This window comes from Copadichromis virginalis, linkage group LG3 (genome assembly GCF_057382275.1).
Source record: "Copadichromis virginalis isolate Kocher_CV1m ecotype Utaka linkage group LG3, C_Virginalis_male_GT1.1, whole genome shotgun sequence".
Classification (NCBI taxonomy): domain Eukaryota; kingdom Metazoa; phylum Chordata; class Actinopteri; order Cichliformes; family Cichlidae; genus Copadichromis; species Copadichromis virginalis.
In genome coordinates, this window is record NC_140620.1 from 9,383,643 (window position 1) to 9,455,731 (window position 72,089).

General features: G+C 43.2%; 3 protein-coding genes and 1 pseudogene across 3 annotated transcripts; 2 read left to right on the forward strand and 2 right to left on the reverse strand.

Moving 5' to 3' along the window:
• Positions 1-3,210: 3,210 nt before the first annotated feature.
• LOC146712626 (NACHT, LRR and PYD domains-containing protein 3-like) lies at positions 3,211-48,546 on the reverse strand. Its single transcript, XM_085452075.1, has 13 exons — positions 48,485-48,546; positions 36,782-36,897; positions 36,578-36,697; positions 24,947-25,087; positions 22,095-22,173; positions 21,728-21,932; positions 19,750-21,547; positions 13,515-13,688; positions 13,140-13,313; positions 12,713-12,886; positions 11,752-11,925; positions 4,291-4,337; positions 3,211-4,129 (listed from the first exon to the last, which is right to left on the reverse strand). Exons 2-13 carry the CDS (start codon positions 36,868-36,870, stop codon positions 3,594-3,596), a joined length of 3,711 nt encoding a protein of 1,236 aa, XP_085308201.1. The 5' UTR covers positions 36,871-36,897; positions 48,485-48,546; the 3' UTR covers positions 3,211-3,593.
• Positions 25,389-29,377, forward strand: LOC146712627 (uncharacterized). Its single transcript, XM_085452595.1, has 3 exons — positions 25,389-25,394; positions 26,134-26,448; positions 29,018-29,377. Exons 1-3 carry the CDS (start codon positions 25,389-25,391, stop codon positions 29,375-29,377), a joined length of 681 nt encoding a protein of 226 aa, XP_085308721.1.
• Positions 48,547-55,031: 6,485 nt separating the features above from the next.
• LOC146712628 (uncharacterized) lies at positions 55,032-59,686 on the forward strand (annotated as a pseudogene).
• Positions 59,687-61,672: 1,986 nt separating this feature from the next.
• Positions 61,673-68,971, reverse strand: LOC146712629 (tripartite motif-containing protein 14-like). Its single transcript, XM_085436781.1, has 5 exons — positions 68,820-68,971; positions 68,213-68,330; positions 65,601-65,800; positions 62,782-62,828; positions 61,673-62,621 (listed from the first exon to the last, which is right to left on the reverse strand). Exons 1-5 carry the CDS (start codon positions 68,969-68,971, stop codon positions 62,092-62,094), a joined length of 1,047 nt encoding a protein of 348 aa, XP_085292907.1. The 3' UTR covers positions 61,673-62,091.
• Between the last annotated feature and the right edge of the window lie 3,118 nt (positions 68,972-72,089).

Here is a 72,089-nt window from a genome sequence, read left to right on the forward strand (position 1 = left end):
ATCGAATTATGAAGCAGTTTTATATACACTTATACTCATCAGAGTGTAGTAATACAGATGGGAAGATGCGGGAATTTCTAGAGAAGGTGCCTGTTGCATCGTTATCAGAAAGTCACAGGAAAGAGTTAAATAACCCTGTGACAGAGGAGGAAGTGCGACTTGCTATTAACTCCCTTAAAGGAGGAAAAGCACCAGGGCCTGATGGTTTCTGCCCAGAGTTTTATAAAAAACTAAGTCACCTTCTTGCAGGACCATTGACTGATATTGTTAAAAGATTTTATTATGTTTATGTATAGAAGTACATTTCATTTGAGGTTCTCTAGATGTGTTTGCTCTTTGTACTAGAGAAGTTACACTGTGCAAGCTCAGCACGAAGTCTCTATCGTTGTATGTTATCTCTTCCACTCATGTGTCTGTGATCGTTGTATGTTATCTCTTCCACTCATGTGTCTGTGACGCAAGTCTCTATCGTTATATGTTATCTCTTCCTGCATGTGACTGTGACGCAAACATGCTTGAGTATAAATAAAGGGTGGCAACTGCTGCGGAGTGTGAGTCTCTGTTTGAGCTCTCACCCGTTAAACCTGCAAACCTGTCTGAGTGTCATTTATTCTGACCTGAGTTGCATTACAGGAAAACTCCTGACATTTCTGTTTTTAGACTCTTTTAAGAATGAACAGTTGCCCCCAACACTCAGACAGGCTAATATTTTGTTAATTCTAAAGAAAAATAAATCTACAGATAGGTGTGAATCATACAGACCGATCAGTCTCATTAATGTCGATGCTAAATTACTCTCCAAGTTATTAGTAAGGAGGCTTGAGGGCATTCTCCCACTGCTCATAAACCCTGATCAAACAGGCTTTATCCAAAATCGTTTCTCATCTACTATTAAATATTATACAATACTTGAATCAGACAAATCATAAAGCCTATGTTATATCTTTAGATGCCGAAAAGGCATTTGACAGAATCGAGTGGACATATGTATTTAGTGTATTAGAGAGATTTGGCTTAGGCGAGGGTTTTATTGCATGGATTAAAACTATCTACAAACTTCCAAAAGCTTGTGTCATAACTAATGGTATACAATCATCAGCGTTTCCATTGCAAAGAGGTACGAGGCAAGGCTGTCCCCTGTCCCCTCTCCTCTTTGCATTAGCACTTGAACCTCTAGCTGAGGCTATTCGCCAGCACCAAGATGTGCATGGTATAACAGTGGGTGGAACAAATCATAAGATAGCATTGTACGCTGACGATATTCTGCTGTTCTTATCAAAACCAGAACAATCAATACCGGCTATTATGTCTACCATACATGAGTTCAGCTCATTCTCTGGTTACAGAATTAATTTTGGGAAATCAGAAGTTATGCCACTGGGTGATCAGATTAACTCCTTGCCAGATTTCTCTAATCCCTTTCAATGGTCCCCCAGCGGCTTTACATACCTTGGGCTAAACATTCCACCAGTTCTTAAAGATTTATGGAAACTGAACTTATCACCAGTTATAATAAAAATCAAAAAAGATTTAGATAGATGGCAAAAACTGCCGCTTTCTCTTATGGGGCGTGTGAACTTAATTAAAATGAGCATTCTCCCGCGTTTATTATATCCCCCACAAATGCTACCTTTATTGATCACTCAGAAAGTTTCTTGTGATATAGAAAAAGCCTTTTCAAAATTTATCTGGCGTGGCAAGAAACCTAGATTAAGGATTGGAACTCTACAACTGCCTATAGATAGGGGAGGCTTAGGCCGACCAAATTTAATTTTTTATAATTGGGCATGTCATAGCCGTGTCTTATGGGAGTGGCTACATGCTTATCTAAATTCTAACTCTCAACTAGACTCTTGGTCCACTTTACCTTATTCCCTTTGGAGCTTAGCTGTCTGTGACAAAAAAACAATATCAAAAAATGGGGATTAAGAACAACCCAATCATTTATAATACAATATGGGTCTGGGGGGAAATGCGTAAAAGGTTGGGTAGAGAAGATTGCACTTCATTCTTGACTCCTCTAGTGAGAAACAACGATTTTGTTCCAGGAATGTCTTGTAGCATGTTCGATAAGTGGCACAAAAAGGGATTAAGGGTAATTGGCGATTTGTATCAAAACAACATTCTGATGAACTTTGAGCAATTGCAGTCAAATTTTAATATCCCTAGAGACCATTTTTTTGGCTTTCTCCAGGTTCGTAACTTCGTTCATTCTAGAATTCCACAGTCTTCAGAAATAGTTATATATGATGATATTGAGACATTTCTTATTAAGCGAAAAGACAGAACTCATTTTATCCCAGCTTTTTACTCTCTCCTATATACTCTTAGTACCAACACACTGAGCGCCATTTATAAATGGGAGAGAGATCTTAATAATCAATACACCGAAGAGGAGTGGAAAGGAGCCATTAATATGAGTAGTTCCACTTTTACTTGTAACCACTTGCGAGAAACCCAATACAAAATCATTCATCGCCTTTATATAACTCCTAATGTCTTGCATAAGATTGCACCTCATATTTCCCATTTTTGTAGTAAATGTCAAAAAGAAACTGGCACTTTTTTTCATTACTTTTGGGAATGTAAATTAATCAAAAGATTTTGGAGCTTCATTTCTCAAGAACTAAGTAATATTTTTAACAACCTGATTCAAAGGGACCCTGGGTATTTTCTTCTTGGCCTACCCTCAAAAGAAGTAACATTGAATCACTTGCAGCGCAAATTATGTGACAAACTACTGCTGGTAGCTAGGAAATGTATTCTCATTAATTGGGTTAAGGATAAACCTCCCTCTGTGACGTTGTGGTACAGAGAATTATTTAAAGTTATTCCTCACGAAAGAACTGCTGCTATTTTAGGAGGAAATGAGGGTCTCTTTCTCAATGTTTGGTCCCCTTTGCTTTCTTATTCGCCAAATGATTTGTCCCAACTGTTGAGGGGGGGTGGTTGCGATTAAGATGTTCTCAATTAAATAGGAAGTAAGTGTAAAGGACAACTCATTCTTGGAGTTTATCTTTTTCTCTTTCTATATCTGTGGGTAATTGAGTGAAAATATTTTTTTTGTGTGTGTGTGGATGTGTAAATTTTTTTTTCTCTTTACTTTCTTTTTCCTTTTTCTTTCTTTTCTTTTCTGTTTGGCTGTTATGTTTAATGCTATTCTTGATAACGAATAAAAATTTTATATCCAAAACCCCAACAGGGAAAAAAAAAAAAAAAAAAAAAAAGAAGAAAGAAAGAGAAATCAAACATTTGGATTTATTTTAATGAGCTCAGATTTGTTGAAAATGCAGAGGAGCTGGTTGTGAACTGAGCTTCAGAGAAACACAACATACTGAGATTCACTGTGAAGCTTTGAGTGGAAAAAGACAGAAAAACAACAGGTGGATCCTGGAATAACGGGAGCTTCCATCTTTAAAGGACTGAAGAGGAAGCAGTTTACAAGGAATCATTTAGAAGAGTTTCAAACATCAACTGACTGAATCCATGAATCTGAAAACGTGTTTCTGAGTGAAAGAGAGACATGTACAGACTGAACTATCTGTTCAACAGTCAGAGTGTTTCTCTAAAAGGAGACACTCTTTACACTCAACTCAGCACAAAAATACTGAGCAACCAGGAAACAAGGACCAAAATCCAGGATAAAGAGTTTCAGTGAATGTGGTGTTGAAGGTGTGGAGGTGGATCAGAGTGTCAGAGGAGACTCTGTAGAAGGACAGAGTGCCAGCAGGACAGTCCACATACACTGCTACACTGTTAGAGACAGAGGAGGAGGAGGACGAGGAGATGGACGTTTCTCTGTTATTGTGCCAGACAGACTGAGGACCATCATCAGAGCAGTACAGACTCCAGGACTGATCATTCCGTCCAAACCCACAGTCGTAACTGCCTCCTTTCCTTCTGATTCTTCTGTAACTCACTGATATATAAATGCATCCTTTCCACTCGACCTCCCAGTAACAGCGACCAGTCAGACCATTTCTACACAGCAGCTGATAACAAACATCAAATCTGTCTGGATGATCAGGATATGACTGAACCTCCTCCACATGTGTCACCTTCCTGTTGTTGTCAGACAGTTGGAGGTTTGTGTGCACTGTGTTTGTGTCGATTGTGAGTTGACAGGAATCTGATGGAGAGAACAAACACAATCCAGCTGCAGTTATTGATCCATCATCTGTTCATTGATTGACACTTTGATGATGATTCCTGACATCAGAGATGTGAATGATGAAGATGATTGAATGTGTGCTGCTTTGTTTTCATGATTCCCATTAAAAACACACTTACACTTCCTTAGACCTGGCCTCAACCATTGGACTCCAGCAGGCTCCACCCTGAAAAGAGAAGGGGGGTCAGACCAGCACAGTCAGCATACACACATGGACATTACATGGCTCTCATACACAGACTGTTAGACACTGATAAAGGAACAGTGACGACCAGGGGGGGAGAACATGGCAGACCAATCCCTGGCTACTGAGACGAGCTATTGGAATGTCACCTCTCTGGTGGGGAAGGAGCCTGAGTTAGTGCATCGTGCAGCCTGCCATAACTCCACTTCTCAGGTGCTGCCAGGCTGAGGTGGTGTTCTCAGCTGTCACACAAAACTGTAAATCCTGGAAGTAGGTCTTGACCAGTCCTGTGATGTGGTTTGGTACGCTGAAATAGTTGAAGGCCATCCACAAGATCTCATGCGGAACTGACCCAAAGGCGTTGGCAAGGTCTAAAAAGACCACACGAAGGTCTCTTCGTTCTTTCTTAGCAGTTTGAATCTGGTGCCAGATGACGCTGGCATGCTCCAGACATTTATATGCAGGAAAGTAGATAGTCTTTGGGCCAGGACACTGAAGAAGATCTTTCTCTCTACGGTCAGCAGGCTGATCTGGAGAAACTGGCTGATAGATGAGGAGTTCTTCTCCTTAGGGATCAGAATACCTCCTGCTCTTCGCCGAGCCTTTGGAATCACTACTTTCTGCCATGCTACCTTCATCAGCTTCCACAGGTATTTGAGGACTCGTGAGGTGTTTTTATAGAGCCTATATGAAATGCCATTAGGTCCTGGGGCCGATGCTGCTCTTGCCCGCTTCACTACCTTCTCTACTTCACTCCATGTAGGTGGTCTTATGTTCATTTGGTGTTCAGGTGCCTGGATAGGCGGCATATCACAGATGAGAGAGTACCAAACTACAGACAGATGCCCCAGTCTGAATGGGAAAGTGGTCCCTGGGAATCTGAACCAAAACCCATATTGACGGGGCCCTGGAGTTTATGCAGGTCTAATTACAACACCTATGACTGTGCCAATGGTGACCTCCAATATCAATGGTGAGAAGATGCGCTTAATGGCTGATAGTAGAGCAGCAATTTCAACAATAAACATTTTAAAGCAATTGTCAACAAGTACTCTCACCATAGTAGGATACTCAGGAGTACCACAGGATCAACAGCATACAAAACCATTGGCTGTGGTCTGTGGACACCAACACAGCCAGCCTTAGCTCAGGTGGCAGAGATTGTGGCTTTCACCAAAGCGCTACAACTCTCTAAAGGAAAAAGAGTGAACAGCTATACAGACTCAGCATATGGAAATGGAGCAATTCATGTGAATGGACCACAGTGGGTGAGACAGAGTTTTCTGACTACAACCAATACTCCAGTGAAGAACCACTGGAAGAACAAATACAAGCTGTATTGCTGCCCAGAGATGAGGTAGTGATGAAATGCAAAGGACATCAAAAGGAAGACTGCAGACCTGGCAGCAAACGAGGCAGGATGATATCAAGGACAAATGGTTGGTCTGGCAGAAGATTCACTACCATCATTAACAGAAGATGACATGAAAACAATGCAAAAAGAAGCAGGAGACTATGAGATCAATGAATGGATGAAGAAAGGAGAAACACAGAATAATTGACTCTGGAGAGCTACTGCTTACACTGTGCCAACTAAACGACAATAGTGCGAGGTTAAGTTACCGTCAGTACACATGAACTACTTCCGGTAGTTGTACAAAATCAAGGCTTCCCCATTATAAACCACCGTAATGCTCTAATTGTGAAGTTCAAATGAGAACACGATACTTCCGGTCAAACTACGATCTGCATTTAGCGGTCCTCATAACAAATTGTCTGCTATAAACTCTGTAACATAGATTAAGGAATCACGAGCACCACATATACCATACAGGGAAGCTCTGATAATAGAGGCATGAAGTTAGAAACATTAAGGACCATACATGTGGCAAACTAAAGCTAAACCAGGATAAACTATCTGACATCAATTCGTGTGTAAAATTAGGGTGAATTCACGCATCGCATGCATAGCCTATACCATTGCAACTATAAACTACATTAGCTTCTAAATTGTAAATGGTAAATGGCCTGCATTTGTATAGCGCTTTTCTAGTCCCTAAGGACCCCAAAGCGCTTTACACTACATTCAGCCATTCACACACACATTCACACACTGGTGATGGCAAGCTACATTGTAGCCACAGCTGCCCTGGGGCGCACTGACAGAGGCGAGGCTGCCGGACACTGGCGCCACCGGGCCCTCTGACCACCACCAGTAGGCAAACATGGGGTTAGTATCTTGCCCAAGGATATTTGGCATGCGCCACCGGGCCCTCTGACCACCACCAGTAGGCAAACATGGGGTTAGTATCTTACCCAAGGATATTTGGCATGCAGCCAGGAGGCAGCCTGGGATCGAACCACCGACCTTCTGATTAGTGGCTGACCTGCTCTGCCACCTGAGCTACAGCCAAATATATCATGGTATCGTGTCTGTGAAGGTTCTCAGTCTTCCAGGTCATCGTAGTCAAAGGAGCTTGCAAAGAAAAGCGTCTGAACTTCTTTAACCCTTTAAGACCTACCATAGAACCAAGTCCGCCAGAGCTTATATCATATTTTTACATGCTGTGGAGCCATTTTTGGGAGCATTTCAAGTTGCTATACATCAATACAACCATTATAGCCCAGATTTTAATAATATGTATTCATTAAGTGCATAGTAATTACATAAATTGCAAAAAAGTGCAATAAACTACAAAAAAATTGAAAATCGTTTTTGCTTTTTTAACATATATTTGTAGTTAGAGAAATTTAAGAGGCTTATCCCTCAAAACTGTAAATACAAAAAAGTTGCACAAAATAGTTTCCCACCACAGGAAATTTATTTTGAGTGTCTTCATAGTTTTATTTTTGAAATATACCAATTTTTATACACTGCAGGAAAAACGAAAATAAATATTATACTGCAAATTTGCAAAAAAGCAGCATATGCATCAAAATAAACTATTTCCAGCAGTGCAATATGAGTCCAAAGCATCCCAGAAACGACACAGAAAGTCATAAAGTCAAAGATAAATTTTAAAAAGACGAGTATAGGCCCTGAGGCCCTGATAGTAAAAAAGACTACATTTCCGCGAAAATGACATCACTTCCGGTTTCGGGCAGGTAATGGCGAAAATGCAAAAGTTCGCGCTGACGTCTATTCCAACGTAGGAAGTGTTATGACCAGCTGATTGGATCGGTAAAGTGTGTTTCTGGAATATTATGTTTTTGTTCCTGCAAGCGCTTTTTATGCAGTTTTTGCAAAGCTTTGTGTGGAAGGAAACCGTGACCTAGGACAAGCTGATGGCATAAGATGTAAGTACAACTCCTCCGGTTTCATATGCAAAAAAAACTTTGCACTAGCTTACGTGGTTGCAGTGCTACCGGGATTTAAAAATAGTTACGCAAAACAGAGCGTGCCCGCTCCGATCGGCTGTAAAGGGTTAAGTTACTTGAAGACGTTTCACCTCTCATCCGAGAAGCTTCTTCAGTTCTAAGGTCAAATGGTGGAGAGTCCCAGATATAAACCTAGTGGGAGTAACCCCCCACAGAGGGACAAAAGGACCCCCTGATGATCCTCTAATCGCCTGAGACAAGGTGTGAAACTGGGTGTGGGCCCCAATCAGCCAGAGTTTCGGGTGGGTATGGTAGTGTATGCTGTACAGTGCAGCGAGGAATGCCCAGACCTCTACATTGGTGAGACCAAACAGCCACTTCACAAGCGCATGGCACAACATAGAAGAGCCACCTCCACAGGACAAGACTCAGCAGTCCATCTGCATCTTAAGGATAAAGGACACTCTTTCGAGGATGCCAATGTTCACATTTTGGACAGAGAGGACAGATGGTTTGAAAGAGGAGTGAAAGAAGCCATCTATGTCCACTGTGAGCGACCATCGTTGAACAGAGGCGGGGGTTTACGACACCAATTCTCTGCCATCTATAATCCAGTTTTGAGATCCCTTCCCAGACGCCTTAACGCCCACTCACATCCTGGGCCATCTGATCTCAGGAATTCGCATGATAAGGTGGAGCCAGGTTTCACAATGAACCCACCCGAAACTCTGGCTGATTGGGGCCCACACCCAATTTCACACCTTGGCTCAGGCGATTAGAGGATCATCAGGGGTCCTTTTGTCCCTCTGTGGGGGGTTACTCCCACTAGGTTTATATCTGGGACTCTCCACCATTTGACCTTAGAACTGAAGAAGCTTCTCGGATGAGAGGTGAAACGTCTTCAAGTAACTTAAAGAAGTCCAGACGCTTTTCTTTGCAAGCTCCTTTGACATATCATGGTATCAACACCAACAAAGAAACATGCAACACAGGTTAATACTTACTCATCATGCACGCACACATCACATCCCACAGGAATCAGTGCACCCCCCACTGGACCTATCCACCGCTCATCTGACACTAACCTTACTAACTGTATGACGTCACCAGACGGTGGGCTAGCTCAGTTAACAGAAGGTGGAATACGAAATGAACAATATACAAACACCTACATAAGATCTAAGAATTATCCTCTGAACTTATACACATCACATGTGCTTTTTACGAGTTGGTGCTCTGTGTTTTGAGGGTCAAAAGACTCTTCCCGAACTAGATAAATGGAATCAGTAGTAGGATAACATTAAATAATCAAGGCTAGGCAGGGAGTTGTTTCTGCCTCTGTCAGGAAAAGGAGCAGATAAGAGGTCGGACACTGGTGGAACCATCAGGCTGAGAGCTTGACTAGCCTGTATGACATTGGAGGCAGTGATAGGTAGTGAGAGGCCAAACAGAACGCGGCTTGGGTGTGGGAGGAGTTTGGAGGCATGGAAAAAGACTTTCGGACTGCCTCAGAGCGATTTTGGCAAACCGTCAGGCGACTCAGGAGGGGAATACAGTGGTCCCAGCCTGTCCAGGCAGTTATTTATTTGTAAAAAAATGTTTGGAATCATGTATGATTTTCGTTCCACTTCTCACGTGTACACCACTTTGTATTGGTCTTTCACGTGGAATTCCAGTAAAATTGATTCATGTTTGTGGCTGTAATGTGACAAAATGTGGAAAAGTTCAAGGGGGCCGAATACATTTGCAAGCTGTAGTTCTCTCGCAACTCCAGGCCTATCTGGATGCAAACAACATCAGTGATAAATTTCAGTCTGGCTTTAAAACACATCATAGCACTGAGACAGCTCTGCTGAGAGTCCTTAATGATCTTCTCCTAACTGCCGATTCAGGTTGTTCTGCGGTCTTAGTCTTACTGGACTTAGATTAGATTAGATTAGATAGAACTTTATTAATCCCTCGGGTGGGTTCCTCTGGGAAATTCGATTTCCAAAAAAGCACAGCACCGACAGAAGTTACAGAGTTACAGAATATTATATATATATATATATACACACACACACACACATATATATAAATACAGAGACAATATAAATAAAATATACGAAGGGGATAAATAGAATAAATAGGAATAAAAAATAAAAATACAAGTGAATTGCACATTTCAAGTATTGAGGTCTATTGCACCATTGACTATTAACAAAAGTATTGCACAAAAGGTATTGCACAGTGAGGTGAAGAGGCACTACAGCTTAGTTGTTCCCCCCTCCTTTGTCCTCCTGTTTCCCCTCCCTCTCCCCTCCAGAGAGGAGTTAAACAGTCTGATGGCGTGTGGGACAAAGGAGTTTTTAAGTCTGTTAGTTCTTGTCTTTGGGAGAAGCAACCTGTCACTGAACAGACTCTTCTGGTTGTTAATGGCCGTCTGCAGAGGATGCCTGGCATTGTTCATAATGTCCATCAGTTTCTTTAATGTCCTTTTCTCTGCCACTGTCACCAGAGTGTCCAGCTTCATGCCGACCATAGAGCTAGCCCTCCTGATCAGTTTCTCCAGCCTGGATGAGTCCTTCTTTGCTGTGCTGCTCCCCCAGCACAGCACAGCACAGAAAAGTACTCCAGCAACCACCGACTGGTAAAACATCCTCAGGAGCTTCCTGCAGATGTTAAAAGACCTCAGCCTCCTGAGGAAGTACAGTCGGCTTGGGCTTTTTTATACAGGTGCTCTGTGTTGCATGACCAGTCCAGTTTATTGTCCACCCACAGCCCGAGGTACTTGTACTTGTTGAACTTGTTGTACTTGTACTTGTCCTCAGCCCTTGATATGGTGGACTATAATATTCTACTAACGAGGTTAGAACATACAGTTGGCATTAGCGGTGACGTCCTTAACTGGCTTAAATCTTATCTTTCGAACAGGTCCTTCAAAATTATAAATAATACAGCACCTAGCTATCTTGGTGAACTTCTTGGACCATACACCCGTGGGAATGCCCTCAGCTCATCAGCCCAATTGCTCTTGGTACAGCCTAGATCTCAGCTTAAGACCAGAGGCGACCGTGCATTTGCCCTGGTTGCACCTAACCCTGGAACAACCTTCCATTGCTATTCACGCATCTGACTCCATCCAATCATTTAAATCACGATTAAAAACTCACTTATTTAAACTTTCTTTCCCGGTTAGTTAACTCCTGTATTTTATACAAAATAAAAAAAATTTCTTTCTATATATCTTCTTCTAATTCAAACCTGTGTGTTTTTAGCAAGTTTGATTTGATATTCACTTTTATTCTTGTGTAATTAGTGCCATTGACCTGTTAGCATATTCAGTACTTTGTTAATGATCTTATATTGTTAATGTTTTAACCTGCTGTTTTCTGGTGAAACACTTTGGTATACCGTTGGTTTTTAAATGTGCTATATAAATAAAGTTGTATTGTATTGTTTTGTATTTTTAGGTAAATAGCTTAATATAACTTTGTTGTTTGCAAAACTTGTGTATAGGTTTTTAACATTTACAATTTAGAATTGCATTTCAAATCATGAAAATGAATCATTAAACATGTTTGTGGTTGTTACTGTTAAAAATATAACTTTTTTTCTACTCCGATTTTACGTTTATTGTCTGATTTTAGATCACTTGTGTTAATACAGTATGTCAAAATGAAAGAATGACTGTAAATTCAGACATGTGAGATGGTGCTGAAAAGAATTATACCAAACACAACAAGGTTAACGGTTTTTTTAAGGTGTATATGCAGAGGTAAAATCAAAAGTCAAAAACAGCCAATTAAACCCTGGACCCCAGAGAGTTAAACATTTTTTAAAGTAACATAATAGTTACTTTTCCTAGTAATTAGTTACTTTCAGAATATTAGATGTAGTAACTCTGTTACTACCTCAGTTACTTTTTTGAAGAAGTACTTAGTAACTATACCTAATTACTTTTTCAAAGTAACTTGCTCAACACTGGTTTTGAGGAAAGGAAAACAATGTCATACCTGGATAAAACAAACAGGAGGTGAGATAAGGGCACAGGGAATGTTTCCAGCTCTTCCTCCTCTATCAGACATTCTCTCCATACCTGAGAGTGTCCAGTCTCCAGCCTGGATCCTTCAGTCCAGCCAAGAGCAGCTTCATTCCTAAGTCTCCTGGATGATTGTAACTCAGGTCCAGCTCTCTCAGATGGGAGGGGTTGGAGCTCAGAGCTGAGGCCAGAGAAGTACAGCCTTCCTCTGTAAGCAGACAGCCTGCAAGACTGCAGACACACAAAACAATTCATCTGAAAACACTTCACTGAAGGTCTGTCTTTGTTTTTCCCTTCTCAGATACAATGACTGTCATCTACTGAATGTGCAGAAGGTGTAGAAGAGTGGAGAAGAAAATCCATCCAAACAATCGCACAGATGCCTTTGAGCAGCACTTGGAAGGAAGGACTCCCTTTTACCAGAAGAAAACCTCCAAAACTGGAGGAGGGAGGGTTAACTCATCCCTCACTATACTTTTTAGAAAAAACAAAATTCTGATATCTAAACTTAAAAGTACATGTCTTTCTCCTTAATCCAAAGTAGAACGTGGTTCCACCGGGAGGGGTCTCATAGCTGAAGTAAGACAGCAGTAAAGTGTGCCATTGGGATAATATGGAACTATGAGAAATTAGGACATATGAAGAGAGAAGCTAAATGGGAGAAATATGCTCTCTCTATGTGGCTCCTTTTTAATACTGTCAGTGCAGCATATGTTATTAACTGAGGGCTTCTAACTGAGCTTATCTGACAACCTGAAAATAATGAATTACAATAAACGAGCCTAAAAGGAATAAGTGTATGGTTGAGTTTTTAAACACCATTATGACCCGGGATGTTTTAAAATTTAACAATATTTATCTTTAAAATGCACATTAAAGGCCATAATTTGGTCAAAAAAGAACTCCAAGAGTCTTTTCAGTGTTTTGAAAAGCTTTACAGACTGCAATTGTGAGTCTAATAATCCACCCCCCCCAACAGATTTTAGATAATGTCGGGTGAAAAAGACATAACTCTGACCACAGTGATTCCAGTGTACAGTGTGGACTCTGCAGTGCAGCAGAAAGAAGCTTCACTCCTGAATCCTCCAGGTTGTTGTCGCTCAGGTACAGCTGTCTCAGATTAGAGGATTGGAAGCTGAGAACTGAGGACAGAGCTTTGCAGCTTTTCTCTGAGAGATTAGAGGAATTCAGCCTGAAAAATAAAGAACACAAAGACATTATATTGATAGTGATATAAGAAGTTAATAGATTTTGAAATTGTTGAATTTGTCTGAAATTGTTGCCTTATTATTTTAAAAACAGAAATGTGGCAGTTTATTTTGACTAAAAAACATTAGAAATACTAAGATACAATGACAAACGAATGAAATTTACCTTTATTAACTAAAATGCTTAATTGGTTAAATGTGTAATTGGATAAAAAATAAAATATCCTTTGATCTGACCTGAGTGATTCCAGTGTACAATGTGGATTTTGCACTGCTGCACCCAGAAGCTTGACTCCTGAATCCTGTAGATTGTTGTTACTCAGATCAAGCTCTCTCAGATTACAGAATTGGGAACTGAGGACTGAGGACAGAACTTCACAGCTTTTCTCTGAGAGATTACAAATATTCAGCCTGAAAGATAAAGAACACAAATGCAAAAAAAAAAAAAAAAAAAACACCAAAAAAACCATTGGCTTTATAGTGTACCGCATTTTTAATGTTTCAGGACTGAATGAAATTCTTGTCTTATTTTATACACAGAAATGTGGCAGTTTACAGTGACTAAGAAATGTTAAAAATACTAAGATACAGCAACAATTGAAATTTACCAACCTGAGAGTTTCCAGTATGCAATGTGGATTCTGCAGTGGAGCACACAGAAGCTTCAATCCCATATCCTGCAGATTGTTGTTACTCAGATCCAGCTCTCTCAGATTAGAGGACTGGGCGCTGAGAACTAAGGACAGAGATTCGCAGCTTCTCTTAGAGAGGAAACAGCCATTCAGTCTGAAAACCAAACAAAAAAAGTATGTGTTTAAATATAAACACTTTTAATGTTCATATGAATTTTACATTCAATGTACAAATCATAATTATACCTCTACATGGAAAATAGTGAGCAACTGGTATATACAGGACTGGTGGTCACGATTCTAACCTCTTTCTAAGCTCTTCTCTGAGCCCTTGGCATTTCTCCAGCTTCTCGTGTTCCTTCTTCCTGATATTGCTGTCATTCGGAACCGCTACATCAGGGGTGTCAAACTCAAATACACAGTGGGCCAAAATTCAAAACTGGAACAAAGTCGCGGGCTAACGTTAATAGTTAATAGTTATTGAAATATATATTTATTCCTCCAAATATAAGAATGAATCTTTTCTTATGGACTCAAAAACGTTTTGCCGAAAAACTGAATATGGAACAAGCAAAGCTTAATACTAAACAATATATACAGTGGGGCAAAAAAGTATTTAGTCAGCCACTGATTGTGCAAGTTCCCCCACTTAAAATGATGACAGAGGTCAGTAATTTGCACCAGAGGTACACTTCAACTGTGAGAGACAGAATGTGAAAAAAATATCCATGAATTCACATGGTAGGATTTGTAAAGAATTTATTCGTAAATCAGGGTGGAAAATAAGTATTTGGTCACCTCAAACATGGAAAATCTCTGGCTCTCACAGACCTGTAACGTCTTCTGTAAGAAGCTTTTCTGTCCCCCACTCGTTACCTGTATGAATGGCACCTGTTTGAACTCATCATCTGTATAAAAGACACCTGTCCACAGCCTCAAACAGTCAGACTCCAAACTCCGCCATGGCCAAGACCAAAGAGCTTTCGAAGGACACCAGGAAAAGTATTGTAGACCTGCACCAGACTGGGAAGAGTGAATCTACAATAGGCAAGCAGCTTGGTGTGAAAAAATCAACTGTGGGAGCAATCATCAGAAAATGGAAGACATACAAGACCACTGATAATCTCCCTCGATCTGGGGCTCCACGCAAGATCTCATCCCGTGGGGTCAAAATGATCATGAGAACGGTGAGCAAAGATCCCAGAACCACACGGGGGGACCTGGTGAATGACCTGCAAGGAGCTGGGACCAAAGTAACAAAGGTCACCATCAGTAACACACTACGGCAGGGAATCAAATCCCGCAGTGCCAGACGTGTTCCGCTGCTGAAGCCAGTGCATGTCCAGGCCCGTCTGAAGTTTGCCAGAGAGCACATGGATGATACAGCAGAGGATTGGGAGAATGTCATGTGGTCAGATGAAACCAAAGTAGAACTTTTTGGTATAAACTCAACTCGTCGTGTTTGGAGGAAGAAGAATACTGAGTTGCATCCCAAGAACACCATACCTACTGTGAAGCATGGGGGTGGAAACATCATGCTATGGGGCTGTTTTTCTGCCAAGGGGACAGGACGACTGATCCGTGTTAAGGACAGAATGAATGGGGCCATGTATCGTGAGATTTTGAGCCAAAACCACCTTCCATCAGTGAGAACTGTGAAGATGAAACGAGGCTGGGTCTTCCAACATGACAATGATCCAAAACACACCGCCCGGGCAACAAAGGAGTGGCTCCGTAAGAAGCATTTGAAAGTCCTGGAGTGGCCTAGCCAGTCTCCAGACCTCAACCCCATAAAAAATCTGTGGCGGGAGTTGAAAGTCCGTGTTGCTCGGCGACAGCCCCAAAACATCACTGCTCTCGAGAAGATCTGCATGGAGGAATGGGCCAAAATACCAGCTACTGTGTGTGCAAACCTGGTAAAGACCTATAGTAAACGTTTGACCTCTGTTATTGCCAACAAAGGTTATGTTACAAAGTATTGAGTTGTATTTTTGTTATTGACCAAATACTTATTTTCCACCCTGATTTACGAATAAATTCTTTACAAATCCTACCATGTGGATTCATGGATTTTTTTTTCACATTCTGTCTCTCACAGTTGAAGTGTACCTCTGGTGCAAATTACTGACCTCTGTCATCATTTTAGGAGGGGGAACTTGCACAATCGGTGGCTGACTAAATACTTTTTTGCCCCACTGTATATTAGCTGTATAATACCAGTAGGCCAGCTCTAATAGTAATTTGGTATGGTTTCGTGGGCCAAATGTAATTAGGCTGCGGGCCAAATTTGGCCCACGGGCCAGAGTTTGACACCTATGCGCTACATCGATCACTACGGCCGTCTTCTTCTGTTTGTCTACCACCACTATGTCCGGTTGGTTAGCCACCACCATTTTGTCCATCTGTATCTGGAAGTCCCACAGGATCTTAGCTCGGTCATTCTCCACCACCCTTGGGGGCATCTCCCATTTTGACCTCGGGACTTCCAGGTTATACTCGGCAAAGATGTTCCTGCACACTATGCCGGCCACCTGGTTATGGCGTTCCATGTATGCCTTGCCTGCTAGCATCTTGCACCCTGCTGTTATGTGCTGGATTGTCTCTGGGGCATCTTTACACAGCCTGCACCTGGGGTCTTGCCTGGTGTGATAGACCCCAGCCTCTATGGATCTTGTACTCAGAGCTTGTTCTTGTGCTGCCATGATTAGTGCCTCTGTCCTGTCTTTCAGTCCAGCTTTGTCCAGCCACTGGTAGGATTTCTGGATATCAGCCACCTCCTCTATCTGCCGGTGGTACATACTGTGCAGGGGCCTGTCCTTCCATAATGGTTCCTCGTCTCCCTCCTCTTTCTTGGGATTCTGCTGCCTGAGGTATTCACTGAGCACTCGGTCAGTTGGGGCCATCTTCCCAATGTATTCATGGATGTTCGTTGTCTCATCCTGGACTGTGGTGCTGACACTCACCAGTCCCCGGCCCCCTTCCTTCCTTCCACTTAGCGTACAGCCTCAGGGTGCTGGACTTGGGGTGAAACCCTCCATGCATGGTAAGGAGCTTTCTTGTCTTTATGTCAGTGGCTTCTATCTCCTCCTTTGGCCAGCCTATTACCCCAGCAGGGTACCTGATCACGGGCAGGGTGTACGTGTTGATGGCCCGGATCTTGTTCTTACCATTCAGCTGACTCCTCAGGACTTGCCTGACCCTCTGCAGGTACTTGGTGGTTGCAGCCTTTCTAGCGGCCTCTTCATGGTTCCCATTTGCCTGCGGGATCCCCAGGTACTTATAACTGTCCTCTATGTCTGCAATGTTGCCTTCTAGTAGTTCAATCCCCTCAGTTCTGACTACCTTCCCTCTTTTTGTTACCATCCGACTACACTTCTCCAGTCTGAACGACATTCCAATGTCATTGCTGTATAGCCTGGTAGTGTGGATCAGTGAATCGATGTCTCGTTCACTCTTGGCATACAGCTTGATGTCATCCATGTACAGGAGGTGGCTGACAACTGCTCCGTTCTGTAGTCGGTATCCGTAGCCAGTCTTGTTAATGATCTCACTGAGGGGGTTCAGGCCTATGCAGAACAGCAGTGGGGACAGAGCATCTCCTTGGTAGATCCCGCACTTGATGGTGACTTGTGCTATGGGCTTGGAGTTGGCCTCTAGTGTTGTACGCCACATCCCCATTGAGTTCCTGATGAAGGCTCTTAGGGTCCCATTGATCTTGTACAATTCTAGGCATTCCAGTATCCAGCTGTGGGGCATTGAGTCATAGGCCTTCTTGTAATCAATCCAGGCAGTGCACAGGTTGGTCAGTCTGGTCTTGCAGTCTCGGCTGACTGTTCTGTCTACCAGTAGCTGGTGTTTTGCGCCTCTGGTATTTTTGCCAATTCCTTTCTGTGTCCCGCTCATGTATTGACCTATGTGCCTGTTCATCTTAGCCGATATGATGCCTGACAGGAGCTTCCATGTAGTACTGAGGCAGGTTATTGGTCGGTAGTTGGAGGGGACCGGTCCCTTCTTGGGGTCCTTGGGGATCAGGACCGTCCGACCTTCGGTTAGCCATTCCGGGTGTCTCTCGTTAACTAGCAGCTGGTTCATTTGTGCTGCCAGACGCTCGTGGAGTGCAGTCAGCTTCTTTAGCCAGTAGGCGTGAACCATGTCGGGCCCTGGTGCTGTCCAACTCTTCATACTGGAGACCCTTTCTATCTGCCACTGTGATGGTTACTGGACCCTGTTCAGGGAGGTCGCTGTGGTCTGCCCTCAGATCCACTAGCCACTGAGCATTGCCGTTATGGGTTGCGTCCTTCTCCCATATGCTCTTCCAGTATTGCTCCGTCTCCAGCCTTGGTGGTGCTGTTCTCTTATTATTATTATTGTTCCCTTGCCACTGAGAGTACACCTTTGCTGGTTCTGTGGAGAACAGCTGGTTTATTCTCCTGCCTTCTGTCTCTCTGGTGTACCTCCTCAAGCGGCTGGCCAAGGCTGTGAGTCTTTGCTTGGTAGTTTCCAAGGCCTCAGGTATGGACAGCTTGCTGTATTTCTTATGCACCTTCTTTGTCGCACCTTTCTGCAACTCCGTTAGTTGGCTAACCTCCCTCCGTGCTACTTTGATCTCTATATCATCCTGAATAGGATGACGGACCTATGGATATATATATATATATATATATATATATATATATATATATATATATATATATATATATATACATACATACATACATACATACATACATACATACAAACAACTAAAAGGAAATTCTCAATCTCTCCTTGTTGTATAGCTTAGCTTTTCAAACAGTTTTAACAGTTACTTTAGTCTGACAAAAGCTGAATGACGAATTAGCGCTTCCAGTCAGAGACTGAGGCTACGTCCACACGTACACGGGTATTTTTGAAAACGGAGATTTTCCGTTTTCGTTTTAAAAAATAATCCCGTCCACACATAAAGGGAGCAATGAAGGAAAACGCTGCTATGAACATGCCAAAGCAGCAGGTGGCGCTAGATTCCTAACTGTGCAGAAATGTTGGCCAATCAGAAGTCTAGAAGCCTCGGTGGGAAAAAGTAAACAAAGCTGGGGCATAGAAGCAGAACCGAGTCATATGTGTGGAGGGACAGTAACTGTGTGTGTGTGTATATGTAAGCATTTAAACACTGCAGAGAGTAGAATTAACAGTATTGTAGAAATTCATTTCACCAAAACAATAACGTTGCGCACAGTGTGACGTCAAAAAATGCGCACACCTTTGACACTGCGTTTTCTCCGTTTTTCTAGTCCACACGTAAATGCAAAAACGGAGTTTTCAAAAATCTCCGTTTTCAGTGACCAAAAACACCGTTTACGTGTGGACGAAAGGTGCAAACGCATAGAAAAATCTGCGTTTTCAAAAATAACGGGTACGTGTGGACGTAGCGCATGCACCAGTTTATTGTATTTCCAGACTTGCTTTCGGCACAATTTACAGTGCACGCTACTCTGTTTTTTGTCAGACTTGAAATAGCCGAAATACCTTCACACTACGGAACTTCTATGGCTCTTCTGTTCGACAATCTCTCCGGCATTGGAACCATCATCTGTTTTCTCTTCGGTCACGCTCGGTTGATTTTTCTAGTCGGCACACTCATTTCCTCCATGGTGGCCGGCTGCTTCCCAAACAAATACACATGTGCGGCTTGGCACTTGTGCTGTACGTAACAAGTCACGTGACGTGACGCTGCGGCTGTGATTGGTTCGGCTCTGCGCTACGTAATTTGGATTGGCAGTTCTTTTTTTTCTTTTTTTTTTTTAAGAGGACAAGAGCGGCGAGGTCTATCGCGATAGTTACATTTTTCTATCGAGAAAAAGTTATATCGCGATACATATCGTTATCGTTCTATCGCCCAGTTCTCATTCATTCATACATTCATACATTCATACATACATACATACATACATACACACACAATGTCATAACCAATTGGCCGGCATAGTATACAGAAACATCTGTGTCGAATATGGCCTCGAAGTCCCAAGGTCAAAGAGGTCAAAATGGGAGACGCCCCCAAGGGTGGTGGAGAATGACATCATGGAAAGCTGATCAGGCATGGACAACATTGGTGTCAAACCAAAACAATGTGGATGTCAATAAAACCAGCAACCTGAAAAATGTATGGGTCCCGGTCTGTTCACAAGCACAATCAAAAAAAATTTGCATAAAACTATGATCACATATTTACTTACAGAGCCTTCTTGGAGGCTTTGACCACTGGCAGCAGCCTCAGAAGAGCCTCCTCTGAAGCAGAGTATTTCTTCAGGTCAAACACATCCACATCTTTTTCTGATGACAGTAAGATGAAGACCAGAGCTGACCACTGAGCAGGAGACAGTTTATCTGTGGAGAGATTTCCTGATCTCAGGGACTGTTGGATATCCTCCACTAGAGAACGATCATTCAGTTCATTCAGACAGTGGAACAGATTGATGCTTTTCTCTGCGGACAGATTCTCATTGAGCTTCTTTTTGATGTACTGGACTGTTTCCTGATTGGTCTGTGAGCTACTTCCTGTCTGTGTCAGCAGACCTCGTAGGAGAGTATGATTGGTCTGCAGTGAAAGACCCAGGAGGAAGCGGAGGAACAAGTCCAGGTGTCCATTTGGACTCTGCAAGGCCTTGTTCACAGCACTCTGGTAGAAGTGTGTCTCTGCAGATTCTCCTTTTTCAGACTTCTGGGAAATCATTTGTTGTTGTTTAAGCAGATTGACTCCAGAGTTGATGAAGGTCAGATGGACATGAAGAGCAGCCAGAAACTCCTGAACACTCAGATGGATGAAGCAGAACACCTTGTCCTGGTACAGTCCTCTCTCCTCTTTAAAGATCTGTGTGAACACTCCTGAGTACACTGAGGCTGCTCTGATATCGATGCCACACTCTGTCAGGTCTGATTCATAGAAGATCAGGTTTCCTTTCTGCAGCTGATCAAAAGCCAGTTTTCCCAGAGATTCAATCATCTTCCTGCTCTCTGGACTCCAGTGTGGATCTGTCTCAGCTCCTCCATCATACTTGACCGTCCTCACTTTGGCCTGAACCACCAGGAAGTGGATGTACATCTCAGTCAGAGTCTTGGGCAGCTCTCCTCTCTCTCTGGTTTTCAGAACATCCTCCAGAACTGTAGCAGTGATCCAGCAGAAGACTGGGATGTGGCACATGATGTGGAGGCTCCGTGATGTCTTGATGTGGGAGATGATCCTGCTGGCCTGATCCTCATCTCTGAACCTCTTCCTGAAGTACTGCTCCTTCTGTGGGTCAGTAAATCCTCTTATCTCTGTCACCATCTCAACACATTCAGATGGGATCTGATTGGCTGCTGCAGGTCGTGTGGTTATCCAGAGGCGAGCAGAGGGAAGCAGTTTCCCCCTGATGAGGTTTATCAGCAGCACATCCACTGAGGTGGACTTTCTAGGGTCAGTTACGATTATAGTTTTGTGGAAGTCCAGAGGAAGTCGACACTCATCCAGACCATCAAAGATGAACACAACCTGGAAGTCTTCAAAGCTGCAGATTCCTGCTTCTTTGGTTTCAGTAAAGAAGCGATGAACAAGTCCCACCAAGCTGAACTTTTCCTCTTTCAGCACATTCAGCTCTCTGAAAGTGAATGGAAATATGAACTGGATGTGCTGGTTGGCTTTGTCTTCAGCCCAGTCCAGGGTGTATTTCTGTGTTAAGACTGTTTTCCCAATGCCAGCCACTCCCTTTGTCAGCACTGTTCTGATTGGTTCATCTCTTCCAGGTGAGGCTTTAAAGATGTCCTCTTGTCTGATTGTTGTTTCTGGTCTGTCTGGTTTCCTGGATGCTGTTTCAATCTGTCTGACCTCATGTTCATCATTGACCTCTGCAGTCCCTCCCTCTGTGATGTAGAGCTCTGTGTAGATCTGATTCAGGAGGGTTGGGTTTCCTGCTTTAGCGATCCCCTCAAACACACACTGGAACTTCTTCTTTAGTGCAGATTTAAGGGTACGATGACAAACGGCAGCAGAAAGTTCTAAATAACAATAATAAAAATAGAACATCAACAAATCAGTTCATGTTTAACAAAAATGTTTGTGACAATTCCAGTTCTGCTAAGCAATTATTGACTACATGTTGGTTCATCTCTTGAGACATTAGCATAATTGTTCCCTTTATCCACCAGCAGCTCAAATCTTTGCAGAAATGCTCTTACTACTCTGCAGATGGTCAGCCAGCTCCTCCTGCTTCATTCTCCTCAGGAAGTTAAGTGTGATCTTCTCAAATGCCTCTCTGTTGTTCTTCCTCTGCTCATCATCCTCTGTCTGACTCTGTAACCATTCTGGGTAATCTGGACTCAGAACCTTCTGGATCTTCTTCAGCTCGTTCTTCACAAAAGTGATGATGTTGTTCTCCAGCAGCTGGAACAGAATACATTATGAATGAGCCAATCAGACTGAAATCATGGAGCCAAACATCAGATCCATATTGGGCACACTGACAATCCACTGGTCTACAAAGAGCAGCATGGAGATGACTGTGAACAGAATAGATGTAAAAGTAGTTGTTGTACATGTACAGACCATAAATATGGAGTCCATGTGTGTTTGATGCTGCTGGGCAGACTGACCACTGGGAACCTCTGAGCTCCGCTGGTCCACTCTGTGGAGGAATCATGAAGAATTAGTTCAAGCACAGGATAAAGATCCAGGAGTTTTCTGGTAAGGACCAGTGTTCAAAAACCTGCAGAAACTTAGAGTTTAGAGCTTGACAAACTGTATTCAGATGAAGATACGTTTAGTTTCTTTCTTTTCAACTTAAGTCTCTCCTTAAATCCATGTAATCTTTTACAGTTTGCTCACCATTCATGTACACAAAGACAGAGCAACTACCAGGGGAGTGTATTTAATCCAGTTTTCTACTGATAAACATATAGTCCACGCTACGCCCTAGAACAGGGGTCAGCAACCCGCGGCTCTTTAATCTTTATTTTGCGGCTTCGGGTGATTTGGGAAAATAAATTAGAAGTATTTAGCTTAAGTGCATTTTATTTGTGTTTAGTTCTTTTTTTTTAAAAAAAACTTGTAGTTCTAAATTGGAAGATTATTGTGTTTTTGAAATATAAAAATAAAATTATATCTTATTATTTTTTCATCGCTCAAAATAAGCGTCACACTCGCGGAAGCCGGTGTACCCGCCGAGACGCCGTGCATTTATCGAGACTTTCAACCCCAGGCAGGCCAATTATGGATCTTCAGATCCACATTATGTCGGCAGCTGTTCTCCACCGTGAACTATGTTAAAAACAAACACCGCTCACACCCCACAGATGACAGCTCACGGTCCTGCGTAAAGATGAAAGCCCCGATTTGCAGACAGGACCAGAAGATGAGGTTCGGGACCAGAAGTCTCATTGTAAACATATCACGGCAGACCCGACGATGTTTGCATGGACGCGCTTTTCAGCATCTCTTTATTGACCGCTTTTCACACACGGTTGCTGTACGCACACGGCCGGCTGTAGCTTCTCAGCTCACAGCCCGACAACACAACAGCAGAGAGAGCACAGACTTTAAGGCGGCGAGGCGTGATTGCGGGTGTCGCTCAGGTGCGTCCGACTCCCAGCGGCACTGCAGACGATGCCCCGCCACACACATTAACCAGGTAAAATATATATTTAGGCAGAATTTTGCAAATAAATAATAAAAAATTTTTTAGTGGCATAGTGCATTTTTTTCCAATTATTCTTTTTAAAAATTTAGGTCAAGGCTTTTGGAGCCTTGACCTGAAAAGGGTGGCGGATCACAACAGTTCTTGTTTGCTACATGGATCAATTTAGTTCAGCTGGGTGTCTTTCCTTTTGTTATATTTCTTTACGAGTTCAAAATGTGTTAATTATATAAATAAAATGTAATTTTCTCTGTAGCACTTCATGGATTTCATAAGCAGCACACCTTAGTTGCTCTGTGGATTCTTTTAAAAAGCAGTTAAAAACTTTTCTGTTCAAACAAGCCTTTTGTTGATCTACGTATTTTATGTTCTTTACATTATTTACATTTGATCTTTTAGATTGTGTATAATGTCTATTGATTGTATTGTTTATTTTAATATTTAAGTACAGCACTTTGTGACTGCCTGTCTGTGAAAAGCGCTTAATAAATAAACTTTACTTACTTACTTTAGTTGTTCACACAAAGCATAAAGGTAAAAAACAATATATACAGTGTTTTCTTCATTTTAGATTTCAAAAAGTATTTGCGGCTCCCAGTGTTTTCTTTTGTGTGGAAACCGGGTCCAAGTGGCTCTTTGGGTGTTAAAGGTTGCTGACCCCTGCCCTAGAAGTTACTAACAAATTTACTAAACCACCAATATATTAAATAAAACATTTGAAAAATATAGAAACCCTAAACTAAACATTTTTCTTCACCCAACATAAGAAAAAAAACTTTTGAATGCATGTTCCTTGTCAGTAATAATAGATTAACTTTATATCTGTGGCAATATTAACAAACTTTATTTTGTAATGGAGTCTTTCAGGAATCGAGGCCTCCCTCTCCCAGCTCTAAACTTGTGTAACTGCTGATCAATCCTACATCATTGAGTGAATCTGAGCTCAGTCCTTCACACAGAGCAGCTTCAGCTCTGGGTGTTGGTGAATTTTCACTTCAGGAACAAAATTTCTGCTGTATTAGGATCCAGAGTTAGAGTTTGTTTGGTGCTTCTAAAACATGTTATTATTATGATTCTTCGATGTCCTTTGGGAGAATGACTTGTTTCTTTTGTGTCACTGTTTCACTTTCTCCTGAGAATCAGTCCACATACAGCTGTTTTGAATTGTTGGTGTAACTGTGAATTCATCGGTCCATTAATGATGGTGAGGCTTTCTGACCCAGAAACATCAAAACAGGCCAAAGCTCTATGGTGACCATGTTTCAAAGAAAGAATAAATAATAATAGTGTTTTTCTTTCTTTTCATTTAATTCTAATCTCTTGTCACGTGACTTAGCCACATGACATTTAGCTGTAGGCAGTGTTTTTGGAGTGCAGTACTTTATCCTTGCAGCGCTGCTATGAACACCACTGTTGTTCAGTGTTGTCCTGATGGAGTCTCATTAACAGCAGCCAGTATGATCCAGGCTTTAGCTGCTGGGTCTCTGTGTGACCTCTCAGACTGTTTAACAGATCAGACACAAAGAGAATCAGAGACAGAGCAGCTCTGTTCTTTAAAGACAAACATGAACCCACTCAGGTCACACTTTCCCCACAGATATGAGCATCACTGTCCTCAAACAGCAAATGACCAAGTCGAACGTTTTGATCTTTTCTCTTTCATCGTTTTCTTTTTAATGAATCTTTGTAAAAATCTGAGGATCTTTCAGGTCATATTTATCCAGGAAAACACAAACATGTAAAGGAGTCATCACAGCTCTCTGACCTCGTTGCTCCAGGTTCACCACTGAAATTTGGATTGCTATCTTTGGACCGGTCACTCCTCACAGACGTACAGCTGGATCCTGCAGACTCTGCTCTGTCCTCCTCTCCCTCCATCATTATCTTCTTGTGGACTTCAGTCAGTCTGAGAGGTAAACCACAAACACTCAGTGAGTTCACATTAACAGAAGTAACTGAATTACAGTCGCTGACCTCTGACCTGTCATATAACCTAGAAACCAGGTCACATGATCCACATCTGCTGACTCTGAAATTTAAGACCTTCCAATAGCAAAAGACATAAACTAAGATATGGACAGAATATTAGGAGCAGCTATTGGTATGATGCAGTCAGCTCACTGTAAACTCCAACCTCAGTGTGAAACGATATCAAAGCTCTTTTGTGGCCACTCAGCCAATTTAGGATCACCGGATGTTTACACATGATGTCTGTGACTTGTTCTCAGACAATTAAATACCATCAGGACTGCAGCTGAAAGGGGAAAAAAAGATCTCATGAAATATTTTATAACCAGATTCTCTTAATGATAAAGTTGTGAGACTGATCTTTCTTGCTGCCTCCAAAAATAATAACACAACAGCTTTCTTTACAGTCTGACTGTGTCAAACATTTATCACACATATTCATACAGAGCTTCTAACACTGAAAACTGCACAGAGCTTTCCTCTCACACCACCATTCACCTTCATTCTGTATTATGTGTTAATCTCTGCATATGCTTATATCTCTTGGCTTCTTCTTTGGGTGGTACTGTCACTTGGTGTTCACTTTTTCTGTGGTAGAGTTCCAACACACGGTGGTGTTTTTGTGTATTTATCTGTATAGCAGTTTAATTTAAAACTTTTAGATAACTTGTTATTTTGTCGTATAATCTTGAATGGTAAATGGCCTGTATTTATATAGCGCTTTACTAGTCCCTAAGGACCCCAAAGCGCTTTACACATCCAGTCATCCACCCATTCACACACACATTCACACACTGGTGATGGCAGCTACATTCTAGCCACAGCCACCCTGGGGCGCACTGACGAGGCTGCCGGACACTGGCACCACCGGGCCCTCTGACCACCACCAGTAGGCAACGGGTGAAGTGTCTTCACGTGCTTCATCTGAAGTGCACTCTTTGAACTCACTAATTCATATCCAAAGTATTCACTCAATGTGCCTAGCTTAGCTTAGCTCATAGCCAACTCGCTAGCATTGCCTCTTCACCTGCACTTTCCTGCTCATTCTATCAGATATTTAGTTACTCCTTGGCCTCCTTTAGAAGTAATGATACTTGTAACAAATGTAGCCTATTTGCTAGTCTGGAGGCCAGGATCACTGAATTGGAGACTCTGCTTCGCATACTTGAAAAACCCATAGCTAGCCAGGCCCCTGTAGCTGGTGCAGCCGAAGGTGGTGTAGGTCCCACTAGCTCTCCCCTAGCAGACTGTCCTGAGCAGCCAGGCAAACAGGATGGCTGGGTGACGGTGAGGAGGACAGTGTCACACAGTGGAAATTTGTGTTTTTATGTTGTTTTGGATCATACTGTGTATTGGTACATAGAGTATTGATTTTATTTGCATGGTTTTATTATGATATTTATATTGTATGTTTTAGTGTTGTCGCACAATATTCTTTTAATCCACTGTGGACAAGGCAAACAATAGTAGGCACCTGTGGAGGTGGGGGCATTCCCAAACTGACGTGTTAAAGGGGATGGTGAGCGCAGAGACAGGGGGATGAGACGCACGAGAAAGTGCTGCTTGATTGTTTGGTGCCACGAGTCATTCGGTGACGGACCGACCAGCGGAATCTGGCGATCCAGTCCCGAGGCCGTGTTCAGGTGTGGAGTGTGGCTGGAATGTGTGGTGACGCGCCGTCAGGAGGAGACAGGTCTGTGGCAGGAGCCTCCTCCTTGGTCTTCTGGCTGGCGTGATTTCCATCCCGGAAGAGGAATTCCTCTCCTGTTTCTTCCAGATAAGGAACATTTGGCTGAGTGTGGCTGCACTCTGGTATTACGGAATATTGTGGGGGGGATTTTAGCATGTGGGAAACATTGTAGTACCGTATTTTCACGACTATAAGGCACACATAAAAGTCTTAGATTTTCTTCAAAATGTACGGCGCGCCCTATAGTGCAGTGTGCCCTGTGTGTGTTGTTGTTGTAAGGCGGACGTAGTAGAGAACACCATGAGAACGCTAAAGGGAGAAGTGTGGGCGTTGATTGTATATAAAAGAACAGGTATGTGCGTTATGCAGAACATCGTTGTTTTAACAACCCTGAAAATGGCAAAGAGACACGCTTATGAAGCGCAGTTTAAACTGAAGGCCATCAGCAACGCGGAGGAACATGGAAATCGAGCAACCGCGAGAGAATTTAAGATTAATGAATCGATGGTTCGCAAGTGGAGGAAGCTGGAAAACGAGCTCCGACAGGTCAAGAACATGCAGCTGAGTTTCCGCGGACATAAGGCAAGGTGGCCCGAGTTGGAGGAAAGACTCGAGCAGTGGATCATCGAGCAAAGAACGAGTGGGAGAAGCGTTTCGACGGTCACCATTCGACTAAAAGCAGTAACGCTAGCAGAAGAAATGAAAATTGAACATTTCAAAGGAGGTCCGTCTTGGTGCTTTCGTTTCATGAAACGGTGCCATTTTTCCATCCGGACCAGGACTACGGTAGCGCAGCAACTTCCAGCGGATTATAATGACAAGCTGGCCATCTTCCGCTCCTACTGCAGCAAACACATTGCCGACAAACACATCCAGCCCAGATACACATCACTAACATGGACAAGGTGCCGCTCACTTTCGACATCCCGGTGAGTCACACTGTGGAGAAGAAGGGGACCAGCACGGTAGCGATCTGCACAACAGGGCACGAAAAGTTTTCTTTTACTGTTGTGCTTGGCTGCCATGCTAATGGACAGAAACTGCCGCCTATGATGATTTTTAAGAGAAAGACTTTGCCTAAAGAAAAGTTTCCAACAGGAATCATCATTAAGGCAAATGAAAATGGCTGGATGGATGAGGAAATGATGAAAGAGTGGCTGAGGGAGGTGCATGTAAGGAGACCAGGTGTTTTTTTTTTCACGCATCACCATCGCTGTTGGGCACGCATATAGTCACAGATCATCTCACAGTCGATGTGAAAAAACAAGTGAAACAAATTAACTGTGAGCTTGCTGTCATTCCGGGAGGCCTGACAAAGGAACTCCAACCGCTGGACATCGGTGTGAACCGCCCGTTCAAAGTAAGGCTGCGAGCGGCGTGGGAGTGATGGATGACCGATGGGGACCACAGTTTCACTAAGAGTGGAAGGCAGCAAGGGGCGAGTTACGCCACAATTTGCGAATGGATTGTAGATGCTTGGGCTAACATGTCTGCTGCCACTATTGTTCGAGCTTTCGCAAAAGCCGGCATCATTTCCGAGGAGCCGCACAGCAAAGAAAGTGACTCTGACAGAGAAGAAAGTGAACCTGGCATATTTGATGGAGATTTAGCGCAGCTGTTCAATTCAGAAACAGTGGATGAGGACTTCGATGGGTTTGATTGTTGACGATTACCGGTAAAATAAATGTGAATACCAAACTCAGTTTTGCTCCCGCTCTATTTTTTGTGTGTGTTGTTGTTGTAAGGCGGACGTAGTAGAGGACACCATGAGAACGTTAAAGGGGGAAGTGTGGGCGTAGATTGTATATAAAACCCGCGCCCTACAATCAGGTGCGCCTTATGTGTGAGTTAAATACAGTAATGTCACACATAACTGAGACTGCGCCTTTTAGTACGGTGCATCTTATGGTCGTGAAAATACGATATTAGTTTGGAGAGTGTATAATTATTTCTACCGGCAGGTGTTTTAGCGTATTGAGAACGTTCTTTTTATTGTATTGGGGTATTTTAAAATTGTATTTTTAATTCTGGTTTTACCTTTTTCCATGGAAATAAATGGTGTGTTTAAGGCCGATTTAGTCTCTGCGCCCTGAGCACTGACCCACTCACTCCCCTTCTTCCTGTATGTGAACGGACTTTGTGGTGAAGATTTGGATCCACCAGTTTTAGCGGCTAGAGAAGCATAGTCTTAAACAGAAGCCGCAGGTACACCACCAACCTGTTCATGTGTCTCACCGTTTTTCCCTACTCAGCGACACACCTGCCAGGGGTCAAACTCTGGTAATTGCCAATTCTGTTCTTAGACATGTTAAGCTTGAGACACAAGCAACAATAGTCAATTGTCTTCCAGGGGCCAGAGCAGGTGACATTGTGGGAAATGTAAAACTGCTGGCTAAGAGTAAACATAAATTCAGTAAAATCATAATTCACGTCGGCAGTAATGACACCCGGTTAAGTCAATTGGAGCTAACTAAAATCAATATGGGATGGGTGTGTAACTTTGCCAAAACAATGTCGGACTCTGTAGTTTTGCAATGAAACTTAATTAATCAAAGAAACAAAAACCAGCAAAAAATTGAAAAGTTGGGTCGGAGCATCCATCACTGGAGCCATCTTTGAACGCAGTACGTCAGTACTCTTGCTGCAGCATTTTGGATTAACTGAAGGCTTTTCAGTGAGTTTTTAGGACTTCCTGATAATAATGAATTACAGTCGTCCAGCCTGGAAGTAATAAATGCATGAACTAGTTTTTCAGCATCACTCTGAGACAGGATATTTCTAATTTTAGAGATGTTGCGCAAATGGAAGAAAGCAGTCTTACATAGCTGCATTGAAGGACATGTCCTGGTCAAAAATGACTCCAAGGTTCCTCACAGTGTTACTGGAGGCCAAGGTAATGCCATCCAGAGTAAGAATCTGGTTAGATACCATATTTCTAAGATTTTCAGGGCCGAGTACAATCTCCACGCAACATTGCAGAGGCGTGAAAGCCAAGACAGCCCTACAACATCCAGAGCCTTCAGGAACTCGGGGCGGACCTCATCCACACCAACTCCTTGGTGGCTCTGCACAGTACAGGCTCTGACTATGCACAGTACAGGTAGAGCACTGCTTTCCACTCCTGAGTCGCCTGACTGTTTGCCAGAATCTCTTCGAGGCAGTCCGAAAGTCTTTTTCCATGGCCTCCCACACCTGAGTTTTGGCTTCAGCCACTGCCCGAGCTGCATCCCGTTTGGCCTGTCGGTACCTATCAGCTAGGCGTTCCCAGCACACCCTCACTACACGTTTAGGCGCGCCGGGTCTGTCCAGCGTCCTCCCCGGCCACCTGATCCAACTCACCACCAGGTGGTGATCAGTTGACAGCTCAGCCCCTCTCTTTACCTGAGTGTCCAGAACATATGGTCGCCTGTCTGGTGATACGATTACAAAATCGATCTGTGATTTGCACAGAAGTCCAATAACAAAACACCACTCGGATTCAGATCAAGGAGGCCGTTCCTCCCAATCACGCCCCGCCAGGTCTCGCTGTCATTACCCACGTGAGCATTGAAGTCTCCCAGTAGGACAACAGAGTCTCTAGGCGGAGCACCTTCCAGCACCCCACCCAGGGACTCGAAAAAGGCTGGATACTCAGAGCTGCCGCTGGGCGCATAAGCGCAGATGGCAGTCAGGACCCGTTCCCCAACCCAAAGGCGCAGTGAACAAACCCTCTCATCCACCGGGAACAACCCCAACGTATAGGCAGCGAGCTGAGGGAATATTAGAATACCCACCCCAGCCCGCCGCCTCTCACCAGAGGCAACTCCAGACTGAGACAGAGTCCAGCCCCTCTCCAGGAGACTGGTTCCAGAGCCCAAGCCATGCGTTGAGGTAAGCCCGACTATATCTAGCTGGTACCTCTCAGCCTAACGCACCAACTCAGGCTCCTTCCCCACCAGAGATGTGACATTCCATGTTATTTATTTATCTGAATGAAGAAGCAGAAAGTTAGCGGCCATCCAGGTCTTTATGTCTTTAAGACATTCCTGCAGTTTAACTAATTGGTGTGTGTTATCTGGCTTCATGGATAGATAGAGCTGGGTGTCATCTAAATAGCAGTGAAAATGTATACTATGTCTTCTAATGATACTGCCTAGGGGAAGCATGTATAATGTAAACAGAATTGGTCCTAGCACTGAACCCTGTGGAACACCATAACTGACCTTAGTGTGTGAAGAGGACTCTCCATTTACATGCACAAATTGGAGTCTATTAGATAGATATGATACAAACCACTGCAGCACAGTACCTGTAATAGCTAAAGCATGCTCTAATTGCGCTAATAGAATATTATGGTCAACAGTATCAAACGCTGCACTAGGGCTGCACGATTTTGCATAAAATGAGAATCACGATTTTTTTGGCTTAGAATTGAGATCACGATTCTCTCACGATTTTCTTTTCCAGTATAAATATTTATTGCACTTATTAACTGCAGATCAACTTCGTAACAGTTGAAACTGAACATAAAAACAATAAATAAACATAAAAACAACAAATGTCTCACGTTTTGTGGTTGCCGCAAAATGTTGTACTGCTTGAAATTCTGTCTCCACTGTTGCTCGACACTGCGTGTATAGAGCAGGTAGTGCAACAATAGAAAAATAGTTGCGGGACGGCACTGTGTAGCGTTTGTCTAGGGTGTTGATCATTTTCCTAAATCCCTCGTTTTGCACAGTGTTGATGGGAGCCATATCTTTGGTCAGGTGATAAGTGATAGCCTCTGTAATTTCTTTGTGCCTGCGGGAGTTGTATAGGGAAGCGCTGTATAAGGTTCCCGTTATTGATGTTTGGGTGGTTGACCGGGACGGATTTTCTCCTGTCACTTTCTCATCATCCCTGACGTGCTCTCCGTTGTTTTTTCCCTGCTAATTTTAGCATCACACGGCACAGCTTCTGTATCACGTGGTATAAGGCTCCGCCCTTGTCATTTGTTGAGCAGGAAGAGTGAGTGCTTGTTTTCATGCAGATTACGTCCCGGATAAAAATGCGGTACAATCGTCGTCTTTTTTTTTCTTTTTTTTTTTTTTTAAATCGTTGTCATTTGGAAATGAGATCGCACATAAGTATGAATCGAGATCGCGATTTTCTAACGATTAATCGTGCAGCCCTACGCTGCACTGAGATCTAGAAGGACAAGCACAGAGATAAGTCCACTGTCAGAGGCCATAGGAAGATTCAATTCAATTCAATTTTATTTATATAGCGCTAAATCACAACAAAAGTCGCCTCAAGGCGCTTCATAGATACAGAGAAAAACCCAACAATCATATGACCTCCTATGAGCAAGCACTTTGGCGACAGTGGGAAGGAAAAACTCCCTTTTAACAGGAAGAAACCTCCGGCAGAACCAGGCTCAGGGAGGGGCGGCCATCTGCTGCGACCAGTCATTTGTAACCTACACTAAACTGTTTCTGTGCTATGATGAGCTCTGAAACCTGACTGAAACTCTTCAAATAAGCCATTCCTCTGCAGATGATTAGTTAGCTGTGTATATACATTTACTGTGATAAAACCGATTGCAGACTTCTTTGTTAACCATTACTGCAAATTTAAATACCGTTATCGCATTACAGATATGATCTATAAAGCCAACATCATTTTTTATACATGACTCAGACAGACAGCAATTTAAGGAGAATATGTAGCTCAACACTTCACTCCTGGTCCAGGCCTTAGAGGACACATTTTCTGCTATGCATGATGAACAACACTTCTCAGTGCTCACTGCAGTTTATTTCCAACAACATCAAGCAGTTAAATCAAAGAGTTCATGTTATTAACAGCTCACCTCTAGACTGGCTTCCGGCTTGAGTGAACGCTGGTGCGCCTGGCTGCCGCGCCTGGCTGCCGCGCCTGGCTGCCGCGCCTGGCTGCCGCGCCTGGCTGCCGCGCCTGGCTGTCGCGCCTGGCTGCCGCTACTCACTGGTACATTTTTCAATTATTTAGATTACTTGGATTCAGATTTGAATGAACAGGGACATTCACACTCAGGACCAGATCGATCTCTGCCAGGGATTGATTTGCAACGCTTGTCCTCAACATCTGTTATTTTCCGGCTCGGCTCATTTTCCTCCACATAATCGAAGATGTGGGTCAAGATGTTCCTGAGCTGGTCGGCACTATTCTGGATTCTCCTGACGCTCGTCTACCATCCTACAGCTGGACTGCTCCGCTATACAGCCGCTGAGCTCCTGCGCCTTCGCGGGCAGCTGTTGCTCCCGCCGCCGGCGGAGCTCCACTACCACCCGGGCATCACTTTCCAGCCTCGCCGGAGATACATCCATCGCGGGTCCCGCAGGATTTTCCATAACTCCAATGGAATTAAATCGTTCTGGTCTGCTACTCGCCGCCCTCGCAGGAACCCTGATCGGGCTGTCAACCATCGATCTCTAGCCCACCTGCCCAGGGCGCCCACGCGATTAGCAAAAAAGAAGATACTCCACTCAACTTCGGTCTTCTAAACATTCGTTCATTGACAAGTAAGGGACCTCTCATCCAAGACCTCCTATCTGACCGTAAGTTTGACTTTTTCTGCTTAACTGAAACCTGGCAAACACCTGATGATTTTTCTCAGCTAAACGAATCTGCTCCTCTGGGGTTTGTTTACTTTTCTAAACCCCACTGCTCAGGTCGTTGGAGTGGTCTCGCGATCCTTTTTCGCCAGCACTTGAAAGTCCTGCCAGTTAATGTTGATACCTTTAGTTCTCTAGAGGTCCTTGCATGTGAGCTGACTGGACCCATTCCCACCATCATAGCTACTGTATACCGCCCCCCCAAACCTAACCCTGTCTTCCTCAGTGACTTTGCTAATCTACTAACCCATCTTTCATCTCTCTCCCCAAATGTGATCTTAGTGGGAGATTTCAACATTCACATGGACAATAATGACCTTCTGATCACCAGAGACTTTTCCTCCTGTCTTGAAGGCTCTGAATTTAAACAATTTATCGACTTTCCCACTCACTCTAAAGGACACACCCTGGACTTGGTTGATTCAGAAATCTATAAATACCACGTACTTCAGTATAAAGACTCCATCAGCAAGGCCAAACAAAGCTTCTACTCTGGTATTATCAGTTCTTATGAGGGTAATGCGAGGACTCTGTTTTCAGTTCTCAACGAACTAATTCAACCCCCCAACACTTTACCACCACACTTCTATTCCTCTGAAACCTGCAACTCCTTGATGCTGTTCTGGACAACGAAAATCAATAACATCCACCAGCAACTCAGATCAAATGTTGTGTCTAAGGCTACGTTCACACTGCAGGCGAAAGCGCATCAAATCCGATTTTTTTGACCCTATGTGACTCATATCCGATCATGGTGTGACAGTGTGAACGGCACAAATCCGATATTTTCAAATCCGATCTGGGTCACTTTCGTATGTGGTCCTGAATCCGATACATATCCGATGTTTTAGAAAGCGACTGCTGTGTGAACGGTCAAGTCGCATTAAATCCGTCTTTTAATTCATTGACACAAGACAGACGCCAATTATCAGTGCCAGAGAAGACATCGTGAACGCTTCCTGGCCATCCGGTGAAACTGTTAGGAAGACAACGTTGGAGAAACGTGAACATTTTATTTGTACTGTATAATCTCCAGATTCTGACAGAAATCTGCAGCTATCCTTTGAAGCACCGCTCCTCTAAAACAGCAATAAGGATCAATATTAGGTTATCTGCATTATTATGTAAATAACAAAATAACTTAAAGCAAAAATTGGGAAACGTGAAGTCCGAAGTCTTTATATTAAGGGCCATCAGTCAAACATATTGTTTGCTCTGGGTCTAAACAGAGCCCGTTGCGCATGAGGGCCGCTTTGAGCGTTCACACTAGAGCGCGTTTGCTGTCGCATTTTATTTGTAGTGTGAACGAGCAGACAAAAACATCGGATTTGATCAAAAATTCGGAATTGAGCATCAAGACCTGCAGTGTGAACGCAGCCTAAGCCCTCTCCAGAACCTCTTCTCTTTTTTGAGCCGTTTTCCACATTGTATCTTCCTGATTTATCCGATATTTCCGAGTTCATATGTAAATCAAAGCCTGCCACATGTCATCTTGACTCCATGCCCACGGGGCTTGTGAAATCCTGCCTCTCTTCTTTACTCCCACTCATCTCTGCTATCATTCACTCTTCTCTCACCACCGGTATCGTTCCCTCAGTCAAGACTGCTCTAGTCACTCCTATACTGAAAAAACCTTCTTTAGATCCTAACAACTTTAACAACCTCCGTCCGATTTCCAATCTACCCTTCATTTCTAAGATACTCAAAAAAGTGGTTGCAGCTCAACTTCATTTACACATGGTTAATAATAATATCTATGAGAGATTTCAATCTGGTTTTTGCTCATGTCACAGTACAGAAACTGCTTTACTTAAAGTCACTAACAATCTTTAATCGGAGCTGACTCTGGTCTTCTCACCATTCTTGTCTTTTTAGATCTGAGCTCAGCCTTCGACACCATTTCTCACTCTGTACTTCTAAGCAGACTTTCCTCTCTCGGCATCTCTGACACACCCCTCGCCTGGTTTCAATCATATCTCCTCGACCGTTCCCAGTTTATTCAACTAAGATCATTCCGCTCTCGTCTATTCCCCGTCACCTCTGGTGTACCTCAAGGCTCAGTTTTAGGCCCTCTTCTCTTTATAATATACATCCTCCCTCTAGGTACCATTTTCTACAAATTTGATCTTCAGTTTCACTGTTTTACTGATGACACCCAGTTATATCTCTCTTGCAAACCTGATTCCTCCCTCCCACCTTCCTCCCTTTCAGAATATCTATCCGAGTTAAAATCCTGCTCTACTTCTAATTTTCTAAAGCTCAATGAGGATAAAACTGAGATTCTCCTTATTGGCACCAAATCCAACCTTTTGAAGGCAAACCATTTCTCACTCACCATCGATAACGCCACAGTTTTCCCTTCTCCTCAGGTTAAGAGCCTTGGTGTCATCCTAGACAGTTCACTTTCCTATAAATCTCACATCAATAATCTCACCCGTTCTGCCTACTTCCATCTACGTAACATTAACAGATTGCTTCCTTCTCTTTCCACCCAGTCTACGTCCATTCTTGTCCACAGTCTTGTTACCTCCCGTATTGACTACTGCAATTCTCTTTTGCATGGTCTCCCCCAAAAATCCCACCATAAGCTTCAACTGGTTCAGACCTTCGCTGCTCGCATTATCACCAGAACCCCCTTCTACCAGCACATCACCCCTGTTCTTCAGGAACTTCACTGGCTCCCTGTGAAATTCCGGATAATATTCAAACTTCTTCTGCTCAACTTCAAGGCCATTCATAACATTTCTGACCTGTTAACCACTACCTGTTCTGCCCGTTCACTTCGATCTTCTTCTTCTATCCAGCTTACTGTACCTTCCTTCCGCCTCCCCACCATGGGAAGCAGAGCTTTCAGCTGCTCTGCTCCCAGGCTGTGGAACTCTCTGCCCCCAGAAATAAGAAACATTGGTTCTCTCCCCCAGTTTAAATCCCAACTCAAAACTCATCTGTTCAAATCTGCATATTCACTGTGAATCCACTGTTTGTTAATTTTATCTTGTGCTTTTGTTTTATTGTTCTTATTTTGCCATTGTTTTACTATGTGTTTTATCCTATTGTAAAGTGTCCTTGGGTGACTTGAAAGGCGCTCATAAATAAAATTTATTATTATTATTATTATTATTACCTCTCTGCAGCAGATGCCAGATGGACTTTAAAATCAATGGGACGATCTGCAGACCAGTCACTCTTAAAGGACACACAGCTGGGTTCAGGTTCATGTTTCCGTTTAGTTCCTTGTTTCTTCCTGTGAATAATGATGCAGCAGTGATATGAGTGCTGAGCTGTGACATGGAGAAGAGTCATGGACAGTTAGAGATGGTCATCTCACCTCTGAGCTTTGGTCTGGCTCTCATGTTCCCCACACAGAGTGCTTTTAGAGGGAGGGGCTCCCTCCTCTCTGTCCTCACACTGATCCATGCTGCTCAGCTCACACACACTTTCTACCTGCAGAGGAAACACAAATCATTCATGTGCACATCAACTGAAATCCTGCTTTCCATCATGTGTGCTGTCCAAATATCAGCTGCTTCTTTCCTACTTCATGTCAGTGTCAGCTGAATGCAGTCAGACAGCAGTGTGACATATTCAGTTTAGTTTATAACAGCCCTAATAGAACAGGAGTGGGCAACTCCAGGTCTCAAGGGCTGGTGTCCTGCAGGTTTTAGACATCACCCTGAGTCAACACAACTGAATCAAATGATTGGTTCATTACCAGGACTGTGGAGATCTTCAAGACATGTTGAGGAGGTAATGTAGCCATTAAAATCAGCTCTGTTGGATCAAGCAAACATCTAAAACCGGTAGGACACTGGCCCTTGAGGTCTGGAGTTACCCACTCCTGTAATAGAATCAACTCCTTTTGAAGGCCGTCATTCAAATCCTCAAAATGATCTAAAATGTGTAGCAGCTATTCAATTATTACAGATGCAGTTTCCCCGATACTCCTGAATGCAGCATCTGGAGGGACTTACTGTAATTGAGTATTTGTAAAACTATAAAGTTTTTTTTAACCAAACTGACTACCCCAAAAACAAACAAAAACAAAACGCAAAGAAGAAGCACCGCCCAAACAGCTTTCACTTCAACTTTCAAAACAGTAGAAATCAAAATTAACCCCACAGGCTTTAGCACAACTAACATTATCACAAATAAATAAAACAGTTGAGAAAGGCTTCCAGAAACAAGGCTCACAGACCGAAGCAATAAGGGCCAAGCTGCACACTCAGTCGAAAGCTTCCCCTTGAATAGTAGTTAGATCCCGCCCACTTTACTAGAAAAGTAGCTTGGCATTAATAACAATAATGGATTGCATTTATATAGCACTTTTCGAGACCCTCAAAGCGCTTTACAATTCCACTATTCATTCACTCTCACATTCACACACTGGTGGAGGCAAACCACAGTTGTAGCCACAGCTGCACTGGGGCAGACTGACAGAGGCGAGGCTGCCATCAATAAGTCAAATACGTATTTTTCCGACCATAAGGTGCACCGGATTATAAGGCACATTAAGCGAAACAAAACGGACAAGTCAAACTTAACTCATTCTTCTTCCTTCATCCACTTCTGTACCATTGATTCATTAATGCTGAATTCTCTCACAGCAGCTCTATTGCCATGTTCTACTGCATGACTGACAGCCTTGAATTTAAAATCCGCTTCATAAGCATGTCTCTTAACAGGTGCCATTTTGGGCTCCTTAGACACACACGATACGGTAATATTATGTTGAAGCACAGTACGTATCACTCCGCGAGGCTCCTGACTACGGTAGTTGTAATGCTCCGACAATCCATCAAGCGGTGCGGCTTCGTAGGTTACCAAAGTTGTACTAAAACATTTTGACAGATGTTTTGAGCGCCGTGTACCACATAAAATTGTTCTGAGGTCACAACCAGAATTCATACATAAATTGCACCGGATTATAAGGTGCACTGTTTATTTTTGAGAAAATTAAAGGCTTTTAAGAGCGCCTTATAATCCGAAAAAATACAGTAATGTTAACGGCTTGCATGTTCTACAAAATGTGCTTTGGTGGGTATCTGACACACAAAAACCAAACCAATTCCACTTCACTGTAGTTGCACCATTTTTACAAACCAATTCTGGTTCATCTGTTTCATTCAACGATCCGCTTTCCTCCTCCTCATTCTCCATCGCCGCCATGTTTTTTCCACCATGTGCGTATTAAAACAAATGTATTGCACAAATGCGTTTTACTCATATTCTATTGCGATATTTCATTTTCTTGTCATTGCCTAACATTATACCTGTGTTACTGTGAACGGTATAATATGGCCCAGCCCCATTTCCGATCCTGTGTTGTTTCAGCTGTTCAACAAAAACATTCAAGTTACAGTTAGTTTATAAGGGATTTACAGTGAGATTCATCTTTAATTTGCCTGATTGTTTTTTGTTTTTTGTTTTAACTCTAATTAAACCTGCACTGTCTTAAAGTGAAACAGAAAGTCCTCAGACTGTAACAGCAAATCATATTCATCAGAGAAAGCAGAAAGAGGACACATCAACAGTTTGGTCCATTCAGATAAGAAAAGACCAGAGGAAGGCCTGGACGTCCACAGAAGACAGGTGTGGATCATCCCAGGATCCTTTCATGGTAGAGCTGGGCGATATGAGATTTTTTCATATCACGATATGTTTTTTTCATTTCAGGCGATAACGATATCTATCACGATATAAGCCAAATAACTATATTTGTAAGATTTAAATGTGCCGTTGCTCACAAGTAAAATGTGAAATAATCAGCAGCTTGTTTTTATTTAAATATTTATTTCCCATAATAAGTTCAACAGGGTAGATGTACTTAAGGAACATGAGACTTTTTCAGATAAATAAAGGCAAATATTGCAAACTACACAAAAGGCAGCCGCTAAAGCGTTTAAGTTTCAAAATAGAACAAACGAAACAGACTAAATTGTCAATTACACTTAGAAACAAAATATTAATCCTAAAAATAAATCTTAGTTTGTTTTACAGAAGAACAGACAAAACTGACTAACTTTTGTCAATATCAAATAAACTGAGAACTAAAAGGAAATTCTCAATCTCTCCTTGTTGTATAGCTGAGCTTTTCAAACAGTTTTAACAGTTACTTTAGTCTGACAAAAGCCGAATGACGAATTAGCGCTTCCAGTCAGAGACTGAGGCTACGTCCACACGTACACGGGTATTTTTGAAAACAGAGATTTTCCGTTTTCGTTTTAAAAAATAATCCCGTCCACACATAAAGGCAGAAATGAAGGAAAACGCTGCTATGAACATGCCAAAGCAGCAGGTGGCGCTAGATTCCTAACCGTGCAGAAATGTTGGCCAATCAGAAGTCTAGAAGCCTCGGTGGGAAAAAGTAAACAAAGCTGGGGCATAGAAGCAGAACCGAGTCGTATGTGTGGACGGACAGTAACTGTGTGTATATGTAAGCATTTAAACACTGCAGAGAGTAGAATTAACAGTAACAGTATTGTAGAAATTCATTTCACCGAAACAATAACGTGGTGCACAGTGTGACGCATGCACCAGTTTATTGTATTTCCAAACTTGCTTTCGGCACAATTTACAGTGCACGCTACTCTGTTTTTTGTCAGACTTGAAATAGCTGAAATACCTTCACACTACGGAACTTCTATGGCTCTTCCGTTCGACAATCTCTCCGGCATTGGAACCATCATCTGTTTTCTCTTCGGTCACGCTCGGTTGATTTTTCTAGTCGGCACACTCATTTCCTCCATTACCCGCTGGCTGCTTCCCAAACAAATACACATGTGCGGCTTGGCACTTGTGCTGTACGTAACAAGTCACGCGACGTGACGCTGCTGCTGTGGTTCGGCTCTGCGCTACTTAATTTGGATTGGCTGACCTTTTTTTTTTTTTCTTTCTTTAAGAGGACAAGAGCGGCGAGGTCTATCGCGATAGCTTAATTCCTCTATCGAGTAAAAGTTAAATCGCGATACATATCGTTATCGTTCTATCACCCAGCTGTATTTCATGGTAAAGAAAAAGCCGTCATCACAACATCAGCCAAGTGAGGAAGACTCTCCAGGAGGAAGATGATCATTACCCAAGTCTTATTTTTCAACTAAGACTGATATTATTGGTGATTAGCTCAGAACCTGAGAATAGATATATATTGTTATATTCTATATAAATTATCCACAGTAAACCCATATGAAGGCCCAGTTGAGCCGAAATAACATTAAATCATAATATTACTGTTGCATTCAGAAATGGACTTTTGATTTCTTTTTTTCCATACTGCCCACCAGAATGTTCAACACAGTTTGTTCCAACCACCTCTAAATTGAGCAGCCATAAAGCATGCTAAACATGTTTAACATTTATAGTTTACATCAGACACAATGGATCTATTCTGGTGTTTATATAAAGAACAGGAAAATATGTTATAACACCACGAGGACAAAAATTAAGACATTGTGTTTTCTCAATATTAAGATCAACAAAAAAATAAATGATTATTAAAAAGTCCGCATGTGACTTCAACTGAAAAATAGTCTGTGATCATCTTTAACTGAGTAATTTACAGACAGATGTTAGCTCAATAAGTTTAGTCTAATTCAGTGTTACAGGAACTCTGATGGTAATGTGAGTGATGTTACACTTAAGGAGTTTCCATCCTGTGTGGGAGCAGAGCAGCTATACCAAACATCGTCCAAGAGGTCCAGTCAGAGCTAAACTATCCTCATAAACACAAAAAAAAGTCCTGCTGCTGTGACGTCATAAATGTCACTGCAATTCTACTCTGGTTAGCAGCTCCAGATAAACACAGATGTGTTCTTACTGCAGTCACATAGCCACAAGTCTGCTGGAAGAATCAACTAAATCCGCCGTGACAAACTGTGAGTTTGTCTCACTCTGCGATTCCACCTGAAGAGGCATAGACAAATATAAATAATAAATATAAAGACCCCAGAATCTTTCCAGCGGCTCTCCGGCTGAGCTCAGACCATATTCAGCGTTTTAGAGAGAAGAAAAGCATCTTTATTTCAGTAACAATGCCCAGTACCCAGGACCAAGCTGTCAGCTTACAAAGTGTTCATACACTAGCTAAGATAAACTGCGGTCAAGTGAGCCCTCACTTACGAAGTCGCAGTCAAGCTAGCCGCCCCGCCAGCCGCACCTAAAATGTTGTTGCACTACTCTTACGCATATTACGGTATAGGTGCCGACTGGCTTAGAAACGCAGTGTTTTCTGTCCTGACACTATTTTACTTCACAATCCACTCCCAGTTTTGGTTAATCTCCACTTTCACCCCTGTGATCCACAGCCCAAATTACTGTATGATTCAGAGAAAATTAACAATAAAATTTACCCAATTTACTCAACTATACTTTTAATGTCCTCATCTTTGAGCTCAGATTACAGGAAAACTGTAAGAGGTGACGCAGATATTTCACTGGATTATGAATCTAGGCCATCTCCAGTCTTCACCCTGTGATCCACAGCCAAAATTACTGTACGGATTTTGAGAAAATTGATAGTAAACTTTGCACAATTTACTCTACTGTACTCTATATATTCTCAATTTTGAGCTTAGATTACAGGAAAACTGTAAGAGGTGACGCAGATATCTCACTGGATTATGACTCTGGGTGACCCCCACTCTGCACCCTGTGATCCACAGCAAAAATTACTGTACAGTTTTTGAGAAAATTGATAGTAAAATCTTCCCATTTTGCTTTACTGTACTCTACATATTGACATCTTTGAGCTCAGATTACAGGAAAACTGTAAGAGGTGACGCAGATATTTCACTGGATTATGAATCTAGGCCATCTCCACTCTTCACCCTGTGATCCACAGCCAAAATTACTGTATGGATTTTGAGAAAATTGATAGCAAAATCTTCCCATTTTCCTTTACTGTACTCTACATATTGACATCTTTGAGCTCAGATTACAGGAAAACTATAAGAGGTGACGCAGATATTTCACTGGATTATGAATCTAGGCCATCTCCACTCTTCACCCTGTGATCCACAGCCAAAATTACTGTACGGATTTTGAGAAAATTGATAGCAAAATCTTCCCATTTTCCTTTACTGTACTCTACATATTGACATCTTTGAGCTCTGATTACAGGAAAACTGTAAGAGGTGACGCAGATATTTCACTGGATTATGACTCTGGGTGACCCCCACTCTGCACCCTGTGATCCACAGCAAAAATTACTGTACGGATTTTGAGAAAATTGATAGTAAACTTTGCACAATTTACTGTACTATACTCTATATATTCTCATCTTTGAGCTCTGATTACAGGAAAACTGTAAGAGGTGACGCAGATATTTCACTGGATTATGAATCTAGGCTGTCGCCACTCTTCACCCTGTGATCCACAGCAAAAATTACTGTATGGATTTTGAGAAAATTCATAGCAAAATCTTCCCATTTTGCTTTACTGTACTCTACATATTGACATCTTTGGCCTCAGATTACAGGAAAACTATAAGAGGTGACGCAGATATCTCACTGTATTCTGACTCTAGGCTGTCGCCACTCTGCACCCTGTGATCCACAGCAAAAATTACTGTACGGTTTTTGAGAAAATTGATAGTAAACTTTGCACAATTTACTCTACTGTACTCTATATATTCTCATCTTTGAGCTTAGATTAAAGGAAAACTGTAAGAGGTGACGCAGATATTTCACTGGATTATGAATCTAGGCCATCTCCACTCTGCACCCTGTGATCCACAGCCAAAATTACTGTACGGTTTTTGGGAAAATCCATAGTAAATATGCACAATTTACTCTACTGTACTTTTAATATCCTCGTCTTTAACCTCAGATTACAGGAAAACTGTAAGAGGTGACGCAGATATTTCACTGGATTATGAATCTAGGCTGTCGCCACTCTGCACCCTGTGATCCACAGCCAAAATTACTGTACGGTTTTTGAGAAAATTGATAGTAAACTTTGCACAATTTACTCTACTGTACTCTATATATTCTCATCTTTGAGCTCAGATTACAGGAAAACCATAAGAGGTGACGCAGATATCTCACTGGATTATGACTCTGGGTGACCCCCACTCTGCACCCTGTGATCCACAGCAAAAATTACTGTATGGATTTTGAGAAAATTCATAGCAAAATCTTCCCATTTTGCTTTACTGTACTTTATACATTGACATCTTTGAGCTCCGATTACAGGAAAACTGTAAGAGGTGACGCAGATATTTCACTGGGTTATGAATCTAGGCTGTCGCCACTCTGCACCCTGTGATCCACAGCCAAAATTACTGTACGGTTTTTGAGAAAATTGATAGTAAACTTTGCACAATTTACTGTACTATACTCTATATATTCTCATTTTTGAGCTCAGATTACAGGAAAACCATAAGAGGTGACGCAGATATTTCACTGGATTATGAATCTAGGCTGTCGCCACTCTGCACCCTGTGATCCACAGCAAAAATTACTGTATGGATTTTGAGAAAATTCATAGCAAAATCTTCCCATTTTGCTTTACTGTACTCTACATATTGACATCTTTGGCCTCAGATTACAGGAAAACTATAAGAGGTGACGCAGATATCTCACTGGATTCTGACTCTGGGTGACCCCCACTCTGCACCCTGTGATCCACAGCCAAAATTACTGTACGGATTTCTGATGAAATTAAATCCTATTCCATTACCAAACAAAATGAGTTCATTGAAGTATTTGCTTAACTACAAGAAATGTCTTTCCACACACAATTTAAATTTTTCAAAATGTCATTCACACACCACCTCAAGTATCAACTTCAGTTTTAGACATTATTTATTCAGTGCTTAATCACAACAATAGTCAACTTAAGGCACTTACATAATAAGTTAAACCTTACAATAATACATACAGAGAAAAACCCAACAATCATATGACCCCCTATGAGCAACAGTGGGAAGGAAAAACTCCCTTTTAACAGGAAGAAACCTCCAGCAGAACCAGGCTCAGGGAGGGGCGGCCATCTGCCTCAACCGGTCAGGGTGAGAAATTACATTTCTCAGATTACTGATTTCTCATATTACTACTACACAGTTTAGATACACTCAACAAAAATATAAACGCAACACCTTTGTTACTGCTCCCATTCCCCATGGGATGGACGTAGAGACCTAAAATTCATTCCAGATACACAATATAACCATCCCTCCCAAACAGTGGTCACAAATCAGTCCAAATGTGTGGTAGTGGGCACATCTGCCATATTGAGATAATCCATCCCACCTCACAGGTGTGCCACATCAGGATGCTGATCTGACATCATGAGTAGTGCACAGGTGTACCTCAGACTGCCCACAACAAAAGGCCACCCTGGAATGTGCAGTTTTGTCTCACAGCAAAATGCCACAGATGCCACAAGCAATGAGGGAGCGTGCAACTGGCATGCTGACAGCAGGAATGTCAACCAGATCTGTCGCCCGTGCATTGAATGTTCATTTCTCAACCATAAGCCGTCTCCACAGGCGTTTCAGAGAATATGGCAGCACATCCAACCGGCCTCACAACCGCAGACCTCGTGTAACCACACCAGCCCAGGACCTCCACATCCAGCAGGTTCACCTCCAAGATCGTCTGAGACCAGCCACCCAGACAGCTGCTGGAACAATTGGTTTGCACAACCAAACAATTTCTGCACAAACTGTCAGAAACCGTCTCAGGGAAGCTCAACTGCATGCCCGTCGTCCTCATCGGGGTCTTGACCTGACTCCAGCTCGTCGCCGTAACAGACTTGTGTGGGCAAATGCTCACATTCGATGGCGTCTGGCACGTTGGAGAGGTGTGCGCTTCACGGATGAATCATGGTTCACATTGTTCAGGGCAGATGGCAGCTGAGAATGTCCCAGTTCTTGCATGGCCAGCATACTCACCGGACATGTCACCCATTGAGCATGTTCGGGATGTGCTTGACCGGCGTATACGACAGCATGTACCAGTTCCCACGAATATCCAACAACCTCGCACAGCCATTGAAGTGGAGTGGACCAACATTCCAAAGGCCACAATTGACAATCTGATAGACTCCATGCGACGATGTGTTGCACTGCATGAGGCAAATGGTGGTCACACCAGATACTGACCGGTTCTGGGTCCCCAGACCCCCAATAGCGCAAAAAACTGCACATTCCAGGGTGGCCTTTTGTTGTGGGCAGTCTGAGGTACACCTGTGCACTACTCATGATGTCAGATCAGCATCCTGATGTGGCACACCTGTGAGGTGGGATGGATTATCTCAATATGGCAGATGTGCCCACTACCACACATTTGGACTGATTTGTGACCACTGTTTGGGAGGGATGGTTATATTGTGTATCTGGAATGAATTTTCGGTCTCTATGTCCATCCCATGGGGAATGGGAGCAGTAACAAAGGTGTTGCGTTTATATTTTTGTTGAGTGTATCTAAACTGTGTAGTAGTAATATGAGAAATCAGTAATCTGAGAAATGTAATTTCTCACCCTGACCGGTTGAGGCAGATGGCCGCCCCTCCCTGAGCCTGGTTCTGCTGGAGGTTTCTTCCTGTTAAAAGGGAGTTTTTCCTTCCCACTGTTGCTCATAGGGGGTCATATGATTGTTGGGTTTTTCTCTGTATGTATTATTGTAAGGTTTAACTTATTATGTAAGTGCCTTAAGTTGACTATTGTTGTGATTAAGCACTGAATAAATAATGTCTAAAACTGAAGTTGATACTTGAGGTGGTGTGTGAATGACATTTTGAAAAATTTAAATTGTGTGTGGAAAGACATTTCTTGTAGTTAAGCAAATACTTCAATGAACTCATTTTGTTTGGTAATGGAATAGGATTTAATTTCATCAGAAATCCGTACAGTAATTTTGGCTGTGGATCACAGGGTGCAGAGTGGGGGTCACCCAGAGTCATAATCCAGTGAGATATCTGCGTCACCTCTTATGGTTTTCCTGTAATCTAAGCTCAAAGATGAGAATATATAGAGTACAGTAGAGTAAATTGTGCAAAGTTTACTATCAATTTTCTCAAAAACCGTACAGTAATTTTGCTGTGGATCACAGGGTGAAGAGTGGCGACAGCCTAGATTCATAATCCAGTGAAATATCTGCGTCACCTCTTACAGTTTTCCTGTAATCTGAGGCTAAAGACGAGGATATTAAAAGTACAGTAGAGTAAATTGTGCAAAGTTTACTATCAATTTTCTCAAAATCCATACAGTAATTTTGGCTGTGGATCACAGGGTGCAGAGTGGCGACAGCCTAGAGTCAGAATCCAGTGAGATATCTGCGTCACCTCTTATAGTTTTCCTGTAATCTGAGGCCAAAGATGTCAATATGTAGAGTACAGTAAAGCAAAATGGGAAGATTTTGCTATGAATTTTCTCAAAATCCATACAGTAATTTTTGCTGTGGATCACAGGGTGCAGAGTGGCGACAGCCTAGATTCATAATCCAGTGAAATATCTGCGTCACCTCTTATGGTTTTCCTGTAATCTGAGCTCAAAAATGAGAATATATAGAGTATAGTACAGTAAATTGTGCAAAGTTTACTATCAATTTTCTCAAAATCCGTACAGTAATTTTTGCTGTGGATCACAGGGTGCAGAGTGGGGGTCACCCAGAGTCATAATCCAGTGAAATATCTGCGTCACCTCTTACAGTTTTCCTGTAATCTGAGCTCAAAGACGAGGATATTAAAAGTACAGTAGAGTAAATTGTGCATATTTACTATGGATTTTCCCAAAAACCGTACAGTAATTTTGGCTGTGGATCACAGGGTGCAGAGTGGAGATGGCCTAGATTCATAATCCAGTGAAATATCTGCATCACCTCTTACAGTTTTTCTGTAATCTGAGCTTAAAGATGAGAATATATAGAGTATAGTACAGTAAATTGTGCAAAGTTTACTATCAATTTTCTCAAAAACTGTACAGTAATTTTGGCTGTGGATCACAGGGTGCAGAGTGGCGACAGCCTAGATTCATAACCCAGTGAAATATCTGCGTCACCTCTTACAGTTTTCCTGTAATCGGAGCTCAAAGATGTCAATGTATAAAGTACAGTAAAGCAAAATGGGAAGATTTTGCTATGAATTTTCTCAAAATCCATACAGTAATTTTGGCTGTGGATCACAGGGTGCAGAGTGGGGGTCACCCAGAGTCATAATCCAGTGAGATATCTGCGTCACCTCTTACAGTTTTCCTGTAATCAGAGCTCAAAGATGTCAATATGTGGAGTACAGTAAAGCATAATGGGAAGATTTTGCTATGAATTTTCTCAAAATCCATACAGTAATTTTGGCTGTGGATCACAGGGTGAAGAGTGGCGACAGCCTAGAGTCAGAATCCAGTGAAATATCTGCGTCACCTCTTACAGTTTTCCTGTAATCTGAGCTCAAAGATGAGGACATTAAAAGTATAGTTGAGTAAATTGGGTAAATTTTATTGTTAATTTTCTCTGAATCATACAGTAATTTGGGCTGTGGATCACAGGGGTGAAAGTGGAGATACACTAAAAATGGGAGTGGATTGTGAAGTAAAATAGTGTCAGGACACAAAACACTGCGTTTCTAAGCCGGTTTTCACCCATACCGTAATATACGTAAGAGTAGTGCAACCACATTTTCGGTGCGGCTGGCGGGGCGGCTAGCTTGACTGCGACTTCGTAAGTGAGGGCTCACTTGACCGCAGTCTAAGATAACTAAGCAACAGATAATCTGACAGCAGTTACTGTGGAACAGCGGCCGAGTTTAGGACACATTCAGTCTGATTCCCGGATCACACACACTAACAGTAAATGGCGGGCACACTGGGCCTTGGTCCAGCTGTGAGTCCGTTACCGTGAACTATGGATTTGTGCTGTTTGTGCTGGAACTAAGCTGCACACAGCTGATGTTAGCCAGGAAACATTACACACTGACTTTAATGGAGAGACTGAAAATACAAACACACACAGTTTGTTGTGTGAAGAAATCAAACATGAGCTGAACAAACAGTAAAGTTCCTAAAGACAAACTGTTAAAGGAGGAAACAAAGCAAACTTACAGTTTCTTCGCACACCAACAACAAGCTCCACTCCACACTGAGCTACTTCCTGGAAGAAGGCGGGATTCCACCTCAAGCGGCATAGGCATCCGGGACAGGAGTTAGATTTTCACAATAAGAGCACTGCTTCTTCTAACTCGGAGGTTCCCAAAGTGTGGGGCCCGCCCCTTAGGGGGGCGCAGGGAGGGCGCGGTATGAAAAGAACAGGTTTTTAGACGGGGCTCCCAGACAAACGCAAAGCAGGAGATGAAGCATCGACAAATGTTTCCAAACCAACCTCCTTCCAAGCCAAAGACTAGAAAATATGGTGAAGCATATCTTCCCTTTGGCTTCACCTGCACAGGTGCTGAGGTAGGTCTCCCTTGCAAAATTGGTTTTCCCTGCGTCGGGAGCACACGCTGGGCTCTCCAAATCACGGACAAACAGTATCCTACAATCCTGATTTTTAGTTCACAAACACTTGTTGTAATGACTAACTACTCTGACGTTTTGGAGATGTTAGCTCTGTATACAGTAAATTTACAGTGGGATACAAATAATATCAGACTGATCCTGCCACGATTTGTTCCACCAGTTTAAATCACGGACAAACACAGTTTTTTATGTTTTTAAACCCGTTTTGCACAGAGAGACATTTTTTGAAAAATGTATTAAGTATGTTGATTATTATTACACAGGAAAAAAACAACTACACGTAAAATAATGACACCGTGACGCCTCTGTCTTTTTAAATGGAGGGACAGTAACTCCGTGTGTGTGTGTAAGCGTGTAAAAACTGAAGTAACAGTATTTTGTCTCTTTCCGCCATTGTAGAAATTCATCTCATGTAAACAATAACGTGGCGGACAGTGTGATGTGAAAAAAGGCACACTTAAAAGCAAAAAAGGAGTTTTAAACAATCTCCATTTTCGGTGATTCGAAACGCCGTTTACGTGTGGACGAAAGGCCCAAATGCAGAGAAACAGCTGTGTTTTCAAAAAACACCCATGTAGGTGTGGACTGTTGGATTATAATATTATTTTATGCCATGTTAAACCCCTAATTAAAGATTGTGAATTATTATGTAGTTTTAGTTTGCATTATTCTCCTGAATTAGAAGAAGTTGATAACTATTGCATTAGTTAAACTGGTTTGCATTACATTAGACTGCTGATTTATTGTGAATGAATGATATTGTTTTATGATGCATTATACTGCTGAGTTATAAGAAATACTGTTCGCAGAAAGTCATCGCCTTATTTGTCTGATTAGAAGAGAACAGAGCATACTGCTCCATCTCAGCAGGAGCAGATAAACAGGGAGCCAAGGTCGTAACTTAGGCGCTGTGTGAGAGAAAGCATGTGAATGTTTAGGCTTTTATGATAAGGTGGGGGCACCAGAGGCTATAAGAGTTTGATCAATGCTCCACCATTTTGAGATCTGATGCTGTCTGCGTACGGTGTCCATCTCCCACGCCTGTGTTCATTAAAATCATCGTTTGACTCAACCCGGCCGGACCAGTGTTGTTATTGTGGTTTTTCCTCTTGTCTCCATCCCCAATATTTGAATCCGTAACAGGACGTAGCATAAAAGAGTTAGTAATGTATTTTGTTACTACTTATAATTATTACTTGTATTTGCTTAATTGTTTACTAAATGTTTGAGGTGTGAAATAAACCGCAATGGAATTTGGAAACAAAATATGGGTGTGTGTGGTTGGAGGATGTGTTTGTGGGTCTCCATGTATCCTGCAGGTTGAACACATAGGCCAGCAGAGCTGTAGTGTAGCTGCTGCTCAGTGTAGAATAAGGAGTGGATGTTTTTCTCATTATCATTCATTATTTTAATATGGCATTATTAGTTCATCAGAAGTATATAACCAGCTTTGCATTAAACATAAATTGAAGTTTTTGACCTTATATTATCCTTTGCATTATAGTGATGGCTTTAACTTTAGTTTGATCTTTTCCTTACAGGTACCAGAATAATAACATGATTTTTCATTGCCGATGTAACCATGATCATTTATACACATTGCAGTTTGTTGCTTATTCTAGAGTTGTGCTCAAGTTAATTAAAGATTAAAAGCTACAGCCAGCGTGATGTCTGGCTGATCTATGGAGGGCAAAGGCTTTGAGCTTGGAAGGCCACACGCGCTTACACAGCACTTATACGATGTTATTCTTGGTGATTTTGTGCTTAGTCATGTTTTAATATGTTTTAAGTAGAAGTAGCTGATCCAGCAATATTCATTTAATATTATATACTTGATTTAGAGCAATACACACTGATGGTCTTAATAAATGAAAGAGTCCTTGTAGCTGCCATGTTGTGTCTTAGCAGGGGTACAGACGGTTCCAGGAGACGGGGGCAGTCAGCGTCTGCCCTCGGGAAGGAGACAATGTTATTTTTTGTGTTAAATAAAATCGTCAACATTGATTGTATTACACCTGTCACTACGCATGAAGGGGCGTTCTAATACCCTGATTTCATAAAACTATGGTGATGTGTTTTTTGAGCTGAGATCTGAGACTGTCTGCATACAGTGTCCATCTCCCACGTGTGACCATTAAAATCATCGTTTGACTCAACCCGACCGGACCAGTGTTGTTATTGTGGGTTTTTCCTCTGGTGTCCATCCCCAATATTTTGAACTCGTAACATCAGGTCACTGAGAGACTCCTTGAGACAAGCCAGGCTCTTGATCATCACAGGATCCTTTAAAAGATCAAAACAAAGAACTTTAATGGACAAACAGTAATCTTCTTTCATTAAACCCAGTGTGAGAACAAAAGGAGGCAGAGTTCCTGATTCAGTGACTCAAACATCAGCGTGATAATAGAAAGCTGTAGGAATGATCCTAATATAAAAACATATGACGTTGTCTCAGCCTTCAAAGAGGAATCATATTTCATGTGAATACTTCGCCTTTTCATTTATGAATGGAGCATCATCAGTTTCTTCATTTTTAGCTGACAAAATAAAAAGCTTTAGCATTTTCCACTACGACCTCTACAAACACCACACAGGCTCACCTTCTTCCTGTTTATCATTTATGTATTTATTTATTCATTTCTATTACTGTCATTATTCCTATTAATATAATTCACATTACATGTGTAATATAGCAATGCTAACAAGCATCAGAAAACAGGAAGCAGGACAAAATAAGAACAAATAGAATAAGAGCACAAGTTGGAAACACCACGGGTGAAAAACTAAAGTTACACAAACCAACTAAGTGTTGTGTCAGGGGCCCAGCATTGAGTTCATGTGTGAAAGTGAACAATATCAATGCTCAAAGTAAAGCTGTCAAATGTGGAGTCACACAGGAGGTAATATTGAGACCACTTCTCTTTCTACTACAGCTTGATGACTTTGTTCAATCCTGCAAATTATCGTTTGCCAGTTATACAAATGTCTTATTGACTCAACAAACGACCATCTGCAGCGACAGGTTGGGGTGAGAGAAGGAAGACAGGATAAAGAAATGCTGTGGAAGAAAGAGAGAGATTGATAACAAGGATGACTCAGTGCAGAGAGGTCTGTTAACACATAGTGGGTGAAGAAGAAACAACCAGTGCATCATGGGAGTCCCTGGCAGGCTACGTCTATTGCAGCATAACTAAGGGAGGATTCAGGGTCACCTGGTCCAGCCCTAACTATATGCTTTAGCAAAAAGGAAAGTTTTAAGCCTAATCTTAAAAGTAGAGATAGTGTCTGTCCCCCGAATCCAAACTGGAAGCTGGTTCCACAGAAGAGGGGCCTGAAAACTGAAGGCTCTCCCTCCCATTCAACTTTTAAATACTCTAGGAACAACAAGTAGGCCTGCAGAGCGAGAGCGAAGTGCTCTAATAGGGTGATATGGTACTATAAGGTCATTGAGATAAGATGGGGCCTGATTATTTAAGACCTTGTATGTGAGGAGCAGGATTTTGAATTCTGGATTTAACAGGAAGCCAATGAAGGGAAGCCAAAACAGGAGAAATCTGCTCTCTCCTTCTAGTCCCTGTCAGGACTCTTGCTGCAGCGTTTTGGATTAACTGAAGGCTTTTCAGCGAGTTTTTAGGACATCCTGATAATAATGAATTACAGTCGTCCAGCCTGGAAGTAATAAATGCATGAACTAGTTTTTCAGCGTCACTCTGAGACAGGATATTTCTAATTTTAGAGATGTTGCGCATATGGAAGAAAGCAGTCTTACATATTTGTTTAATATGTGCGTTGAAGGACATGTCCTGGTCAAAAATGACTCCAAGGTTCCTCACAGCGTTACTGGAGGCCAAGGTAATGCCATCCAGAGTAAGAATCTGGTTAGATACCATATTTCTAAGATTTTCAGGGCCGAGTACAATAACCTCAGTTTTATCTGAATTAAGAAGCAGAAAGTTAGCGGCCATCCAGGTCTTTATGTCTTTAAGACATTCCTGCAGTTTAACTAATTGGTGTGTGTTATCTGGCTTCATGGATAGATAGAGCTGGGTGTCATCTGCATAGCAGTGAAAATGTATGCTATGTCTTCTAATGATGCTGCCTAAGAGAAGCATGTATAATGTAAACAGAATTGGTCCTAGCACTGAACCCTGTGGAACACCATAATTAACCTCAGTGTGTGAAGAGGACTCTCCATTTACATGTACAAAGTGGAGTCTATTAGATAGATATGATACAAACCACTGCAGCGCAGTACCTGTAATAGCTACAGCATGTTCTAATCGCTCTAATAGGATATTATGGTCGACAGTATCGAACGCTGCACTGAGGTCTAGCAGGACAAGCACAGAGATGAGTTCACTGTCAGAGGCCATATGAAGATCATTTGTAACCTTCACTAAAGCTGTTTCTGTGCTGTGATGAGCTCTGAAACCTGACTGAAACTCTTCAAATAAGCCATTCCTCTGCAGATGATCTGTTAGCTGTTTGACAACTACAAACCCTAGTCCTGATACATAAGTGCATTAGGTCCTCATTGTCTCAGTAAACAAGTAACAACAGTTGTGATTTATTTTGACATGTGTACTCAACTTTGACACATTGTTTGACACCCTGAAGTAGGATTTTGGGTTCATCACATTTCATTGAGGCATGATAGGCCACAAACATGCTGGAAGCACCTAAAGAATGAGGTTGTTCTTCTCGAGTTAAATGTGGTTGTTTTGGTTTCCCCAATCACTGATGTGGGGACAGTAAAGATAATTGTAAATGCCTTTGAGAAGGTTTACACTGTTTAAATGGGTCAGTTGCCCTACAATACTAAAGAGTACAGTACACTGCATAGATAGGGAGGAAAGATCTATCTATCTGTTGTAAATTTAGCTCAGAAGTGTTTGATATATGTTGGCTGTGTGGAAATTCATGGCTACTTCTGGGTTTTACCCCAGACTTTGGGAAGCACTAACATTGAAGTTAGTTTATGTTTGTGGTATTCACTTACCTATAGGTACAAATATAGTCACTGTCCTTTATGGCAAACATCTGGACAGGGCAAAGCAAATGGTACAAAGGAGTGTGTGTGATGTTTGGTGAGGCATGTGTCCCTCAATCCCTAATAACACTGGGGATGAAGGTCTTTTACAGAAAAAGTTAATAAATTGGGAAACATGGGTTGATGAATTTATTGATAAAGTGGAATATATATCACACACTGAAAGATTTCCTTATCTAAACAACGGGTTCTTATGAAAGAGCAGCTTGATGTAACTAAGGTTGAAGTTTTCTTTTGCAGATGAACAACAGAGGCTGTTTCATTTCTGTATATGGTCTCATATTGTGTTTTCTTTTATGATATAACTGCCTCTATCTTTGAAGAAAGGGTTATATATAAACTTATAAACTTATGAAGCGCCCGCCCAGTCATAAGTTGTACCAAATGAGCAATTTTAGCCGAATCAGAGGCAAAGGCACAAGAGAGCATTGCGTCAAAAAACCCCGGCTCTTCCCCAACTCGCCGTCAAATTTTTCAGGCGCGGGGAGTGAGTACTCTCGCTGCCGCGGTGGAGGTGAAGGAGGAAGCGGACAGGCTGCCGCAGCTTCCAGCGAAGTGGGCGGGCTGCCGTATTAGGTGAGGAAATCAACATACCTTTAAGCTCCGTTATGGCTTGCAGAAGTACGGTTTGTTCCTTTGAAATGTACTTCAGCATTTCCTTGTGTTGCTCCAAAACCTCCGCTTGGAAAGACAGCTGGCGTGAAGCAGAATCCGCTGGGTCCATGGTGGTGGGATTATTCTGTCACGGAAAAGAGGGACCCAGGCGCGGTTCTTCTTCACAGAAACACAGTGCGTTTATTTACAGTGAAACAGACAGGCAAGTCCAACAATTCACTCAAAAGTGCAATTTTCCAATCTTGCTTGTCCCTTGCTCCCAGTGCATTCCGTGTTGTAACTCCCTTAGTGTGTGTGCTCCCCAACTCGCTTCTCCGCTCGCCCCTCCTGGAGGAAGAAGGAAAATCCACCGTTAGCCACACGTTAGCCAAATAACAAGCTCACACGGACTATACCAGTTCGGAGTAATAATCCCATGTCGACTGTCGCCGCAAGTCCAGGTTAAATACCTCTTTCTAGCCGGGAGGAATGATTACCAACAGCTGGTCAGGTAATCAGCTGCAGGTGGGCCGGCAACAGCGAAGAGGGACTCCCAATAATCCACCCCTGGATTACCAGTCCGACAAGAGGGTTAAACGGCGGAGGAAGAAGGATTACGTGACGCCGGACGTTAGACTCACTCCACTGCAGTCCTTTGTTGGGAGTGCAGCGTTCTGAGCTTCATAAACTCTCTGATTCCTCATCGCAGCCCAGTCCGTTGGAGGATTTGCAGCCCAGTTTGCCACCCCCCACTTCCCGGAGGAGGCGACGCTCACACCGTCACCACTCTTTTTCTGCGGAGCAGGGCGGTGAGTTATGATTGCTTTCGTTCCTCTGAGCTGGAAAAAAACAATCATATGAACACTGCTAAGACTGAGACTGTTAAGACTGTTAGACGTGGTGGTGGTAGGAAGCTAAAAACCATTTTAGAGGAGTCTGTGTTTGCTGAGCCTGCTCCTTCACCCCGTTGTGTTCCTGCTCCCAGGGCAGCTCGGGCCCAGCATTCCCCTGCACCTGTTTCAGTGCTTCAGGTGAGGGAGGCTGAGGTCCAGCTGGTCCCTGCTCTGGTGTCTACGCTGGCTGAGCCTCTGCCTGTCGCTGCACCCGTACCAGCTCATCGGGTGGGAGTGGCTGGTGTCCGGCAGGTACCTGCACCTGTTTCTGACCTCGCTGGAGGCTCAGGTGAGCCCGTCCAGCAGTTTTCTTTAGGCTCCGTAGGCTCAGACAACCTAGCCCAGCCATATGCTAATCCACCACCTCACGCACCATTACTGCCATTCTTACAAGAGTCAATACATCTTAAACTTCTATCCATAGCTCAAACATTAGCTCACCTATCGGCTCAGTCACCTGCTCAGTTCTCACCTCAGTCGTTTACTCAGCCTTCTGCCTCTGTTGGAGGGTCCGAGGGGCCCGTCCAGCCTTCTGTTCCCGCTGGGGGTTCTGGAGAACAGCACCAGCCTTTGTTCGCCTCCGCTGGAGGGTCCGAGGGGCCCGTCCAGCCTTCTGCCTCCACTGGAGGGTCCGAGGGGCCCGTCCAGCAACCCAGGCCGTCGCCTGCAGCTCCACCCTCGTCTGGCCCAGCCTCCGAGTCTTCACCCTCGCCTGGTCCAGCCTCCGATTCTTCGGCTCCGCCTTGTCCAGCCGCCGAGTCTTTGGTGTCGCCTGGTGCAGCCTCCGAGTCTTCGGCGTCACCTGGTCCAGCCTCCGAGTCTGCGCCTTCGGCGTCGCCTGGTCCAGCCTCCATGTCTGCGCCTTCGGCGTCGCCTGGTCCTGCCTCCATGTCTTCGCCTTCGGCGTCGCCTGGTCCTGCCTTACTCCGACTAGCTTTGTCTGCGCCTGAGGTCTCCATGCCGTCTTGTCCTGCACATCCTGTCTGGCCTGCTCGTCCTGCACGTCCTGTCCGGCCGCTTTCCAGGCCGATGACTGGACGTCATTGCCGTCAGGGACGGCCCCCTGAACTACGTTGCCGCTGGTGCCTCCCGCCCAGTGGCATGTCTAGAAAATTTTTGTAGGGGGGGCCAGGTAGGGGCACAGATTTGGAGAAGGGTGGCAGATGTAATTGGCAGATAATGTTTAAAAAAAATTCTACCAACCGTTAACCATAATTCAATAATCCTATAAACCTAATAACCAAATGCGCTTTTAACTCTTATTAGAATGAGATTTTAACCACTACGGTGCAAAGTTTTTAGATACTGCGTTGATAAAGTACAAGAGATACAATCAGTGCTTTGTCAGTGTTTACTCAGTATTCAAGGACAGCAATATTTGCATAGTATTTTTACTGACATATAGTGCACATATGTTTTGGGCAAAAACATTTTTTAATATTAAAATACGATCCCACAACAATTTTATCCCACAACTTAGACATTCACATTACTCACACCCTCATTACACATACATATAGGATATTGGGGGTGGGCACGATACACGGAGTCCAAGTTACCATCAGGGTGTACCCCTCACCCCTGGCGTCGTTGCCCACCTCTCAATTTTAAATACACGTAGACATTGAGGGCTAGCAGGAGGGACTATGCGCTTACCTGCTGCTCTCTGGCAGGTAGCTCCATGCCCTCCTGGGTTTTAATTGCACCTTAGAACACACATGCATCAACACTACAATGAGCGGGTGGAGGGAGGTTTGGAGTCTTCTCTCACCCCCGTTCTCTGCGGCCTGCTGGAGCGGGGGGGGCTAGGAGGAGTTGGCCGTCCGACTGCGGTCTGGGGTGTGGGGCCTCCCTGCTGCTGCGGAGTCGGGGCGGTCTGCCTCTCCCCACCGCAGGGAAAAGGGTAACACCACCTGGGTCTGGGTGCAGTTCCCCCCCTCCAGGGGCAAGGGTACCTAGACCCGGTTCGTAGAGTACGCTTGGGGAGTGTGATCGTGTATACAGCGTCTCTTTATGTCTGTCTCCACGTCGGTTGAGTGTGGAGTAAGTGCATATGAGAGCATGAGGGTGGGAATGGATGTTTGTGTCTGTGTGTGCCTGTATGTCTGTGTCTATATGTCAGGTTGGGTATCAGACACCACCTCTCTGGGGACATCTCAGGCTCTCCAAGGTTTGGAGGCCTATCTCCACCCACCACCACTTCCCCTGCCGGTGGCGGACTCCCTCAGGTGTCGGTGCGTTGGTGGTTCTTTGTATCTGGGGGTGGGCGTCTGGGTACACACCGGCTCACTCCTTGGCGGCTGCTTATTGGGGCTCGCTCGGGCCACTTTGGAGGTGGGGTGCCCCCGGCCTCTCGGCCTGGGGCTCGGTCACTCAGGCACAGCTGGCTGCCGGCGGAGCTCACGGGCGCGTCACTGCAACTCCCCCTGGCTTCTGCTCCGCGGCTGCTGAATGAGCCCTCATCTGGGACTCTCCTTAGCTCTTTCTGGGACAGTGGCGCGGCTGCCCCTCTGTTGGTCTTCCTTGGTCTCTTGTGTTCTGGGGGCCTCTGGATGTCTGGAGTTTTGATCTCCTCCATACCTGCTTCATGCCCTGGAGGACGGGGCTGTGGCCCCCCCCACACCCTCTAGCAGATCATTACATGAAGGAACCTTTTAAAAAAAAAACAAGCGCGTCCATGCTCACAGGTGTACACACGGGTGATCACACAACCAAACTACACCCTTTTTGGCTCCTACCTCAAAGCACACTGTGTTCTGTTGATCTTATGTGCTGCACAATAATGTTTAATATTTAGTATTTACTCTCATATTCCCATATATCATTGTGATGTTGTTTATTCTATTACTCTTGTTCTCTTCTGCTTGTTTTCTTTTTTCTTTCTCAACAGGTGATCCAGATGATCGATAGATGCATTTTTTTCTTTATTTTTTCTACCCATTGTTACGAGTTCAAAATTGGGGATGGAGACAAGAGAAAAAACCACAATAACAACACTGGTCCGGCCGGGTTAAGTCAAACGGTGATTTTAATGATCACACACGTGGGAGATGGACACTGTATGCAGACAGCATCAGATCTCAAAATGGTGGAGCATTGCTCAAACTCTTATAGCCTCTGGTTCTCCCACCTTATCATAAAAGCCTAAACATTTACATGCTTTTCTCTCACATGGCGCCTAAGCTACGACCTTGGCTCCCCGTTTATCTGCTCCTGCTGAGATGGGGCAGAAAACTCCAGCATGTTCCGTTCTCTTCTAATCAGACAAATAAGGCGATGACTTTCTGCAAACAGTATTTCTTATAACATCATAAAACAATATCATTCATCCACAATAAATCAGCAGTCTAATGTAATGCAAACCAGTTTAACTAATGCAATAGTTATCAGCTTCTTCTAATTCAGGAGAATAATGCAAACTAAAACTACATAATAATTCACAATCTTTAATTAGGGGTATAACATGGGATAAAATAATATTATAATCTAACACCATTCTGTTGGTTTTTGTTTTTTGCCCTTCTCCCCTGTCCCTCTTCTCAGCTGTTTCTCTTTCCCTCTTTCTTTCTCCCCTTCTTTCCCCCAGTCAAGTCTGTCCCGTATTCAGCAAGTGAAAATAAAATAAACAATAAAAGGTGAATCAAATGGACCATTATGGCAAGGCTGGGATGGTCAATTTGGTAAAGTAAATCCTTTCTTTGCCTTTAGACAATAATTCTGATGGGAAGAGAGCCAAACGGGACAGGCAAAAAAAAACAAAACAATAATAAGTCCAACATAAAGACTGTAATCCCAAAGTTCTATCAGCATGTCAAATGTCCCACCAGAGGAGAAAACACTCTAGATCATGTTTACTCCAACATCAAGCATGCATATAGAGCCATACGCCTCCACTACCTCGGTCAGTCCGACCACATCTCCCTCCTGCTCTCCCCAGCCTACACCCCCCTCAGGCGCAGTGCCAGGCCCACCACAAAGACGGTTACGACATGGCCGGAAAAAGCTCTCTCCAAACTACAGGACTGCTTCACAGAGAAAGACTGGGACATATTTGAACACCAGGACCTAGAAACTTTCACAGGATCAGTACTGGACTACATCAAGTTCTGTACTGCAAATGTGACTGTGGACAAAAGCATTCAGGTTTTCCCAAACCAAAAACCCTGGATGACCAGCGAGGACTGCACACTCCTCAAAGCCCGCAATGCCGCCTTCAGGTCAGGTGACAGAGCTCTGTACAGTGCTGCTTGAGCTGACCTGAAAAGGGAGATTAAAAAAGCCAAGTCAGACCACAAAAGAAACATGGAGTCCCAGCTGTCCAGCACCAACACACGGGAGGTGTGGCAGGGAATGCAAGACATCATCAACCACAGAGGCTGTGAAAACAGAAAACCTGAGTGTGCAGCTGGCAGAGGAAGTAAACAGCTTCTTTGCCCACTTTGAAACACCACAACAGCAGCACTCATCTGCTTCAGCACTGCTCCCATCCTCATCCTCACCTGGTTCCTGCACCGCTCCATTCACTGTAACGGGGCACGATGTCAGACGTGTGCTCCTAGCAATGAACCCCAGGAAGGCGGCCGGTCCAGACGGAGTACCTGGCAAGGTACTAAGAGCATGTGCACACCAACTCACCCTCATCTTCACCAGACTCTTCAACCTCTCACTGGATCAGGCAGCCATACCATCCTGTCTAAAATCAGCCACAATCATCCCAGTGCCAAAGAAGTCTCCCATCTCCAGCCTGATTGATTACCGCCCTGTGGCCCTCACACCGGTAATCATGAAATGCTTTGAGAGACTAGTCCTTCAGCACATCAAGGATTACCTCCCCCCAGAATTTGACCCCCACCAGTTTGCATACCGTGCAAACAGATCCACAGAAGACGCCATCGCCACAGCGCTCCACTCTGTGCTGAGTCACCTAGAGCAGCGGCAGAGCTACGTCCGAATGCTCTTTGTGGACTACAGCTCAGCCTTTAATACAATCAAACTGGTCTCTCTTGGCCTCCCTCCTCTCACATGTGCCTGGATAAAGGACTTTCTTACAAACCGGCCCCAGACTGTAAGACTCGGCCCTCATCTCTCCTCCACTCGCACACTGAGCACCGCCTCCCCACAGGGCTGTGTGCTGAGCCCCTCCTGTATTCTCTCTACACCATAGGTGTCAAACTCTGGCCCGCGGGCCAAATTTGGCCCGCAGCCTAATTACATTTGGCCCGCGAAGCCATACCAAATTACTATTAGAGCTGGCCTACTGGTATTATACAGCTAATATATATATTGTTTAGTATTAAGCTTTGCTTGTTCCATATTCAGTTTTTCAGCAAAACGTGTTTGAGTCCATAAGAAAAGATTCATTCTTATATCTGGAGGAATAAATATATTTCAATAAATATTAACGTTAGCCCGCGACTTTGTTCTAGTTTTGAATTTTGGCCCACTGTGTATTTGAGTTTGATACCCCTGCTCTACACCCACGACTGCAGTCCGACCCACAACAACAATCTCATCATCAAGTTTGCTGATGACACCACAGTAGTCGCACTCATCTCAAAGGGAGAGGAAGTTCTGAAGCTGGCAGCATGGTGTTCAGAAAACAACCTGGCACTGAACACTAAGAAAACCAAAGAGCTCATTGTTGACTTCAGGAGACACAGCACCGACTTGCCCCCCCTCTACATCAACGGGGAGTGTGTGGAGAAGGTCCACCCCTTCCGGTTCCTTGGTGTCCTCATCTCTGCTGACATCTCCTGGACAGACAAAATCTCAGCAGTCGTCAAGAAGTCCCAACCGCGGCTGCACTTCCTGAGAGTCTTCAAGAAGTATAAGCTGAACTCCAACCTGCTGCTGACCTTCTACCGCTCGTCCATTGAGAGCCTGCTAACCTACTGGATCACGGTATGGTATGGCAGCTGCACCAAGGCGGATAGAGTGAGGCTTCAGAGTGTGGTCAAGACAGCACAGAAGATCATCGGCTGCCCTCTCCCCTCCCTGATGTACATTTATTCCTCCCGCTGCCTCAGCAGAGCAGCAAAAATTATCAAGGACAGCTCCCACCCTGGTTTCAACATGTTCAGCCTGCTTCCCTCAGGGAAGCGCTACAGGTGCATCAACACAAAAACCCACAGACTCAAAAACAGTTTCTTCCCCAAAGCCATAACCACCCTGAACTCACACATGCACCGATAACACAGCCCCCCCCCCCCCCCCCCCCCGCCCAGCATGTTTGCACTGAGTAGGAGATGCTCTGTATCTTATTGTACAACTGTATAGTGACAAGAAAGGCATTCTATTCTATTCTATTCTGTACTGACACCAGTAACAAACATTTTGATTCATTTTAATGAGCTCAGACTTTAGCTGGTTGTGAACTGAGCTTCAGGGAAACACAACATACTGAGATTCACTGTGAAGCTTTGAGTGGAAAAAGAAAAATAACATGTGGATCCTGGAATAATGGGATCTCCCATCTTTAAAGGACTGAAGAGGAAGCAGTTTACAAGGAATCGTTTAGAAGAGTTTCAAACATCAACTGATTGAATCCATGAATCTGAAAACGTGTTTGTGAGTGAAAGAGACAGACATGTACAGACTGAACTATCTGTTCAACAGTCAGAGTGTTTCTCTAACAGGAGACACTCTTTACACTCCACTCAGCACAGGGACACTGAGGCACCAGACCAGAGCCAAAACCCAGGATAAAGAGTTTGAGTGAATGTGGTGTTGAAGGTGTGGAGGTGGATCAGAGTATCAGAGGAGACTCTGTAGAAGGACAGAGTGCCAGCAGGACAGTCCACATACACTGCTACTCTGTTAGAGACAGAGGAGGAGGAGGAGGAGATGGATGTGTGTCTGTTATTGTGCCAAACAGAACGAGGACCATCATCAGAGCACTCCAGACTCCAGGACTGATCATTGTGTCCAAACAAACAGTCATCACTGTTTCCTTTCCTTCTGATTCTTCTGTAACTCACTGAAATATAAACGTCTCCTCTCCACTCGACCTCCCAGTAACAGCGACCAGTCAGACCATTTCTACACAGCAGCTGACGATAAACATCAAATCTGTCTGGATGATCAGGATATGACTGAAACTCCGTCACATGTGTCACCTTCCTGTTGTTGTCAGACAGTTGGAGGTTTGTGTGAACTGTGTTTGTGTCGATTGTGAGTTGACAGGAATCTGATGAGAGAACAAACACAATCCAGCTGCAGTTATTGATCCATCATCTGTTCATTGATTGACACTTTGATAATGACTCCTGACATCAGAGATGTGAATGATGAAGATGGTTGAATGTGTGCTGCTTTGTTTTCATGAATCACATTAAAAACACACTTACACTTCCTCAGACCTGGTCTCAACCATCGGACTCCAGCAGGCTCCACCCTGAAAGGAGGAGGGGGGTCAGACCAGCACAGTCAGCATGCACACATGGACATTACATGGCTCTCATACACATACTGTTAAAAATTGATAAAGGAACAGTCCAACATTTTCACAAATACTCTTCGATCCAAACGTGGATCAAACTGCTGATGATTTGCACTGATCCTGATCTGTCAGTACTCCACTGTATTAAATGAAATATGACTGATTCAAACTGTGACCTTCATTATCTTTATATTCCTCTTCTGTTTAGCTGGAAAGAACACCTCGCTGCCTTTGCTGCCAGCTGGTTTTCTCCTGTTTGTGGCAGTGTGGTTACTGTACATGACCTCTGACCTCTGAAGGAGTTTTCATGCCACCTTAAACCTATTCCTGTTCTGATTTAACAGCATATTTCTCCACATAGAAAAGCAGCAGAGCAATCAGTCCTTCACTCTCTAACTACTCCATCATGATGTAACACACCTGATCCTTCTCAGAGAAAGTAAGTTCTGCTTTTAATTCACACGTTGCAAAGTAAACATTAGAACTAGGGCTGGGTATCGTCACTGATTTCTAGAATCGATTCGTTTCCGATTCACAAGGTCCCGAATTGATTCAATCCACGATTCGATTCAATTCAATTCGATTCAATTCCATTAGATTTGAATCTGGGAAATTTTGACAGTCAGAAATATTATAATTCAAATCAGTGCATTTACATATTTTTGTATGTATAAAAAGGAAGCTGACACTCGCAAGACTTTATCAAAGGTGTGAGCATCACAGCAGATGCCTTTTTGTCAAAGTAGCTGAAGATAAAACACAGAACAAAACATGAAGGTGGTTTTCCTGGCCTGGGATTTTATAAAAATATTCTGCAGTACATCAAAAATGAAAGAAAACCATTAATCAACATATGAACGTTACCTCTGACGTTACAGCGGTTTTATTAGAGACACGGCTAAGCGTTTTGCATTTTGCATAATTTTAAAAAGTTTACATTTGTTTAGTATTGAATGGCAGAAATGAGGCTTTCTTTTCGAAAGTATGTAAAACGAACAAAAACAGCGACCGAGAGTGCTGTAAACAACGGTAGACCTGTGAGTAACAAGCAAGCGAATAATGCAGAAAACAGACAGACAGAGAGAGAGAGAGCTGTGCATGAAGTGTGATTTTATTGTGGTGGAAGCAAAACAGCAAAAGTCAGAGGGAATTCATGACAATGTTTATGTGAAGCGTAGTTTGGATCTTCTTTTGCTGCTGGTTCGGTCAATATTGTTTGGAAAGAGATAAAACTAACAGCTTTATGATCAGCGCAAAAAGGGCATAAACACAAAGCGCGGACCTGCCGTCACATCAGAACCAGCGAGCTGTCGGCTTTCAGACCGTCAGCTGAGAAAGGCGACATCTCACTGATTCTGATCCGCGGGTCCGCGCTGTGTGTTTACATCTTTGTGCAGAATCAGTGTACCTGCTCTTTGTTGTTTGCTGTCTCCTCTGTTTTTTTTCCTCCATACAGGTGACCCAGGAGTTTTGTTTTTTTTTGTTTTTTTTTTGTTTGTTTGTTTTTTTCTTTCTTCCCCCCCTTCTCACTGTCTCTTCTCCCCTTTGGTTTTCTTTCTTTCTCTCCCCCTCTTTCTTTCATTCTTTCCCCTTGTCCTATCCCACAGTCATATCTGTCCCGTTTGCAACTGAAAATAAAATAAATTCACAATTATAAAAAAGGTCAATCAAATGGACCAATATGGCAAGGCCATGATGATCCACTTGGTAAAATAAATCCGCTTGGCATCTTTCTTGGCCTCAAGACAACAATTCTGATGGCTATAGATCCAAACGGGAAAAAAAAAAAAAAAAATAAGAATCAGTGTACCTGCTCTCATTTACTGTCTTAGCTGTTTGGTGGTTGTTGAAATTTTGTGATCTTTCACCTGAGATTCTGGCATTTCGGGCAAAATAAATTTATATTAAAAAAATCGATTCAGGATTTTAATGAATCGATTTCACGTTATCCAAGCCAGAATCTATTTTAATCGATAAATCGATTATAAAAACCCACCCCTAATTAGAACTTTCCTCATCTACAGGATTTTTAACAATTTAACATTTGAATATGATTCCTTTTTGTTTACCACCTGTTCTTGATCACATTGATCACTTCAATTATTGCATTACTATATTATCTGAATTTCATCAAGTTCTTTTTATATTGTGTATCTTTTAAGATGCCTAAATGCTGTTTCTGTCCTTTAATGTTTTGTTACATTGTTGATCACACCATGGCACCATCATCCTGTGTACTCTTCCTCTACTCACTGGGACAGCTTCCTCTGCTGCATCTCTGTCCTCCTCCATCCTAACATCATTTAACCTTAACTTTCCATTTTCTTTCTTTCTTTTCTTATTGAGCTCTCCACACAGGATTGTTTTCTTACTGTTGAGCCCCTTCATGTTCCCGAACATAAAATGTAGTTTTTTTTTTACAACTATTTAAAAAGTGTATTACAGTAAGAGCCTCCATACCTAACCATAGTTCTAATGCCAGGTGCTCCAGATCATTTCTTTTACACAATTCGCTATATGTGATGTTTGGTTTAATGAATGTTGCACACCCTCCACTAGCTGCATCAAGCCTAACATATCTTACTTCAGTGTACCCATGGAAAAGTAAACCTTGGCTTAAGGGCCTCTGCTAGTTTCTTATGCTCCATCTTGATATTTTCTTCACTTTCTCCATGACACAGGAAATGTTTCCAGCTCTTTCTCCTCTATCGGACATTTTTTCTATACCTGAGAGTGTCCAGTCTCCAGCGTGGATCCTTCAGTCCAGCCGAGAGCAGCTTAATTCCTGAGTCTCCTGGATGATTGTAGCTCAGGTCCAGCTCTCTCAGATGGGAGGGGTTGGAGCTCAGAGCTGAGACCAGAAATGTGCAGCCTTCCTCTGTGATCAGACAGTGTGACAAACTGCAGACACACAAAACATTTGTGAACTTTTACATAAGGTTTGTCTTTGTTTTGCCTGTTTTCCCTAAATACAATGAGCCCCACTCATTGCATCCATTCAATTCAAGTTAGCTTTATGAAGCGACAACCAATATCAAAAGTTGGCTCAAGCTGTATAGCAGTGAGTTTGATGATGATGTTGTAGCATAAAGTGACCAATGCGGAGGGTTTATCGGCACCTTAAATCTTAAGTCTTTGAGTATATAAAGATCCCATAGAATAATATGCTTTTACAAGGTCTTGATGCATTCTCAATCATCCAGGAAAGTAAATCTCCAAAAGTTGATTCTGTTCATCTAGACATAGCGTTTTGTGGGAGAAACGTTTCGTCACTCATCCAAGTGACTTCTTCAGTCTAGGTTAACTGCAGGTTTAAATCTTATAAACAGTACATTTGCATAATGACTTAAACCAGCCCACTGAAGGAAAAAGAACAAGCCCACAACACAGACATCACATGGGGAGGCAGGTCAGAGACCGTTAGTATTATGGAAAAACACTGAAATGTACAATACAATGGTCAAGTCGAGGAGGGGGAAAAGAAAGATACCTCTACTCACGCTGGCCCCCTATGGGAGGACAGCATGAGAATAAGAAACAAAAAACTCCTCTGCACAAAGACCACATAAATGTCCACATCACAACATCATGAAGCACGTGACAAGCAACAGGGGTGGGTAAGGGGTGAGAAGTAAGCCGATGCAGACACAGCCATCCTGCCTTGCAGCTATTCATCCAGTGCTGGGCCCAGATCTGCCGTCCGACTCGGCCTTGGAGGGCACTTGGAACGAAGAGTCTAAACACAGTTTGTTATCAGGGGAGAAATTGTTTGTTATGTTCAGCTCCAGCCTTGAGACCGCAGCTGGCGCCGATATGGTAACCGCATGAAATAATGGTGGTGTTCTTGCTTTAGTGTTAACCACTGCATGTCAATTTTACATTTGATCTAATGTCCATCACTGTTTTGTCACCATTCCTGTTGGAGAGCCATGAGCCTCTCCATGATGTTATCCAGTTTGCTCAAAGAGCACGAGTGTTCATGACAGCCGTGAGCCTCTCCAAAAATTTGTCAGATGTTGTCAGAGTTTTAGTACTCACAAACTTTTCCTAGATGTCATCCGTGCTGCGTCTAATGAGCCCATTCTGAGAAGCCACGGCTCACTCCATCGTTCCAATCAAAATAGCGGGCAGCCTTGTGGGGATGTGAACAGCCATTTCCAATTTCCATCCATCCATTCGCTTCTGCTTATCCTTTTCAGGGTCGCGGGGGGCGCTGGAGCCCATCCCAGCTGTCATAGGGCGAGAGGCAGGGTACACCCTGGACAGGTCGCCAGTCTGTCGCAGGGCCAACACACAGGGACAGACAACCATTCACACTCACATTCATTCACATCTAGTGACAATTTAGATTATCCAATTAACCTATCCCCACAAGCTGCATGTCTTTGGACAGTGGGAGGAAGCCGGAGTACCCGGAGGGAACCCACGCAAACACGGGGAGAACATGCAAACTCCACACAGAAAGACCCCGGCCTGATGGTGGAATTGAACTCAGGACCTTCTTGCTGTGCGGCAACAGTGCTAACCACCGTGCCACCGTGGTCACCATTTCCAATCTCTTTATTCTTCAATAAGCCAGGTCCAATCAGCAAGAACCCTGTTATCATGGTTCCAAAAAGGTAGATGCGCTCGATCGACAGTCCCGCCAGGCACATGACCCTCTAGTCCTTCCACCCGTCCATCGTGTATCCGGCAGGGAACGTCCCTCCAGAACACACGGGCTCTCACAAACCCAGGTTTCTCATCGAGAAGAGGGTGTCAATTGCATTCAGGGACAAGTTGACCTAATCCATAATTCTTCTTTTAAGTTTTAGAGAACAGTCTGTGAGACTTTTCCAGGGTAGAGGGAGAGAAGTAGACAAGACTAGACAGAGACATGAGAAAGCCAAGCAGGAGCGATAAGGAAAGGGATAGGGAGAAAGTGTGACCGCCTTCATCAAGAGCCAAAGAAGAAGCCTTTAACAGAGAACTAAAAAAGAGAAGCCCCTGTCAGAATTCTCACTGCAGCGTTATAGTATCAACTAAAAGCTTTTTTACTGTAAATTTTATCAATATAGATCAAGAAAGGAAGAACCTAACTTGACCAAAAAGAACTTTAAGATTTCGTGTAGTCTTATGAGAATCCTTTTATAAAAATTTGTGAAGTATATGAAAATTACAAACAATAATTCAGAATCTAATAATCCAACCAAAAAGTATATAAAATAAACTTTTTTACTTTTTTAAATCAGTAATATAATGCAGATTCTAAATAATACAGAGTGGAAAACACTAAATCATGACCTGAGACTTTCTAGTTTACAATGTGGACTCTCCAGTGCATCAGACAGAAGCCTCACTCCTGAATCCTCCAGGTCATTGTCACTCAGGTCCAGCTCTCCCAGACTAGAGGATGTGAAGCTGAGAACTGAGGACAGAACTTCACAGCTTCTCCCTGACAGGTTACAGACACTAAGTCTGAAAAATAAAGAACACAAAGACAAGTGCTGCAGTGAGGATCTACAAGACTTCCAATATGCAATGTTGATTCATTGGCTAGAACTGCTATCACCTTATTTTAAAAACATCAGAAGCATGAAACCTTAAGTCTGAGGAGGTGTCTTCCTGTTAAAAGGGAGTTTTTCATTCCCACTGTCACCAAAGTTCTTGCTCATAGGGGGTCATATGATTGTTGAGTTTTTCTCTGTATCTATTATTGTACGATCTACTGTACAATATAAAGCGCCTTGAGGCGACTGCTGTTGTGATTTAGCGCTATATAAATAAAATTGAATTGAAATTGAATGAAACCTAACTGTGACTAGGAAATAATGGCAAATAGTGAGCTACAACAACAAATGGATGAATGTACTCTTTTGAAACTACATTTTTAACAGGTTAATTATGTCATGAAAATATTGTCGATGTAATGAATGTAATGAAAAATAAAATATTCTTTGATCTGACCTCAGAGTTTTGAGTATACAATGTCGACTCTGCAGCGCAGCAGACAGAAGCTTTATTCCTGAATCCTGTAAGTTATTGTTACTCAAGTCCAGCTCTCGCAGACTAGAGGACTGGGAGCTGAGAACTGAGGTCAGTGCTTCATAACTTTTCATTGAAAGAAAACATCCACTTAATCTGGAAATAAAGAACAAGAGAAAAAAGTGTTTTGGTTCTGCATTGAGGAGTTAGCAGATTTAGCAATATTTAATGTTTCACAAGTGGCTGGAATTGCTATTGTCTTATTTTAAACACATGAAGAGCATCTGTCTCCCAAACCAAAACTCAGTGCTGTTTCCACCCAAGAAGTGTCTGAAAGCTGAAAATCCAATACCTGACAATTCTATCAGTTTTTGCCAGTGATTCAGTAATGCAACACAGATTTTTGAAGTGGAAAAGACTGAATCCTGACCTTAGACTTTCTAAGGTACAGTGTGGATGCTCCAGTGCAGTAGACAAAAGCATCATGCCTGAATGGCAGAGGTTGTTGTTACCCAGCTCCAGCTCTCTCAGACTTGAGGACTGAGAGCTGAGAACTGAGGACAACGCTTCACAGCTTCTCTCTGAGAGGAAACAATCACTCACTCTAAAAATAAAGAACAGAAAAAAACAAAATCACTACAATTAAATGTCTTAATGCTGTTAGGTTGGAAAGAAATACAGATTTTATTTTATTTAAATCATTAGATAAAGCTGTTTCATTATTTTATTTATAGACAATGCAAGTGTGCTCATGAACGAGTTGGCACTGCATGTTTTGAGGGCCATTCAAGAGTTAATTTGTCATGGTCCTGGGCCATGTGGGTCCAGTATTCTTAGTTCCTTGTATTTTTGTATTTCGTTCCTTATTTAGGCCATGTTTTCTGAGTTGCCCTGTTGTGTTGTTCCCTAAGTGTTTTCCCTTCATGGCTTTTACCCCCTGTGTGCCCCTCTGTGTATCTGTGAGCCCTCGTCTCCCCTTGTGGTTGTTTCATGTTTCCCCAGCCCGTTATGTCTGTGTTTTCCCCGTGCTCTCTCTCCTCCTGTCTGAACCTCTGTGCCTGTACATGTCATGTTCAGTTCACCCCGCCCTGTCTCGTTATGATTATCAGTATCACCTGTGTTCCCCGTGTGTGCCCACTTTCCTCGTTTACCCTCTGTGTATTTCTGTCTGAGTCTCCCTCTGTTCAGCGTCGCGTTCTCCCTCATGTTGTGTGTAATTCTCCCCGTGGTTCGGTTCCTTGTACAGTTCATGCGTTAGTTTTCCCAGTTTTAGTTTATTCTGTATTGCTTCCCGTGGCCAGCAATAAAGCTGTGTTTTTTGAGTTTATCCCCGTGTCTGTGAACCTGCATCTTGGGTCCTTCCCCTGCCTGCCACACAACGTATCATGACATAATTCAAGAGTTCTATTTGATACCATCAACAGTATTATTTCTCCTCCAACTCAGCATGCCCAGTTACTTTCTGATGAAGATTGTAATACTTTCCTCAGTCAATTCGTAAGGACTTGAGATCCAAACTTTCCTCAAGTGCCTCCCCTTATGAAGACACCCCTTGTTGTCTTGGGTCATTTACTTCCTTTTCTCCAATCACACATAATGACTTAATTACAGTTTTAGGTAAAATGAAACCTCATCATGCTCTATAGATATATTACCTCCCTCTGTTCTGTCCGGGTCTATCACCAGCATTGGTCCCACATTACTTTTTTTTTTTTTTTTTTTTTTTTTTTTTTTCTAAATGACATCAGAAACAGCAGTATGCGACATTACGTGATGGCAGAGCTTCAGTTCATCCTTTGTCATTTTTTTTTTTTTTTTTTTTTAATAAATAGGACAGGGGGAATGAATGAGAGAGAGAGGGGGAGAGAAAGAAAGAAAACCAAAGAGGAGAAGAGACGGTGAGAAGGGGGGGGAAGAGAGAGAAAAAAAAAAAAGAACTCCTGGGTCACCTGTATGGAGAAAAAACAAACAAACAAACAAACAAAAAAAACAAACAGAGGAGACAGCAAACAACAAAGAGCAACATAATAATAGAGAAAACAAAGCACCATCACAATAAACTAGCTAGTCATAGATATCAATATTTACTAAATAATAAACGATATTGTGCAGCACGCAAGATAGACAGCGCACAGTGTGCTTTGAGGCAGCAGCCAAGAAAGCTTTAGTCCGTGTCTGTGAATACCCATGTGTGCATACCTGTGTGGATCAGCATGCTTGCATTCCAAAGGTTTCTCCATGTAATGATCTGCTAGGGAGTGTGGGGGGGCCACAGCCCCGTCCTCCAGGGTGTGAAGCGGGTATGGAGGAGATCAAAACTCCAGACATCCAGAGGCCCCCAGAACACAAGAGACCATGGAAGACCAACAGAGGGGCAGCCGCGCCACTGTCCCAGTAAGAGCCGAGGAGAGTCCCAGATGAGGGCTCGCCCAGCAGCCGTGGAGCAGAAGTCAGGGGGAGTTGCAGTGATGCGCCCGTGAGCTCCGCCGGCCCCCAGCTGCGCCTGAGTGACCGAGCCCTAGGCCGAGAGGCCGGGGGCACCCCACCTCCAAAGGGGCCCGAGCGAGCCCCAGGCCCCAGGCCCCGACAAGCGGCCGCCCAGGAGTGAGCCGGTGTGTACCCGGACGCCCACCCCCAGACACAAAGAACCACCAACACACCGACACCTGAGGGAGTCCGCCACCGGCAGGGGAAGTGGTGGTGGGTGGAGATAGGCCTCCAAACCTTGGAGGGCCTGAGGTGTCCCCAGAGAGGTGGCGTCTGATACCCAACCTGACATATAGACACAGACATACAGGCACACACAGACACAAACATCCATTCCCACCCTCATGCTCTCATATGCACTCACTCCACACTCAACCAACGTGGAGACAGACATAAAGAGACGCTGTACACACAATCACACTCCCCAAGCGTACTCTACAAACCGGGTCTAGGTACCCTTGCCCCTGGAGGGGGGAATTGCACCCAGACCCAGGTGGTGTTACCCTTTTCCCTGCGGTGGGGAGAGGCAGACCACCCCGACTCCGCAGCAGCAGGGAGGCCCCACACCCCAGACCGCAGTCGGACGGCCAACTCCTCCTACTAGCCCTCCCGCTCCAGCAGGCCGCAGAGAATGGGGGTGGGAGAAGACTCCAAACCTCCCTCCACCCGCTCATTGTAGTGTTGATGCATATGTGTTCTAAGGTGCAATTAAAACCCAGGAGGGCATGGAGCTACCTGCCAAGGAGCAGCAGGTAAGCGCATAGT

Bases quoted from the DNA above. Each gene is read 5' to 3' on its own strand.
- LOC146712627 (XM_085452595.1), top strand. The intron at 26,449-29,017 runs GTGTCACACAGT...TAGCGGCTAGAG, and splicing joins GGGTGACGGTGAGGAGGACA to AAGCATAGTCTTAAACAGAA.
- LOC146712629 (XM_085436781.1), bottom strand. From the start codon at position 68,971: ATGAAAAGTTATGAAGCACTGACCTCAGTTCTCAGCTCCCAGTCCTCT. The intron at 65,801-68,212 runs GTGAGGCTTCTG...CTTATGTAAAAG, and splicing joins ATGACCTGGAGGATTCAGGA to TTCACAAATGTTTTGTGTGT. The intron at 62,622-62,781 runs GTAAGTGTGTTT...TTCTCTCATCAG, and splicing joins GAGACCAGGTCTGAGGAAGT to ATTCCTGTCAACTCACAATC.
- LOC146712626 (XM_085452075.1), bottom strand. From the start codon at position 36,870: ATGGATCAGTGTGAGGACAGAGAGGAGGGAGCCCCTCCCTCTAAAAGC. The intron at 22,174-24,946 runs GTCAGAGAGCTG...ATTCCTCCACAG, and splicing joins GGTGAACCTGGAGCAACGAG to AGTGGACCAGCGGAGCTCAG. The intron at 4,338-11,751 runs GTATGGAGAGAA...TTCTCTTTTCAG, and splicing joins TGGAGACTGGACACTCTCAG to GGTGGAGCCTGCTGGAGTCC.